This window comes from Mytilus galloprovincialis, chromosome 12, assembly GCF_965363235.1.
Source record: "Mytilus galloprovincialis chromosome 12, xbMytGall1.hap1.1, whole genome shotgun sequence".
NCBI lineage: Eukaryota > Metazoa > Mollusca > Bivalvia > Mytilida > Mytilidae > Mytilus > Mytilus galloprovincialis.
The window spans coordinates 18,240,850-18,312,938 of NC_134849.1; the positions used below are offsets into that span (position 1 = coordinate 18,240,850).

Below are 72,089 nucleotides of genomic sequence, written 5' to 3' on the forward strand. Positions count from 1 at the left end.
CATAAGATTACACCATAGGCGGACAACGTTACATTGGTTGTGAATGAAAACTGGATGCCATCCCATGTCTGCTAATATTGCTGGAATTGGTGTTGTTTTGCCGACGCAAAGAAATGTTCTGATAGCTCTATAATGTAAGCGTTCGATATTGTCATATTGCTTTGCTCCCCATACCCCGGATGCATAGTCAAGAACAGGAATAACAGTGTTTTCATAAATTTTCGTGAATATGTCGTAGTCCATATTACCCATATTAAAGAATTTAGATATCAATGATCCCAATGATCTACTACCTGCACTTACGAGTTCACTGACAGAGACATTATAATCAATATGCTCGGATAATGTGAGTCCCAAGTAACGATATTTATTTACAAATGCAACTATGTTGTCCCCTAGTCGAAATGTAAATTGAGTTCTGTCCTTTGTAGTCTTTCGAATATGCATAATTTTTGTCTTTTCTGTATTAACGTTCATTAATTGTGTCTTTGTCCAATCGTTCAGAGCATTAAGCTGATTTTGTAGTCCATCAACAGTTCCCGAAATAAGAACTAGATCGTCAGCGTATAGCAAGCAGCTGATCATATCGTCACCGATTAATGCGCCACAACAGAGTCCGTTAATGAGTGGTACCAATTCATCAATAAACAATGCAAAAAGTGTGGGTGCGAGATTATCCCCTTGTCGGACGCCGGAATCAACGGAAAACCATTCAGTAAACATCGTAGGCGATAATCGTACTGCACTTTGTAGCTTTGGGTAGAGACACCTAATTACTTTGTACATATTTCCATACACAACCACGGCTAAAAGTTTATTGCCTAAATCCGTTTTGTTTCTCACTGAGAAAGTTATTGTTTTCGAGATGACTGATGAGCCTTTCATTCAAAATTTGACTAAATGTTTTTGCGACAGTTGACATCAGACTTATGCTTCGGTAATCCATCGGATTGCGGAAATCCTTGCCTTTTTTTAGCAGAGGACATATAATGCTTCGACACCAAGGATCTGGAACAATTCATAGCTAAAACACACATTGAACAGTTCGTGAAGAGTTTTCGACAGTACATCACTTTTTAGTATTTCATTAGGTAAATTGTCTATTCCTACTGCTTTGTCATTTTTTAAACTCATCAGCGCACGCTTCGTTTCATCAAGAGAAATAGGTTCGTTCAATTCAGATGTGCTCGTGTTGTCAACATATGTTAGATTAACAGGGAGGTTTTCATATTCACGCTCTAGTTGTGAATTAAGGTTTTGCAGTTGCTCAACAAATTCAGAATCAACTTTTGTATTGTCACCAGAGAACAGTTTGGAGTACTCCTCTTTCCATCGTTGTAAAATTTCGGAGGGATCATGAGACACTGACCCATCGTCCATGTTGACACTATCAATGTTTGTCGATGTTTTTCCTGGACCTAGTTTACTGATTTCACGCCAAAATTCTTTTGGATTGCCCTGATTGATTGATTTTATTCGATTTAGTCTTTGAGCTGTATATTTCCGTTCTTCTTGTCGTAAACGTTTATCAAATTGTCTACGCTTTATTTTGAATATCTCCCTGCGTTTTGTTTTTGTTCGACGGTCACCCTGATACCTCAAATAGTCCTTTTCGGCAATATTTACCTCCCGAAGTAGATTTCGTAATTCGTTGTTCCAGTACGGTTTTGTGTTACGGCGTTTACGTTTGTGTGTGCTTTGTCCAAGATCTTTATAGTCAAGAACATTGTCCATTTCGTCATGAATTGTATTCAGCAGCGTTTCATAGATTAAGTTAATTCTTGGTTCAATGTTATGACGATCGAGTAGTGAATCGACCACTTTGTCTAAACAGCGCACACATCGTTCGCTCTTGAATATATCATTTGGGATCTTTGTGACGTCATATTTTCGCCTCACAGATTTTACACAGTTGTTTTCATAAATTGGCGTTTTCGCTACGTGTGGACTTGTATAATTTTGATACTCCGAATAATCGAATGAACACTGTAATACTGAGTGATCTGGGACTCTTGAGTTGGGATGTACTTCAATATTGTGATCGATCAGCAAGTCTGACACAAGTTTTACCTCGAAATCGTAAAATTTTGACAACGAAGCATGCGGAGTAATCATGTAGTCAACGACAGATTTACCAATAGGCGAAACATACGTAAAATTGTCTTTTGAACAGTCTCCTCTTCCGTTTAACATTTTGAGTCGTTTAAGAACTCCAACAGAAATACACCAAAAGCATTTTTTACAGAATCAATATAGCATCGTTCTGGTAGAGTACCGATAGAGTCAGTTAGATCTTGCGAGTTTCCTATGCGCCCATTAAAATCACCACAAATCAGGACTAGATTATGGCTACTATAAAGATACACTTGTGATCGAAGATGGTCGTAAAATTCCTGAGCAATGTTGCCCCTACTTGACCGTTCCGGTTGCAGGTAACACACACACAGATAAAGCATAAAGTTTTGGTCATGTTTGCATTTCAAATTAATCCATAGAATATCATCTCTACTATTGTCAACAATATCGACGTCAAAATTGTCAAGTATACAGTTCTTAATTAAAAATCCTATTCCACCACTACCCCTCCACGCTTTGTTCGAAAGAATTCGCCTATTACAACCTATCCACTTATACCCATCTAGTTCGATAGCTTCATTGTCTTTTAGATGGGTCTCAGAAATGCCATACACATCACAATTTAAAGAAGTTAAAATATTTTCCCTTAAAAGTCTGCCATTTTCATTTTGTCGTTTAACGTACCAGCAGTTGCAGTTCCAACTACCAATTGTCAGTTTTGCATCGGTCTCATTTGACTGGCATGCATATTAGTCTGATTTTTCAACAACACGACCACCCCGGAATTCCAAATTTGAAATTGATTTGATGATTCGCCGAAGGTTCGCCTCTTGCATTCGTTCATGACGTGAACGGTCCGTTTCAATGTATAAAGTTTTGTAGTCTTCCGTATCTTTTAGCTTCCGTTTGTTCCGAAGAACATCGATGCGTTCTTTTCCATCAGAGAAAGTTACGAGAACGGTTTTTGATTGATTAGAATTGTTAGTTGTACCGTTATTTTTACCTCCGATCTTCTGAACATCAACCACTTTAAAGTCTAGTCCTATGGCATTTAAAACACCGTTAACATACGCCTTAAGACTTTCCATGTCCGAAGTGTCATGGGTTATATTTTTAAATACCAATTTGTGTTGTGAGCTGTTTTCGTTAATTGCCGATTGTGTGGTGTTTTTAACATGTAAATCTGATTCATATTTTAACATTTTATTTTCCAATGTTCTGATCTTATTATCAACTTTAGCAAATTCCATTGACATTTCATCTTTCAAAGATTGTATACCTTTGCTTATCTCATGTGTGAATTTTGTTTCCATGTTCGTCATTCTTTGCTCCAAGGATGTTCTTAAAGAATCTTGGTTCTGTTTAATACTCATCATTAATTTATATAAATCATTTGTTGATACATTTTGGTCTGAGTTTTGTTCGGACATTATTGACTGAGAAGGTTGGATAGGAACAGAGTACGATTTTGTGTTCAATCTTTTGGGCGAAGGACGGACAAAATCACAATCAGAGTCGGAAGAACTTTGCCTTGGTCTTCGTGGAGGATATCTTGACATAGAGTGTTATGGTTGTTTGGTGTATGTATACTTTCCCTAATAACTATTTATCACAATATTCTGGTTTTTAACTGGTTAGCAAATCCAGATCAGAAGATTTTTCCAATAATCTATCACATTTCTTTCAGTGAAAAATTCAAACGTCCATCTTGTTTAAACGTCACATTATATATACATTATAGATAGAGATAATTGTAAGCAGCAAGAATGTTCAGTAAAGTAAGACGTACAAACACATCACAATTACCAAAACACAATTTTGTCATGAATCCATCTGCTCAATCCTTTGTTTAATATTCACATAGACCAAGGTGAGCGACACAGGCTCTTTAGAGCCTCTAGTTTTAGCAGTGACTGTTTCCATATTTTATGTCACAACACATTAAATGTTTTACTACCATATATGATCATGTACGCATTAGGGTCGAATCTATATCGATCGCAATTAGATACGTTAGTGAATGGTACTTAATATACATTTATGACTTCCAAAATAAGAGTGACGCATCGGAAAACAATGAACAGCAAATCACTTGAGTTACGAAACGTTAAGGTCATTGGTATCAATGAAATTAACTCCAAGTTGTTGTAGTCCATGATCAGTGTAAACTTCATACATAGTTATCAAAGGCACACCTAACTGCGACATAGCTTAGCGAAAGGTCGTGCGACATAATCAGTCAAACAAACTTTATTAGATTAACTCTCTAAGGAACGATCGTTTTCATTGGTCAATTCAAACCTTCGACCTCCCACCTGCAAAAATAGAACACACGTACTATAACGTTGAATTGACTGATAAATATTCACGTAGCTGGTCAAGGTCGTTTAAAGCTTCCACCGTCGTATTCGCATACATGATTCCAAGCACCATTCTAGCTTTTATAAATGTGCATGTAAAATTCATTGGTTTTATAATTTTCTGCAATTGGTAGTAAAGTTCAAACTTTAAAATCTTAACAGTTTTGACATCTAAATATTCAATTTAAATGTCTCCTCAAGATCAAGGGATGACATCAAAAGTTCAATGTAGGATAAAAAAAAGAACTCAATTCACTTATTTTTTTCATTTACTCCCCCAAGTTGCTTATCATGCCTGTTCTTTTACTCAATGGACTCGATGAATTAACGTTGTACTTGAAAAATGAAATCGTACTTTACTACAAACACTTTTTATATTCTTTGCCAAGCTTTAGGTATTCGACAAAGGATAAGCATTTTTATGCCCCACCTACGATAGTAGATGGGCATTATGTTTTCTGGTCTGTGCCTCAGTTCGTCCGTGCGTGCGTCCGTCTGTCCGTCCGTCCGTCCGTTCAGGTTAAAGTTTTTGGTCAAGGTAGTTTTTGATGAAGCTGAAGTCCAATCAACTTGAAACTTAGTACACTTGTTGCTTATGATATGATCTTTTTAATTTCAAAGTCAAATGAGACTTCTGACCCGCATTTCACGGTCCACTGAACATAGAAAATGAAAGTGGGAGTTTCAGGTTAAAGTTTTTGGTCAAGGTAGTTTTTGATGAAGCTGAAGTCTAATCAACTTGAAACTTAGTAAACTTGTTGCTTATGATATGATCTTTCTAATTTTAATGCCAAATTAGACTTATGACCCCAATTTCACGGTTCACTATACATAGAAAATGAAAGTGGGAGTTTCAGGTTAATGTTTTTGGCCAAGGTAGTTTTTGATGAAATTGAAGTCCAATCAAGTTGAAACTTATTACATATGTTCCCTATAATATAATCTTTCTTATTTTAATGCTAAATTAGATTATTACCCAATTTTTACAGTCCATGGAACATGGAAAAGGATAGTGCAAGTGGGGCATCCGTGTACTTTGGACACATTCTTGTTTTTTCTCATTCCGTTTACTTGAAAAAAAAGTCCCGAATTTGTAAGTAAATTCATAACATATGACCAACCATGCTTTGTTAAGAAAAAACGGAGATTGCCAATCATGGTACATGGGATGATTAAATGTAGTTTATAAACTCCAACGATATACTTCCTGAGGTTTTGCTATTCTCGGTTAAAAAACGAACGTAAATTATATATTGTAAATATTAGACCGTTGGTTTTCTCGTTTGAATGGTTTTACTCTAGTAATTTTGGGGCCCTTTATAGCTTGTTGTTCAGTGTGAGCCAAGCTAGGCTTCGTTTTGAAGGCCGTACATTGACCTATAATGGTTTACTTTTATAAATTGTTATTTGGATGGAGAGTTGTCTCATTGGCACTCACACCACATCTTCCTATATCTATGTAAATAAAAAACAAACAGTTTAAAAAAAAAGTGTTTATTTATTAAACCATTTAGATATGTATTGATAAAAAGTTGAGTTTCTTCTTGTATATGCATTTAGTCATCCTTAATTTCTTGATATTTTGTTTATCAGTTTATCATACACGTTTCGTTATGTATTTCATTTTAAATACGAATACATAGTAGAATACTTTAGCGGATAGTTCAACAATGTTATGCAGCTCTATTCTTACAGTATAAAATTTAAAGATAAATGTTCATCCATTTAAAATCGTAAACAGTACATTTATATTTAAAAAATAAGATGTGATATGATTGCCAATGAGACAACTCTCTACAAAAGACCAAAATGACACAAAAATTAACAACTATAGGTCACCGTACGGCTTACAATAATGAGCAAAGCCCATACCGCATAGTCAACTATATAAGGCCCCGAAATGACAATTTAAAACAATTCAAACGATAATTGTTCCTTATAAACTACGACATTTCTCACAAGTGATAATTCAATATTCAGTTCCACACATGCAAAAGAAATAATCTTCGCCGATGTAACATTTCAATTTATTACAACAACATATGCCTTCACTGAATTCATTCAGGTGCACACATGATACGATTAAGGTTATTTTGTTTATATCTTTGGGGGACAATTTCCTCCGTTTATGATACGCTTATAGCTACTGTGTGTATGTTTTATAGCATGAAAATAATAAGAGGAATGTCAGTGCAACCCATCATTAATTATTGTAATGGATCAGTATTATGAGATACTTATTATAAGTGACTACGACATTGTTAGGATTATAACCTATCGTCAGTATGAAAGAAATTAAAAGTGGTTCATATATTCATCCGTATAAAAGCGGCACATGTATTTTATTTTATCCTTATATTTCTCATCATGCCGGGTACAAGATAATTGAGTTGCTGCATGCTAAAGAACTTAGAATATTACTTTATACAAAATATCAGTATAATATTTCGACCCCACTATTTGAAGTTAACAAAACATTTATTTAATTCTTTTGACCAAAGGTTTGTAAACTATACAAATCATTGGTTTTTACGTTCGTAGTAACATAGTAAATTCCATTGTCGGTCACCTGTGTCAATTCACGTGCACACTGACTACATTGCTGTTGTATTTGAATCCTTCGGCCAATGAAATGAGACGTTACAAGTTGTTTGTTTATGATACGCCAGAATGTTATCAATTACTATCAAACACTAAACTTTATTGCATATAACTGTATCATGATTATAATTTAGGACGCCAGACTCGCAATTCTTCTACACAAGAATCAGTGACGCTGAGATCAAAATAGTTATAAAGCCAAACAAGTTCAAAGTTGAAGAGCATTGAGGACCCAAAATTCCAAAAAGTTGGGCCAAATACGGCAAAGGTAATCTTTTCCTGGGATAAGAAAATCCTTAGTTTTTCGAAAAATTATATTATTTTCCTTTTAATGTACACCATACATCAAACCGCATCAATAAAAATTAACTGCATTAAAGTTTTTTTACAGAACAAATGTGATCTACGAAATTTCGATTTCAATGAAAACAAATAGCAAAGAATGTGTAAACCAAACTATCATCTCGATTTCTAGAATTATTCACTATTGTATGATGCACCAGAATACTATTTATAAAACATCATTTCGATTTGCACCATTCACCATTCAAGTTACATTAAACACGTTTTCCTAGTAAGTTTACATAATTAAAGGGCCATAACTGTCCATGTTACTTTTGTGCGAAAAAACTTGATATCATGGAAAATAAATTGTAGTTTGCATTGGACCAAGTTATAACATACCAGCTACCTGGTATGACAGATCCGTACAGATGATATTGTTATTCGATTCAAATGACAACAATTTGCCTTCAAAACTTTAAGGTCATAATAACTATATTACATTCTGTAATCTAATAAATATGTTGTATATGAAATAGATGATTGATTTAGTTTTTTTTCCTTCGCGTGTTTTCATATACTCTAACAATAACTGAAATACAGTGAGTAAATACAATTTATTATAAAGATCGTTCTTTTTATCAATGTATAGATGAATTGAAACCCAAATAGTGCATAAGATATTCCAACATTTACATTGTACTGGTCTGTAGATAGTAAATTTCAGAGCTGTGCCGATTGGTTGCTATTTACTTCCTTGTCAACGGTTGACAACCATTTATTAGGATCACCTCCTTGACTATTGCTGTATGTTTGTTCATAAATTCTTTCATCCCGACTGTTGTTTCGACTTTTTAGTTTAGTTGAAGGATCTTTTCCAGTAATGTAAACTGAAGAATAGATACAAATATTTATTTTCCAAAACATTAATGAACATAAGATATTGCTAAATATTTTTTCGATACCTACTTTTAGTCTAGTATTTTATCTACGTGGTCGTTCGTTTTCTATATTGTGTGTTGAGTGTGAGTTCACATTGCTACAAGACGTGTCACGGTACTTTTCTAGCCCAAATTCATGTATTTAGTTTTCATTTTATATTTGTTATTCGCATCGGATTTTGTCTAATGCTTAGTTCATGTCTGTGTGTGTTATATTTTAATGTTGTGTTTCTGTTGTTTCGTTGTTCTCCTTTTATATTTCTTGCGTTTACCTCAGTTTAAGTTTGTAACCCAAATTTGTTTTTTTTCTATCGATTTATGAGTTTCGAACAGCGGCATACAACTATTGCCTTTATTTGTAGAATGTTGTTGATTTTTTGATATTTTTTGTATGTTTTTTGTGATGGCTTTTTGCCAGGTATTATAAATTTGAATATCACTTTGGGATCTCCCTCATTTCCTTATTTTGACTTTGCTTGTGTAAAATAAACTTTTCTTATTTTAACAAAGCCATACTGGTAATCATACAGCTTCTTCGTATCATTTATAATAATATTTATCTTTGATCAGAGTGTCGTTGGTTTGTTTCCGTAAAATCATATTTCTTGTAAATCTTGGAGTTTTACACACTCTTGTAATATCAGAACGTTTTACTTACATCTGTCTTGTATGAAAACTTAATTAACATTTGATTTTCTTTGTTTAGAGTATTTCGTAAAGATTTATTTTTCTTTAAATTCCTGTTACAAAGTTTTGATTTTTTCGTAAAACTAAGGATTTTTTTGTCCCAAGAAAAGATTACCTTAGTCGTATTTTGCACAACTTTTTGGAATTTTGGGTCCTCAATGCTCTTCAACTTTGTACTTGTTTGGCCTTATAACTATTTTTGATCTTAGCGTCACTGATGAGTCTTTTGTAGACGAAACGTGCGTCTGAAGTATTAAATTATAATCCTTGTACCTTTGATTTGGCTTATGTCTTTATTGCGTTAATAAACTGTTGTTTCATAGACTTATATATATTGCGAAAAAAAATGTTTTCGCTAGGAAAATGTTTACTAGACTACCTCTTTCGTCTGCTGGTTCCCCCAACAGTATACCTCTTGGCAGCGGCATTGCTTCCATCGGTGTGTATACTGGCGGTGGCAGTGGTGGCGTTTTTACTTTTGGTTTAGGTGGCTTTGGTTTTCGTTTACTAGAAAAGACATAAAGTGCTGTTTTTTTTTCAAAACGTACAATATACGTGTTCATCATATACAATTATTATGTTATAAAAATAACAAAAATACAGAGCTCCAGAGAAAATTCAAAACGAAGAGTTCAATGTCAAATGGCAAAATCAAAAGCTTTTTTAAAACACATCAAACGAATGGAAAACAACTGTCAATTCCCTAGTGGGGTAGTTTTTAAAGCAACAACAACACAACAAAGCGATGAAAAATAACGACTTTTGTTTTGTCAATATAAAAACCAATAAATTATAATGACGCAATATCTTGGAAGTCATGGTTTCTGTATTAGACTTGTTGAAATAATAGATAGTACGATTATGTCAGTTCTCAATCTCTAACCATTCAGTAATTGTGCACTTGTTTGTGTGCTTAAAATTCATTTATAAAAGAGGCAACAGTAGTTAACGTACAAACAAAGCTCGTAAATGCATTTAGAATACACAAAAGAAGATAAATATCATATAATATTGATATATGTACATTAACACAGTCAGATACTATATTTTGAGTCTTTTATTTTATACCAGTTAAGGAGAACTATATTTCTATGTATCCAGCTACAGTCTTGTATTGTCAAAGGTTTTGTTCGTGGTCTTCCTTCGTGAAAAATGTGTAACACGCAATAAAAAATTAAACTATTCGAAAGGAGATTTCCTTAATGTAAATATTTTGCAAATAACTTAAGAATCCTGTCTTACATATAGCATGTATAAGGCAGGGACATTTTAAAAGTTAATACGCTAAAAGAGAAAAGACACTTACCAGCAATTGCATTTTGGCCTATTGCACGTTGGTAATGTAAAATAACTGAATAACAAGCAACCAATCAAAAGAATTACAACTATTCCTCCTACAACACCGAATGATAGAAGTGATGTATTCACTATATCTTCTGTATACCGTAATGGCGTCTCGGTAGTGGTTGTAGTGGTTGTAGGCGCGGGAATAGTTACTTGTATTGTCGCTGTTCCTATGAGACCACCAGTATCTGTAGCTAACATGAGAACATCAAATGTTGCTCCATTGTCATATATACTGAAATCACTTTTAATATATACACTTCCGTTGTTTAATACACCAAAAAGTTCGGCACTTCCGTTGAACGTTTGAACAAGTGAATAATAAAATGTACCATGTTCTGTTAGGTCACTGTCAGTGGCTGTTATGGTAATTATTATTGTACCAATTATATCATAACTATATACCGTTACTGGATACTGTCGCAATGGTGCCCACGGTGAATATGGAAAGAATGGGGTATATTCATTAACGTATCTGATATTGACTGCTATTTGACACGTGTCAGTTAAACCATCGATATCAGTGACGTTTACTATGCAACTAATATCTGTCGGAGTTCCTTCAATATCAAGATCATATCCGTCTCTGAAACTTATCTGTCCGGTGTTGTTATTAATTGATAACCTAGACGTGTTTGTACCACAGTCGATAAAGTATTCGTGAACATCCCCATCTCTTGCAACATCTGGGTCATAAACATGATACCTTGTCAAGGGAAATGATAGACTTTCCTATAATGCAAGTAAAATCGAGTTAAAACAAATATTTACAACTCTTTAACATGTTTAATATGTTTTGGTATATTTGATTTTAGACAAACAAGCTGAATATTTTTCAATCTATTGTTTTCCCCTTTCGGTCTTAGACCGTATTAAATGCACGTTAAGATATTACGTTGCGTTATCTACAGCAGCCAGTTTTTTTTACTAAATAGGACACGTTGTTTTTCTTTCCTATATCAGTGTAGCTCGAATCAAACCTGTGGACGGTCAAACCACAGATTACAATTTTGTCTTTAAATACTGTTTCCTTGTGAAAATTAAAAATATGTCAACCACCATATATTATTCAAATAGTATTGATATTCAAAATAGCTATGTAATGTTTAAGGCTTTTTAAAGTGTGAAAGTGCATCTCTAACTCATATATACTAGGCGGATAATTGTTAATGCGTTGATGAGTTTATTTGCACGCGTTCCGCCTTCACAAGGAGTAGAATGATGTAGTAAACAAAAATACCGAACTCCTATGCATACACAAAACGTAAGTCCTTTATCGAATGGCAAATTCAACAGATTAATCGCATCTACCGAAAAAAGAACAACTGTCAAATTCCTGACATTTTACAGGCATTTCCCTATTTAGAAATGGTGGCTTAATTCTAGTTTTATAGCTAGCTAAAACTCATTGAGAATCAAACAATTTCAAAAATGAAAAAAAAAAACATATACGACTTAGAATGAAATGTGGATCAGATGAACCATAAAAACATGATTGAAAAAAGTCAAATAAATATGGGCATATGTACAAAAGAGTATGGCATAACACGTTTGAGTAATTTAGCCCAAACGGTTTTGTATACACTATGTGATAAATAAACCATAATCTGAGAAAAATATTGAAATGTTATATTTTCCACTGTTACGCAATTACTAGTTCTTTGAAATTGTGGTTTGTGTACGCTTGTTTGCGTTTGGTAGTTTTCCAGATTATGCCATTGCTTTATCGTGTTTTTTTTTTCAAGTTATGAGTTTGAATATCCCTTTGTGATCTTATGCCTCTCTATGGTACACTTACGTTGCTTTCATCTCTAGATATCGAGTAATGAGTCTGAGAAAATGAGGGCGCCTCGTTCTGATTTTTAATTTTAATCGTCAGTAATTGTTCGTCGTGTTCTTTTGCATCTGTAACCATGACCCATACTTTTATCGACGTGGACTCGATGTAATCATAATCTATGTTGTGTACCGCCGAAGTCCAAATTACTCCATCTAGAATTTTTAAGTTAAGAAATAATATTAATAACGATATATGTTACTGTTATAGCAATCAAATAATATATAGCAAAACTTATATTTCTTGTACGAAACCAAAGCAACACGAGCAATGACAATACTACGACGGGTGCCACATGTGGAGCAGAATCTGCTTACCCTTCTGGAGAACTTGAGATCACCTCCAGGTTTTTGTTGGGTTCGTGTTGCTAAGTCTTTACTTTTCTATGTTGTGTCCTGTGTACTAGTATTTGTCTGTTTGTCTTTTTATTGTTTAGTCATAGCGTTGTTAGCTTATTTTCAATCTATGAGTTTGGCTGTCCGTGTGGTATCTTTCACCCCTCCTTTACAAGTTTATTGAAAGTCATTTGTGCGTTATAACTTTGTAGTTATTTCATCGATGAACAAGTATTCATTTTGACTGTATTTGTGTGTGCTTATCATACAGCAGCAGCATCTACACAAATAGGACAAACTTTGAATTAATTAAAAATGTATTTTAGAGTAAAAAATCAAGTGCTTAAAAGGTTGAAAATTAACATACATGCATGAAATGCCACTAAAATGTATGATCTAAGTACTCCTTAATAAATTAGATACATTTTACGAGGTTTGAAAAAGTTAGAATAGTAACAACTTAAATTTAATAACAAAATTAAAATGTTTCAAAGCTTAGCACATTGAGTACTTAACTGTATGTCATTGGTTTTTAGATACAAACGGTAATATGTTACAGTATCATCTTAGTAAAAGCTAATACTAAAAGGTTAACTACATAAGCACGAATATAGTACTTAGATAGTGGCTGACTATTTGTTTTCATAATACATGATTTCTATATGATTTCAAAACTTTGTAAATCAATCTAATTCAGTTAGTTTGCAAGTTATACTTTTAATAATAGAATGTAAATGAGTTGTGTATACGGTAGAAAAGTGATATTCTTGACTGAAATTATTACTTATTCGATTCAATATTATTCTAGAAAGTTTAAAAAAAATCATCATAACAAATGAGACCTTGTCTTTGATATTCTTAAGGTAGATACATGGTATACCACCATCTGGGATTGTACAATCACAGTAAAAAATCGGTCTAGTTATTTGCCTAAATCTGCAAATTTGGAGACAGATTTGCAATTTAAAGGTTAGACTGTATAATAGTATAAGGAAAACTTGGTAATTCATTGTATAATACAAGACATTTAAACAAATATCATTTTTTTTGCTTTTAAAATCATTTTTTTTCAAATGAGCCATTTAAAGGAAGATAACTCTTTGAGTAAAAAAAATTATACTGGACTGATAGGGAATTTTTTTTCTTTTTACTTGTAGCAAGAAAACAAGTTCGGTGACACCATTTTTTCATTTCATTTTCTTAAAATATATTACAAAACCTATCTTTTCACTATTTATTTTAAAATTCTATCTCATTGAATTTTTTTTATGCACACAAATGTGTTTTTCCAATCTAACCAAATTTAGGCAATTTTCAACGACTCATAGCTTGAAAAATAGCACGGTGACCAATACTTTTTATTATATTTTTGAAAAGAGCATAGTAAAATTTTCATTTTGGCTAAGTATAAGAAAATTCTGTCTCAAAAAAAATTTACTTATGATCTACCTTAATTGCAATATTGAATGATAAAAGTGCACTTGTCTAAACCTGACATAAGGCAATATTTATGAATTTTCGGTGATTAAGACTTACCACTATCAATTGAAAAGTATTTTGCACCCTGTCTTGGACCAAACGTTGCTGTGAAAACACGTGGATCTGATATGTCAAGATCATCGACAGAGACAGTAAATAATGACGTTGATAATGCTGCATTTTCTAACAAGTTCATATTTGCTGGTAAATTTGATAAAACAGGTTTATCATTGATATCTACAAAAATAAAACACGTGTGTATTATACGGCTGTATTGTTTACCACTATTCTGACCCTCCCTCTGAGAATTTGGATCCACATGATTTTTAATTTTGTACTTTATTTTGACCTTTTTATAAACATTTTGTATATTCGAGCTTCATTGATAAGTCTTTTGTAGACGAAAGGCACGTCTTGTGTACAAAATTTAAATCACGGAATCTTTGATCAGTTTATTTCCACTATATATAAAAAGTAAAATCACAACAATACTGAACTCCGATGAAAATTAAATCGGAAAGTCCCTAATCACATGGCAAAATCAAATGACAAAACTCATCAAACGAATGGACAACAACTGTCATATTGCTGAATAAGTACAGGCATTTTTAAATGTAGGAAATGGTGGATTGAACCTTGTTTCATAGCGCTAAACCTCTCACTTGTACGACAGTCTCGTCAAATTCTGTTATATTTACAACGATTCGTGAAAAAACAGACATAATAAATAAAATAGTCAAAATATGGGTACAGCAGTCATCACTGTGTTACAATCATATATGTTAATGTTTTAACTTCAGTCATCAAAGGATACAAATAATCATTAGAAAAAATTATTAAATTGTCTATTGAAATTCTTTCATAATAAGCCTCCTCTAATTTTAGAATCGGGCCTTTGCCGAAAAAATCAAGCTGAAATAATCATGTGTAACGTTGTTTTTACATGTTTTCAGTATACTTATGCAATTTATAATCCAATTATTAAATACAGTGAAGGAAGATCCAGTTCTTCAATTTTGACTTTAATTCTTAATGAATATCGAACAGACCTAATGAATATCCATGATGTTCTTAGCATGTGCCGTTTGGGTATATTTTGAGTTTCCATGTTTTTGTATCTAGCATTAATTCAAAACCCAGAACGATCAAATGTCTTGCATTGTTTGTATTATATATTCCTCTTTGATATCATATGACCAACGTTTCAGAGGAGGATTCAGGTAGAGGGTAGAGAGCCAGGTCTCCCCTTTTTATAGAAAAACGCTGGTTGAGTATAAAGGGATTAAATGAAGCATGATGGGAGCGGGCCTCCCCTGAAGAAGTCAATGTGCCCCCTTCTGAACATTTCTGCTTCTTTTTCAATTCATGATATATATTGATTTGTATGTTTTCTACTTTATGCCTTTCAGAAATATACATACCATTAATATTTACTGTAAGTGTTCGAGGTCCAATGGTATTATAACCATCATTAGCAGTTATTGATAGATCATAAGTTGCACTAGCATGGTGGCGCAATACATTCTCTGTCAAAACAACTTTTCCCGCTGAAAACAAAAAGGTTGCTTGTTTATACATGTTATATGTGAGAAAGAAAAATACCATTTAAGAGACCTTATATTCCATAATATCTGTATAACCTTTTCAAACTGTACCTGCAGCAGCAAATTTTAACATGAAATGGTACATGTGCTGCACCTGAACAGAACGTTGACTTCTTATGTCACTTTGGCCATTGTTAAATTACAGTTCGTTTCTCTGTGTGTTACGTTTCGGTGTTGTGTCTCTGTTGTGTCGTACATGGAGTTCTCTTATATTTGACACGTTTTCTCTCAGTTTTAGTTTGTAACCCGGATTTGTTTTTTTTTCTCTATCGATTTATGAATTTTGAACAGCGGTATACTACTGTTGCCTTTATTTAGGTCAAAATATCTGAAACTTCTAATACATTACTCCAATTCGAATTTTCTTTAAACTTATTGCATAAACTTTGTGTTGAAGAAGAATATGACAATATAAAGTTTGAGTTTTATTTACAAAGACAGGCATTGGCTAGAGGTATAGGGGTAGGGTTGAGATCTCACAAACATGTTTATTCCCGTCGCAATTTTGCGTCTGTTCCAAGTCAGGAGCCTCTAGCCTTTTTTAGTCTAGTATGATTTTTAATTTTTGTTTCTTGTGTATAAATCGGAATTTAGTATGACGTCCATTATCACTGAACTAGTAAACATATTTTAAGGGGCCAGCTGAAAGACGCCTCCGGGTGCGGGAGTTTCTCGCTACATTGAAGACCCATTAGAGGTCTTCGGCTGTTGGCTGCTCTATGGTCGGGTTGTTGTCGCTTTGACACATTCCCTATTTCTTTCTCAATTTTATATATATTTTTTTTCACAGCAAAATACATGTGAATAGTTGTTTATTTATCTTTTGGGAAAACGGGGAATTGGTGTATTGATATGGATTATTTATGCCCAAAAAAGAACAACTCAACCTCACTTATTCATTTACAGTATGAACTATCGGAATAGGGCCAACCGAGATTATAATAGGAAAATTTGAACTGACACTAGATTTTGAAATGTTTCACAGAGACAGACTTTTCGGCTTTATAAAAGGCTACATCTAACCAGTCAGATAATTTTTTTCACTTCAGAGTATCGAAGGTAATTGATCCAATTTAACCTGGCTTTGATTCTATACATCAGGATGCAAGAAACACACATCACCTTTGTACGTATCTTTGTAACAGTTAGAAGATGTTCGGGTAGCCTTTAATATATGTGTATTTCATGGACATTCGATTAAAAGAGAAAGAATATAATCATTTAAAAATGTAACTTGTCAGATAAAAATGTAACTGGTCAGATTATTATTCAATCAAGGCAATAGCAACACAATCCAGGCATGTGGAAGGTTGTTACCTATTAAAAGTTTAAATCCGCTGCATTTGTTTACACCTGTCCTTAGTTAAGAATCTGATGTTGAAGAGTTGTCTTTTGTTGATGTTGTTCATAAGTGTTTCTCGTTTCTCGTATTTTATATAGGTTAGACCGCTGGTTTTCCCGTTTGAATAGTTTAACACATGTTATTTTGGAGGCCCTTTATAGCTTGCTGTTCGGTGTTAGCCACGGCTCCGTGTTGAAGACCGTACTTTGACCTATAATGATTTACTTTTATAAATTGTGACTTGGATGAGAGAGTTGTACCATTGGCACTCATACCACATCTTTTTATATCTATGCGAACTATCAGTGAATAATAGTAATTGTAACATACAAAAATCAAGTATATCAAATGGTCCGCCAGCTGGTGAAGTCGTCATTGTAAAAATGATCTGGTCATTTTCATCGTCTGTAACACTTACAGTGAATACAATATCACTGTTAACCTGTGTTAATGCATCAACAGTCACTGAATCTAAAAATAGGGAAAAAGACAATTAACTACTGTGGTCTTACATTTAAGAAATAAATGAAACAAACAGGAAAAAACGATTAAACACTTTATCAGGAAATGTGTTAAGATGTCAAATTAAGATGTATATTATATATGTTAGCGGCAATAAGTGAAATTAGGCATTAAGCTTAAATCCTAGGCAATAAGCTAACGCGTAGGCATTAAGTTATTGCCTGAAATTTCCAGGCATTAAGCTTATTACCTGAAATGTGGTGATGATTATTTATCCTATTGCCGAACAAGATTTTAGGCAATAAGTTAAATTTTAGAATTTATATGTTTTTAATGATTTTTCTTAAAATAAACTATTTTCTTAATATAATTATATTTCTAATATACGTTTATCTGACAAATCTTCAAATTTTAGTACTTTTCTTATATTTTAGACATTAAGCTTAATGCCAAGGCGTTAGCTTATTGCCTAGGATTTAAGCTTAATGCCTTATTTCACTTCTTGCTGCTAACATATACATATTCAAACATAACGACACTTTTAGAACTATTTCATATCTCTGGCAATTATATGGTTTAATGATTTTTCTTTATAAGCGCTAACAGATGCAGAGATTGGAAAAGTCTAGTTCAAAAAGGATTTGACAAATACAAGAAAGGGTATTTAGGATCAAAGCAGAATACTACGAAATCACAGATTGAACGAATGACGGTGAATTATCCAGAAAGCTGCTTTGGAAGCACAAAGTTTATAGAATATTGTTTTAATTTGTAACGTCAGAGAAATTTAGAATTTTCAGATTTACAGAATACGGCATTCAAAAGTCAAGGCTATGTTCTATAAACTTGAAGAAAGTTGTAGAAAGGTAAGAAAATTGAACAAATAGAGTGCAAAGTTCATCAGTGACGCTCGAATCAAAAATGTTAACAAGCCAAATAAAAAAAGAAAGTTAAAGTTTGATCCACGCGTTTTTTTTTATATTTTGTTGAAATTTTCCCTAAGTATAACAGATACATAACTCACTATCAAGATTGGTGAAGACAGGATCTGTGTTCTTTATAATTGAGATAGTAGCTGTGCCACTTGCTGTATGGTGATCATCGTAACATTTCACCGTCAATAGATATTTATTGTTTGCATCATAATCTAGTTGAGGCCAAGGATTCAGATATATTGCATAATCTGAAGTATAAATGACAGCCATTAGTAGGGTTCGGGTGGAAATGCTTTTGTTGAAGTATAAATGACAGCCATTATTAGGGTTCGGGGTGGAAATGCTATTGTTAGATCGAGAAAAGTATAAATCAAGTTTTTGTTTTGCGTGAGGAAATGAAGGTAAAATAAATCACTACAAATTAATATAATAAAATGACCTGTAAGCATATACTTTTTGACTTAATATTGGATTGGATCTCTTTCGGTTACAGTTCAGGTACTGCCATAGTATATGAATATCTTTTAAAAGTTATGCATCTAATGTCTTTGTTGATTTTAAAGGAAAAATGAAATTTTGCGAGGTGTAAATTTTGCGATTTAATTTCTATAGCGGACATACAAAAACTAGACACACAAATACAGTAATTGATATTTGGTACATTTACATTGATTTGTGTTTAATTTTAATAAAGCATTGTAAAGACAAACATTATAATTTATTTATTATTACACTTGCCTGGACTGGGTCCTCCAGCATCCTCTTGTCTTGTTAGGAAAGGTGTATCATTTGTATCCAGCATATCACAATACCATATATCAGTAGCTTCAGTTACTATAAGATCGTATATTTTTTCTTCTAAATATAAATCTTCTCGAATTGTTAATGTATGTGGCAAATTGTCAATAGTTATAACCTGAAACAAAATGTATAAAAACATTACATTGTAAAGTATTGCTATTCCTAACTGATGGTAATAAGCGAGTACAGTCAATATCAAACTACCTACAATGCAGTGTTGTGATCAAACAGCTATTGGATAAATTTTCATTCCAATAGTTGTTTGATAAATAAAGGCAACAGTAGTATACCGCTGTTCAAAACTCATAAATCTATGGACAAAAAACAAAATCGGGATAACAAACTAAAACTGAGGGAAACGCATTAAATATTAGAGGAGAACAACGACGCAACATTAAAATGTAACACACACAGCAACGGACTAAGCAATCCAATGAGAATAACCAATATAACATCAAATCCAAATACATAAATTTGGGATAGAAAAGTACCGTGACACGTCTTATAATAATATGAATTCACACTCAAATATAGGAGAAAACAAACGACACAACGTAAAAATATTACACACACAGAAACGAACTATGATATAACAATGGCCATTTTCCTGACTTGGTACAGGACATTTAAAAAAAATTGTGGGTTGAACCTGGTTTTGTGACATGCCAAACCTCGCACTTTGATGGCATTGTTAAACATAACAATAAAATGACAACATAATAATACAGGACTACAATACAAATGAATAGGAGAACGTATTAGGCAAAGAAACACATGAGTAATAGATAACAAAAGGCATCAGGTTTAAAATTCATTACGTCAAAAACGCGCCTCGTCCAAACAAGACTTACCAGTGACGCCCAGATATAAAAGTTCGAAAGTCAAAAAAGGGGGTACAAAATTGTACAGCTCTGAGGATCAAAAGTTGAAAAAGGTTGTGCCAAATACGGCTAGGGTTTTCTGCTTGTGATAAGAACATCCTTATTATATAGAACAATTTATGCTATTGCAAACAGTAAATTTTATCAAATGAATATAAAAGATTTGCATGATAAAACTGACGTCTTAACTAATTACAGAAAACAAAACCCGAATACATAATACATTGAAGACCAACACAGAAAATAGACACACCTGACTCAGTCCAGGCCTGAATGCAAAAAGACATAACAATGACGTCACATACGAAGTGGTGAACAGGCACAATATTACGTCACGCAGACATTTGAATTACAGCACCAAAATGACGTCATATTTGAAAAATTATATCTAAAAAATAAGATAAAAATAGGATTGATTTAAGATTATAATAGAACTAAATACTGATATTACATTTAGTAACAATGCACATTGCAATACTAATTAATAGCAATTAACTATATTATATATATGTCCGGTTTGTTTTGAATCTAACTTTAAAACATAAAAATCGTACAGATTACGTTGAACAAAATCAAAACTAATGAATGAAGGCGGTGATTAATTTTCTTTACCATAACACATGAATTTAATAGAAAAGACGTCAACCAATTTGACAAAATCCGATGAAAATTACAAATATAACATTAAACTAAATACATGAATTTTTGAAAGATAAGTACCGTAACACGTCTTATAGTAATGCGAATACACACTCAGCAAAACAGTCACAATCGGGAATAAGTCACGTTCGGTAATTAAAAGATTAGACGACATAATGACAAACCACAATCTACCATGTGGTAAAAATGACCTTAGCTAGTTTGGTCAAAGAATTGACAACGTTTTAAAACAAAAGATATGACATCATACAGGTTTAACTACAGATAACAGAAAATCCGCAAAATCCTTCAAACAGATCACATTACATACCATTCAGTTGTACACTGAAAGATAAGATCGTTTAAGAGCCTCCTTTGACTACATTTTGTAGGAACACAAAAAGACAAAAAAGGTTTTTTCCAACCTGAAAATGCGTGGTGCACCGGTTCCATGAAGAAGGGATTTAAGGAAGATCATGCAAGACTTGGTTTTGATATCATCCATTGAAAAGCAACAAAAGCTATTGATACGCGTTGCTCTGGTTACATAAGAGGAATAATATTATAGAATAGCTTACAGTGTTTTGAACTGTTATGGTAACAGTAGATGTTGAGGTGTGGTAACACTCATCTATGACTTCTAGTTCCATTATGTAAGTGGCTTCTGGTATCTCATCTTGTAGTGTCTCCAGCGCCACTGCAACAAACTTGAGCAATTAATTCAACCGTATTAGATTTCGTACATGCAAAATAAGACAGTCAATACTGTAATAGTCTGGTTTGTTGTCTTTTTTTAATTCTATTATTATGGTTCATTTTCAAATAACATTTGTTCATGGTTTAATACAAGGGTGAGATTCTTGGCTTAGAAATGATTCTTCGTGTAACATTTTTTCAATGTAACCGTCTCTTCGTGGACATCATTAAAATTAAGGATATGAAGAACAATTTTCAAATTAACAACATGATCGATTGAACAATGATATATATTTATTTATTTGATTTATATATGAAACACTATTTTCAAAAACGAACATTGTTTTTTATGCTTCTTTGTAACAATAAATTCTAAACTTACACGAATTCAGTTCAAAATATCCATTATCTGTGCTGAGTACATTGATGGTATGTATATCTGAGACATCGTCGTCGACCACTGAAAGGGTAAGTATCGCTGTACCAACAACTGTTGATTCGTCAATAGTCATCTCATAATTGGTACCAATATTCAGAGTCGGAGTATCACCTAAATTGAATTTTTAATTGAATGAATATAGGCAAAAATTTGGATTGTAGTATAGCATACAAGAGAACTTATAGTTGGATCAATGTTCTCCTAAATTAAAATCGTTCTAAAAAAAAACACTTTCGATCTTAACTTATACGAATGTTCACAGTATAACTGTGTGTATGATTTAAGGTTCCAGCTTTTTATAACGTATTCATAGCCAGATTACTAAATTCTAAACGACTACAAAAGACTCAAAACTTTAACTGTGAGAATACACAAGTTGCGTTTCAATTTTTAGGTATAGAACCATTAATTCAGACCCGGTCGGAAAGAACATACAAGAAAGTAGTACATATTTCAAACAAAACAGTTCTTCCGCATAGCTGTATCTTTGTCAATAGGAGAAATGTTTTGATTATGGTATCAAATGAAAGCTTGGGGACTTGGGATCACTGTAGAACCCTTTTTGAACGTTTCTTTTGAATAATATAGAAGTATATAAAATTGTAATAGGAGGGCACATGTTCCCTGTTGTTCATATCAGAAGTACCGGTTCTTTTGTACTATCAAACTTCCTGGAACCAATACGCTCTTATATCATATATGCAATTAAAGCAATGTTGGAATTTTCAGCAGAAGTCAGGATAAGGTATAGTTTACATTGTACCACTGTATTTGAACTTGAGACAAAGTAGCAACTAATGCATGAAATTGAAGATTTAAAGATAGAAAGCAATGTGGGCTATGACTTAGTGGTTGTATACCTTTATTATATTAACAACAGACACAAAATGAGCAGCGGCGATTTTTTTTTTTAATTTTCGTTTAAAAAAAATGTGATTTTTTTATTGCTTTTTTATTGTTGTACCTGAGGCAGTCCGGGCTCCAATAGCATACTGTCTGTTTGTTATGGTATTTCTACTAGTTGTCCAGTCTAAAGTATCCCCTGCCGTAAAACTGGTTTGTCCCGTAAACTTTCTGTTCATGATTGGGTATGAACTATGTTCGTTGTACGAAATTACCTCAGTTCCCGCTGTGAACCTGCAAATAAAGTCTTATTACAAATAAAACAAACTTAGAAAAGAGGGTCTACATGGGTTTTACATAATAGAGAATTATAGGTGAAACAAACAGAATAGTTGGAAAAAGATAAAAATAGAAAAGATGCATTTGTAATAACTGTGTGTTAAAATAAAAAAAACTTTCAGACCCTAATAAAAAGACACCAAAATGAGCAATACAAAATTAATGTAATTTCAATAACTGTTATAATAAAAGATTATTACTACACAAATAATTAGGAAAGACATGTCATCTTTTAGAGACGAGAAAGCATATATGTTTAGGAGAATATATCAGGCTGTTGAAAAGAAATCTCTTCTGTAATAAGTGTCGTATTTAACATATAACATCCAACAGATTTCTCTTTTTTACGTCCATACTTTCAAGGAGTAGGTTCGGTTATATTTGGCCCGGAATATTAAGTCGATATTGTAAACTAAAAATGTTTCAAGGAAACAAAAGACACATAATACATTGAAATAAGAGTATATTTAATAGCCTTTCTTAAAAATTTTTTTCACATAAATAGACCAAAATTAGATATCTGTTTTAGATTTGACAAAAAATTTAATCTGTTGTAGCTACTAGAAAACAATTATAAATATGGCTAACCGCACATCATCTCGCTCAAATCCCGACAGATAAGAGATAACACCGCTTCAAACAAGAAGAATATTTCGGGAAAACTGTTACATAAACGTATAACTGAAAATACCAAACTTCAAGGCCAATTTATAAGTCCATACAAACATACAAAAGTAAACTCTATTTATTACAAATGTGGCAGAAAAGTGAAAAGCAACTGCCATGTTCTTGACGTAATACATGAATTTTTCAAAGAAAATGGTTGGTTAACCTGTTTTTATAGCTAGCTAACGTGCACTTCATTTAGTTCGTTTTCAAAACTGTTTGACATGAGTTCTGTTTTACCATTTATGTGTGACCTTTTAATGCTATATGGAGAAGTGTAATTTGTGCCTGCTTTGACTCTCAATTCGTAAACTTATAAATCTCAAGTTTATTCCCATTAAACACACACTAAACGCGTTTTTGAAATAAGTAATTGTTCCACAATTCAGGAACAGAATTTCAATGACATATAAAGTATTAGTATACCATCTTATGTAAACACCATGTTTAACACTAATCCTCTCACAAATAATGAAACGCTATCAATTAACGAAACAAGTGATAAACAGCTGTCATATTCCTGACTTGGTACCGGCATTTTTCATATAAAATGGTGAGTTACTCCTAGTTTTATTTATAGCTAGCTAAACCTTTTACTTGCACTTCATTTGGTTTGTTTTCCAAATTAAACTGATTGGCATGAGTTTTGTTTTACCATTCCAATTTGACCTTTTTAAGCTATTTGGAGAAGTGTAAGGGTTCGCTGTAATATGTGTCTGCTTTTACTCTCAAGGGATTAGTGAACTTATAAAAGTAAAGTTTATTCCTATGATTACACATACTATACGCGTTTTCAAAATAGATAAGTGTTCGATAATACAGGAACATAATTTCAATGACAGATTCACATACCATCCTATGTAGTCACCATGTTTTACACTTATCCTCTCAGAGATAGGAACATCGTATTCAAAATGTCCAACATCTGTAAAAATAAAATATGTATTTAAGTGTGAGTTATTTAGGTTTTAGTAGCAATATCCTGATTTATATGTCTTCACATCTTTTTTGTTATCTTTTCGTTTCCTTAAAAAAATATTTATTCAAGAAAATAACTTATGTAATTTAAAATTTAACAACAACTTTTGAAAAAACTTACACATTGTAGATAATTATTTTTAATTTTTTTTTTTTTTATTATAATGAGGGGGGAAGGAGCTGTCATGTGTTGTTTTTTTGTGGGTTTTTTTCAATGTGCTTTTGTTATACTTACCTGTTGGTGTAACAGTATTGAACCCAACCAGTTCATATGAGTTTGAAGACAATCTTCTCCATATGTGTAAATATATGGTTGCTAGAGATCGAGCATTTATCTCCCAGTATGATATTACACCACAACATTTCACTTGAAAGTTCTCGTCTTCTACCATGTATACTGCTCCTATTGTTGGAGAAGGATAAACAAAATGATTTAAACAGTTATGGTAAAGTCATATGAAACGAGTGACTGGTGAAAAATAATGTTTATCCAATTATTATACCAAAGCATTTATATATCATAAACTTAGTCTTCTGCATGTGCACGATTTTAAATTATCATTTTTTACGCAAAAATATCGTATAATCGTCAATTTCTTTTCTCTTTGACTGTTATGATTTAACAAATATGGCAGCTCATTAAATGCCATGTTTTGACTCCGAAGTTTACCGCGCGATTGTCACCTTATAGTAAACAATCAACAAAAAACATGGATATTGAGCACGTGTTTAACATGTACAATCAGATAATAGTTTATTTCAGTGACAGATCTAGGCGTATTGCGATCACTAAAGTCACTTTGCATACGGAAAATATTTCGGCGAATTGCTTTCTGGAAGCAAGCAATTAAAAAATTTTAACCTCTTCTAAATATCGACAAATTAAAGAATTTTCTTTAGAAAAAAGTATATGTACATAAGTTTGATAATGAAAACTATCTATTTTGTTATAAAAAAATATATGCATCAATTTTTTTTAATTTGAGGTTTCATATGACTTTAACAGAAGTATATTTTCCCTTGTTGAATGTAATAAAAACGTTATTTTTCTGTGTCTGTTTAATAATTCATAAAGACATAATTTGTTCACATAGTAATAATCAAATGAGTTTATTTTCAGGATTTTCTCCAATAAGAAATACCTTTATCAAGAAGTCAATAAAGTACTTAAAATAGACAAAAGAAAAATAAATTTATAGATGATTTAAAGAATTCAAATCCGAAAAGAATAAATGTTTTAAGAGAGTAGAATATAACCTTATCAAAACATGTTATATGATTGGCAATGGCACCACTAACTACCAGAATAGCGACACGGACATTTGAAATAAACTCATCACAGATAACAGGATTAAATTCAGTAATTGCGTCAGCCGTGCGTTTCGTCTACAAAAGACTCTTCAGTCACACTTGTATCAAACAAAGTTCAAACGGCCAAATAAGTACAAAATTGAGGACCACAATTACGAGGGGTAGGTATTTGCTTGTGAGAACTTGAAATGCGTTTCATTCGCGTCCTCTTCGTTGGTATTTAATTCAAGTTCGTCTGTTCTACATTGTGGCTAAAAGGTTCTACAGCTTACCAGTACTAATGTCCAGCAAATCTTTGAAGTCATAAGGAACTGACTCTCCAATGGTAGACGACACTGCACATGTTGTCACATGATCTAAAGAAATATACATATATATAACATGTAAATATTAGAGATATATACATTTATATACATATGCTAAATCCGTGTACTATTAGTACTTTATTTTCTCACATAGACATTTGGTGGACTTCTTCCAATACATGGTCAAAATTTAGTCTGGTCATTTTTTAATCTATATTCTGATAGAAAGCATTTAACTTGTAGGATATTGGTTAGTCCAACTTGATGTCATTCCATAAGGAGGTAAGCACTAATAAATAAACTCACCATAGATACATGTACCAGGATTGAAATTTCGTATATACGCCAGACGCGCGTTTCGTCTACAAAGACTCATTAGTGACGCTCAAATCAAAAAAGGTTAAAAAGGCTAAATAAAGTACGAAGTTGAAGAGCACTGAGAAGCAAAAGTTCCTTAAAGTTTTGCCAAATACAGCTAAGGTAATCTATTCCTGAGGTAGAAAAGTCTTAGCATTTCAAAAATTAAAAATTTATTAAGTTCTTTTTCGACCACTCGATCCAATACGTCTATAGAGAACACATTTCCCATTCGTATGGGAGTTTTTGAAATGTTTAACTAATGGATACAAGATAGCAGGACAATGAACATACAGGTTTTTCTAGTAAAGAGGGCGAAATGTACAAAGGTCAAACGTACTTGGGACAGGACCATTATTCTTTAAGCGCATCCCCCCTTTTTTCCAAAATCCGTTTTTCTTCTATCAAATTCAATTATTTTTGCGTTGTTTTGTATCATATGAACATAAATATGCTAGAAATAACTTTGACTATCTTTTTTTCTTTCTATCACTATCAAGTTAAACTACAATGTATAATAAATACATCAGCGAAAGCTGTGTATAGTACCCATGGAATTGATAGAAAAAAAAAAGCAAATACAAATTATTTGTAGTATATTTATGTTTATATAATCCTGAAAAACGCGAAAAATAATTGCATTAATAAATAAAACAAAAAGGAACAGATTTCGGAAAAGGGGGAGGGTTAAAAATAATTTTCCTGTCTCCAAGTACCTATGGAAAATGTTTTACGGATACACGTTCGTGTCGAATTGGCAAAATAATTATAAATAATTATATAACTATTGACATACCACAGTGTGTACATACTGTTACACATTACTATCAAAATTACCGATAATTCTGAGATAAATTGAGTAAATAAAAACATGTCATATTCGCAGAGAAACGATACCTAAATTATTATATAGATTTTAGCAAATCTAGATTTATCGTATATATCTATTTTGAAACTTTTCTTGCATAGTTCGTGACTTACCGTAAGTTTGTACTTTAGTAAATTTGTATACTAATAAAATGAACAGGACTACAAAATTTAAAAAGTCCATATCTGAATATTTTCTACTGTAGTCATTTTTAAAATTAGTGTATAAACGAGATTTAGAAATCAATCTCACGATACTTTTTTGTTGAACTAATTTCTTTGTTTAAACACCACGAAGCGATATATAGTTAAATACAATTGTCTTTCGTTGCTATTGTTTTCAAATGATTTGAATTAATTTGACATATATATGTCAAAAAGAAATAAGATCAACAAGTTCAAACTTTTCTTTCATAACTTTTTTTTGTACTCTGTACTCTTTTTTGTATAATAAAAATATTTAAGCTATAACCATGATATCTTAATTTTTTACATCACTATAAAATTAAAGTTGTTTGCTAAAACTGTTGATTGTCAATAATTATTGTTCGCTTTCATATTGAAACTCTACGACAATTTCCCATACTACTACTATTAACAAAAAAATCCAACAATTCCAAACTTTTTTTATTTATGCTTTTCTAAATATTTCATACTTTTTAGTTCCCTTGTGTCCGTTTAAGTTTGACTTTTTCAGTTATTTCAGTCCAATTATATTTAATTTGTATTTATAATATGTGGTTATCTATTATTGTTCTTACTGTATCTGTAACAATTACATAGGTCAGTTGCGCAAGCGGTAAGTATCCATAAAATTTCACACATTCTACGATGTAAACTCAAAATCCAAATTAAAATACATATAAATAGTAATAGTAGCAATAATTTATATATTAAAGAAATCAGTAATATATCATTTACCAATAAGAGTTGATGTGGTTCATATATGGGAATAACACGGACTCTAGATCTGGGCAAACTTATCCATTCTATATTCGTAGTTAAGATTCGGATGTCTTTAGGCAACACTTTCGAGCTCTGTAAATCCTTGATATGGTTGCGGACACAACTGATATAGCTCTCTGTAGGCTTAAGAAGTGTGTTTCCGTCTACTGGACGTAATCCTAGTTCCCTTGGAAAATTTAGAATTGCATCATACGTGTCTTTACCAAACTTGGTTAATAATTCTATGTTGGAGAACCAGTCTAGAAGCTTGCAATCCTGGTGTTAGTTTTATTAAAATAAAATATCACTGTTGAATTAGCTAGGTGTTGAAAAAAATTTGTAGATGTTATAAAAGTAAATAATTACGTTCTACATTAGGCCAACACCAGACTTTCAAAAGCCTGACATATTTTACTTCCAAATGTATGACTTAGTCGAAGAAACAAAACCCAGACATGATGAATTTAAGTTCAAATGGAATTGTCACGTACTTCTTGTTTCAGAAGTGACTATTGTTAATAAATGCCTAATCAGAATGAAAGTATTACTCTTGTGGGTTCATGGTATCTCCCTATTAGAACCAAATGCGACCTAAAGAGCCATAATTGCTAGTCGAAATGCTCTCCTGGTGCAGAAAGATTGGTACCCTTTGTGTTATAACTACCAATAGGTCGATGCCGCTGTTTGGTAGAATGATAGTCCCCGAGAGTATCATCGGTCATGTAGCCAGTACTTCGATACTGCCATGCAAATACGGATTTTGTGTAGTTAAAATTTGCTGTTGCAAAATTTGGGAAAATTTATTAAAAATAGGGAATATATCTCCCTCATGCAAAGCTCCGGTTCCTTGTCTGGCTTGGGCTATACTTCTTTTGTCCTTTTTGGTTTATAGCTTTGGAATTTCAAATATTCTGGCCTCGAGCATCACTGAAGAGACATTGATTGTTGAAATGTGCATCTGGTGCAGAAAAAATATGTTATTGTATACGTCCAAGATCACCAAGACATTGTAAATAATTTCTATAAATTATATTTGTTATTATATAAAATTCGTTTTATAGAAGATGATGGCAACTTTTTGATTAGGTTTATACGCATATCACACAATGGTACCCTAAGTGATGCTTGAAAGTGCCAAGTGAACTGATAAAAACTATACAGCAAAACGCTCAAACGAAGCTTGATTGATTGTCAGTTGCTTAACATCCACTGTCTAACTTCACATGCATGTTCTGAATTGAGATTAGAAACGGTTAAAATGTAAAGTCATGTAAAGTCATGTAGCATATTTATGTGATTCTTTATTTCAAACACGTTATTCGAAATAAAAATGTCCCACTTAATGTTTACGTTTTATAAACAACACTTAAACACTTTTTTGGATTTGTTTCAACATCTTTTAACATGAATTTCTTCCCCGAAGACGATTCAAAATATGTGCATATGTTGTTTTCTATGGAACGCCACGACTGCCTTATGTTAATAATCAGCATTATACGCAGTGTTCACAGCATTATATGAAGTGATCACAGCATTATATGTAGTGCTCACAACATTATATGAAGTGATCACAGCATTATATGCAGTGCTCACAGCATTATATGCAGTGTTCACAACATTATATGAAGTGCTCACAACATTATATTAAGTGCTCACAACATTATATTAAGTGCTCACAACATTATATTAAGTGTTCACAACATTATACGTTTTTTGTTGTATGATGAGATTGATGTATGATGAGATTTATGAATGATGAGATCATTCGGTAAACTTCGTTTTTTAGCGGAAATTACCGAAAACATAATTGGTAAATTACGGTAAATTAATGCCCAGCAAACAAATTTAAACAGTTATTATTATATATGTGATCATTAAGGCAGTATACAATATTTAAAACGGATTGAAATAAGTAAATTAAGAAGTATGATCAATTTAACCCAAGTTTATTCCACACCATGCAGGGCATTTTAAACTTATTTTGAGGATTAGTTTCACCATATTCACAACTTAATATGTATATATATTTACTAGAACACATCCGTGATATCGCGGGTCTGTGACTGAATTAAAGAATATAACTATGCGTAAGCCTTATTTTAGTATTGGTATTGTCATCTGATAAAGTCATGCCGATTATAAGATGAAGTTTTCTCTGCTTTTAACATCTTTCTGTTTGAACCCGTCGACCTGGAACTTGTCAATTTAATATTGGTATTATTGATTTTGTTTGGAAAACAAAAGTCTCTGGAAAGGAGTATTTTTTTAATCAACAGTTTTGTCCTTTATGAGTTATGAATAAAATTGAATCTTTGATTCGCTGTTTTACGTCTAACATGCTGTACCTATACGCCTTATTTTAAGTCCAGATTTTTATTATTCGTATTGTCATCTTAGAAAGTCATACTGATTAAAGTACTACAATCGGGAACAATGTGACAATGATTGAATTAAGTAGTTTCAACCCTGTGATTACGACCCGTGTATATAGCAAAATCTTAAATACAGCGTTTCGTGGTACTCCTGTCAGATGCGGAACGTACAGATAATGTAATAGTTAACAGGTGAATATATTATTGGTATCGATTCGACCCGGAACTTCTTAATTATTGGCAATATTTATTATGTGGAAAACAAAAGGGTCTGGAGTGATGTTATTTTTAATATTAGTTGTATATACTCTCAGATCAGTACTTATAGTGTCTTTTTATTGTTGGGATATACAAGTACCCGCCCACATGCACGTTCACTCTATTTTCTTGTTAGATCATATGTATTTATATTTGTACCCATCTAATGAGTTAATATAAAAAAAGAAGATGTGGTATGATTGCCAATGAGACAACTATCCACAAAATACCAAAATGACACAAATATTAACAACTATAGGTCACCGTACGGCCTTCAACAATGAGCAAAGCCCATACCGCATAGTCAGCTATAAAAGGCCCCGATACGACCATGTAAAACAATTCAAACGAGAAAACTAACAAGCCTTTTACAACTGATTTTCATAGTTCGTTCTTATGTTGTTCTGTTACGCCACTGTCCCAGGTTAGAGGGAGGATACCAACATCCCGCTAACATGTTAAAACCCGCCACATTTTGCATATATGTGGCCGTCCCAAGTCAGGAGGAGCCTTTATTTCAGTGGTTGTCGTTTGTTAATTAATGTGTTATATACATGTTAGTTTTTCGATCGTTTGTTTGTACATAAATTAGGAATATTTTTCGTTTATCATTTCGGGGCCTTCTATAGCTGACTATCCGGTATGGGCTTTCCTCATTGTTGAAGGTCGTACTGTGGCCGTTTAGCTGTTTAAAATTTCTGTGATGTCATTTTGTCTCTTGTGGAAATTTGTTTCATTGGCAAGCATACCACTTTTATATATATATGTACCGTGCAAACTGACGAACAAACGTAGTAAACGTTTTATTCATCCCCACAAACTCAATTTTCATAAGAGATGATAACTTTAAATGAAAATGTTAAACAGGGTCTTGAAAGGGTAAATTTTTCTATGAAAGTTTAAATTTCTATATAAGACTGCTGATCATATTTAGAAGACAATCTTAGTATTTGCCGTGCTAAAAAGCTTGTAAAAAATGGAATAATTGATGTAAAGTTATGTTTTAACACCTACAGTGAAATGCTTTAAACTGCATTTTCCATATCTGTTAGATACTTATTCATGTAAAAATGCCAAATTCTGAAAATCGATGCCAAAAATGACTCTATCATGACATATATAAGCTAGCGTATTTTTAAAAGGTAATTAAGCTTTTTAAAACTGAGTACGGACTATAAAGTGGCACCTTGCTAAATTTTTTCAGTAGGAAATGAACTCGAGAATATATCTTACAAATTTTCCTACGATATTTCATTAAATAAACTTTTTATTATTTAACTTACATTTTGCAATTCGTATTTCTTACGACGAACAGAACTACTTCAATCATTCACCTCTCAGTTTCATCTTTTCTTTACTTATTTCAATCAGTTTTAATATTGTATGCTACCTTATGATAACATGATTGTAATACCTTTTTAAATTTGTTTGCTGGGCATTACCGTAATTTACCAATTATGGATTCGGTAATTTCCGCTAAAAACGAAGTTTACCGAATGATCTCATCATTCATAAATCTCATCATACATCAATCTCATCATACAACAAAAAACGTATAATGTTGTGAACACTTAATATAATGTTGTGAGCACTTAATATAATGTTGTGAGCACTTAATATAATGTTGTGAGCACTTAATATAATGTTGTGAGCACTTCATATAATGTTGTGAACACTGCATATAATGCTGTGAACACTGCATATAATGCTGTGAGCACTGCATATAATGCTGTGATCACTTCATATAATGTTGTGAGCACTACATATAATGCTGTGATCACTTCATATAATGCTGTGAACACTGCGTATAATGCTGATTATTAATATAAGGCAGTCGTGGCGTTCCATAGTTTTCACATGTATTTTTTGTTTGTTTGTGTATAAATATAATACTACTTCAGTGAAATATGGACGTCACACTAAACTCCATCTAAATGAACTTATCATGCTTATCTCAAAACAAAAAAATAAAATACTAACAAAGGATATAATTTATGCTCCTGACTTGTGACAGGCGCAAAAATGCGGGCGGGTTAAATGAATTTTTGATATCTCAAACCTCCACCTACACCTTTAGCTAATGTAGAAAAACACACGCACAAAGATACACATACTTAAACTTCAGTGGAGATCACTTCTAACCTTGCATTAGAACTGTCAGAATAATCTGTCGTATAACTGTTCTAAACTGTCCTAGAACAGTTATGCCTAGAACAGTTCTTCCCTAGAACATTTTTAAGTAGAGCTGTTAGAATCAGTTCTAGGTAGAACTGACCAAATCAGTTCTAGTTAACACTCTAGGGATCAGTTCTAGGGTAGAACTGTATAAAACTGTTCTACGAAGAACTGTCCAAATCAATTCTAGTCGTAGAACTGTTAGCAGAACTGACCAAATCAGTTCTAACTGTAGAACTGTCAGCAGAACTGATTAAATCAGTTCTAATCGTAGAACTGCCAGTAGAACTGTCAGGATTGTAGAACAGTTCTAAATGACGCCACTGCCTGCATATAATATAAATTATATTCTTATGACTTATTTATATTCAAGACAAAGAGTTCTTAAAACTCAATTCTAGCCGTAGAACTGACCAAATCAATTCTAATCGTAAAACTGTACTAGTCGTAGAACTGTTCTAGCCGTAGAACAGTTCTAGTTCTAGGCAGAATTGCTAAAATCTGTTCTAGGGCAGAACTGTCTATAAATCAGTTCTAGGTTTTAACTGTTCTAGCTGGAACTGTCTAAAAGGTGTCAGGATGCCAGTTCTACATACTGTCCTAGAACAGTTCTCCTGACAGATTTGATGAGAGGTTAGAAGTGATCTCCACTGTATGTTAAAAAGAAGTCCGAGTCGGAATAGGTAATAGAAGAAAAAAATACTAAAATGACATATAGGTCTAATGTGTCGGGCCTAGGTATATACTTAAAATTGTATAAAATATTGAAAACAACACGTTTAATAATTTCATGCAATGTACAATGTATGCAATGATACACATTTCGCTATGATAATGAATAATTATTTACTTCATACTTTCTTACTTACATTGTATAAATATAAAACTACCTGAAGGTCAGTTTGGTTAATGTAAAAGTTCAACCACGCTCATTCTTTGTGGTATGAGGCCAAAAAAACACTATTAGTAAGGTTGTAACTTATAACACCTTAAAACTAGATTTTTCTTGATGTTTGTGTGTTACAGTAAAATTAATGATTATGTTTACAACCTTAAGCGAATTGACACTCATGACCTCGCTTAAAAAACAAACTTGGTAAATTAACATACAAAAAGAATTATTTAGTGAAAGTAAGAAAAATACCTACAGGTTAAATTAACCGTGAAAAAAATAGGAGAATACGTCTTCATGTAATTGAATAATCCCAGCAGGTTTGCAATACAGAGATGTTTCATAAGTAGTTTTACAAGTCTAACTGCACATCCTATAACTTATCTTTTGACAAATATGCAAAATAGTGCAATTGCATAAATCAAGCGTTTAAGCTGATGATAAATATCTCCATATAATGAAGTAATCCCAGCAGGTTTGCAATAAAAAATAGTTTGATGAGTATTTTAAAAAAACTAACCTGCATTACAGGATTTAACGTTTAATTTCTTCTTCTTTTTTTAATAAAACTTGAATTTTTGTAAACTGTTAAGTTTAAATTTAGCGAACAAATTTTGTTTTGAATTTAAATTTCATATATAATTTGTGTATCTTGATATTTGCGCCGTTTAAAAGTTTGAAAAAAAAACCCAAGAAAAACAGTAAGTATTTCGTACAAGCATTTTTGTTCAAGGTATTTTTCAACTAAGTGTGTTTTGTCATATTCTTTGGGTCATTGGTATTTGGACTATTCTTTTCATTTCTCCTCTCATGTTATAAGTGTACTGGATGTTTTCCTTGCAGGATGACATGTCGTCGGAGGTAGAGGCTGACCAGACGCTACCGCCCACTCGACAAGGACTTCGTCGATGCAGTAGTGCGACCTGTCTTTCGGATGGAAACGGTAAGATATTGAAATTTTGCTAAATGATAAGATGGGTATATATAAATAGGAAGGCATGGTATGATTACCAATGGGAGATATATCCACCTGAGACCAAAGGGACGAGGATGTAAACGAATTAAATGCATGAATTATTTTATTAGTTGTTATTGGCTTTGAAATAGCTGTCAGTAACTGCGAGTGCTCTCAGATATGTGCTAAGTGTCTTTATGTTGTTGTTGTTGGATATACATGTACCCAGCCACGTCCAGTCTGTGGTTTTGTTAGGTGTATTTCTATTTGTATCTATTCGATGAGTTAAGTATTTCAACTGATTTTAACAGTTCGTTCTTATGGTGTTCTGTTACACAACTGTCCCAGGTAAGGGAAGGGTTTGAATCTCGCTAATATGTTGAACCCCGTAACATATATGTATGTGTCTGTCCCATATTAGTAGCCTGTAATTCGGTGTTTGTCGATTTCGGTGTCATATGGTCTCTGTCCTCTGGTGAAGAGTTGTCTTATTGGCAATCATTCCACATCTTCTTTTTCATATTCATCAGTAAACATGATACCAAACGTTAGGGAAAAGTCTAAACAAATTGAGTTAAATTAATACTACGAAAAACCTTGCAATGAATACGTATTTTTTCACGCGGGCTAGTTGCAACCTTGGACTGTATACTAGTATAATAGTCCCAGTTGCAACTTCATTATAATTCAATACTAGAGCACAATGTGTGTATCTTTCCGGAGAATCGGAAGTGATCTCTGGTTCCTCGGTAAGTCTTCAGTTTCTATTTTTTTTACTGTTGTTGACTGTTTGTCTTTTTTCCCCTTTTCCCTTTTATTGAGTCGTTAAGTTTATTGTCAATTTGGTATCTGTCAACTCTCTTTTATAAATCATTATAATTGCATGTATTATCTGTAAAGCGGAAAATATCTTAGTTCGGTTCCATTCGTCCTTCAATGCAATATTTCTCAATAAACATTTTATGCTATTTTTTTTATTTTTTTTTTTATTTTATCTTAGTTTTCATTTTAAACTCATTTTATTTTCAAATGTGTTTTGTCAGATTGTTATTTTCATTTTTCTAGTAGTTGCAAGATTGTCCGATACCGCTGTTATTGGTCTGTTAAGCTCTGGTGGTATTATCAGCTTAGAAGTCTACGCTTCGGAACTGATTTGACTTATAACATATTTTTTTAAATCAGCAGTTGATTCACGTATATATTTTTAGAAACTAAGGTTCCAGCTCCTTCAGGAAAGGAAGATTATATCACATTTATAAATGATTTAGCAATGGTGTTGTGTCCCCCCTTTTTGGTCGGATATAGCTCTTCGGCTATTCGTGTATTTATAAATTCTTGCACTAAAGAACTTTTGGGAATGAATGTTTCTAGGCAGATAAACACAGAACAGTGTTTCGGACACACCATATTTATAAAGCGTAATTTTTGTATTTAAAGTCTGTTTCTAGGTCATATGTCCGTTTATTTTGTCAACCCCCTTTCACCAGTGGCATTCAAATCACCCGCTCTTCATTCCTGTCGCCCAACTTTGTAGAACTTAATTAATTACAATGTAAGTCCATTGTAAATTGATCTCGGCGGGAAATTTGTTGTAATGAGTGAAATTTGACGTCAGCGAACACTCAATTTTGTTTTCTTAAATCGTTGAATTGCTGTCACTTAAAAATATACCGAACACACTTAATTTATTCAAAGACATATTAAAATTTGGGCTTTTATATTAAAATATGGGTAGTAACATCTCTACATTTCTACTTTTTTCGGGGGATGGGGGGATTCTGTAATCTTCAGTAGTTCAGTGAAAATAGACGTCATACTAAACTCCAAAACATATAAATGAACGAAAATTGAAGAAAAACATACAAGACTAATAATGCCAGACGCTTCTGACTTGGGACAGGCGCAAATATGCGGCGATTTAAACATGTTTTGTGAGATCTCAACCCAACCCACTATACCTATAGCCAAGAAATAATATCAAGAAATACACAGCAATACGCACTGTAAAACTCAGTTTAAATGAAGTCCGAGTCCGATGTCAGACTAGACATAGGTAACAAAATAAACTAAGCAAAATGACAATAACACATACTAAATTAACAAACTAAGACCATCTAGCAGTTACTGACAAGCCACCTCCAGAACTCAATTAAACTGATTGCAAGATAATATCGTCATCATATGTATATATATATACCTACAGTGTAGTATGGAGATTAGTCTCCAGTATTCATATTAATCAAAGTTTTTTTGTATTTGCTTTAGCTTCCGATAAAACACCACTGGAACATCCCGATCTCATGAGAGTGAGACATCTGTCATTTATAAAGGGTGCAATCAAGCCTTGTTTAAAATCACCAAAGAAAAAACAGGACGGATCTGGAAGTATAGCATCATTGAATTACTCACGAGGTCGAGGTAAATTATAATAATTTCAGTAAAAACTAAAAGTAAAAAAGGGAGTACTTATTTTAAAAATGGTTGTATATTTTGACTCGAGCAGAGTGAGGATATACTATGTAATTGATTGCTTATTAAGATTTTTTAAAGAAAAGATGCAACCTCCGCCTCCTAAAAATGCGGAATTTGTTCACTTGTTTGTGTGTCTATCGCCAATCAGGTACTTCATCGATGGTGGTTTTATTGGCACATAAAGTCAGAATAAACTGATAAAAAGGCAGGACAACATTTCGTATCCTAGCTACGGCAACCCATCCCCTATAAAAATCAAATGGTAGCTCCTTGATACTCCTTCATAGACAAGACAAGACATTTTCAATGACTTGGCATTTTGAATTTGTTTTGTTGGTTGTATGTTGGTGGGTTTCTTTTGTAGGTGACCTTTCGTAAATTACAAAAACAAGAAAAAGAAGTATTGGTTTAATAATGGGAATAACATTATTATAATTTTCTGTAAGATAATCCAAACTCAATGTGAAACTAATATGTGAAAAGTGGATAGTTGCTAATTTTAGTGCAAAGATTCGTTTCAAAAGGCTCAGGTAAATATGCATGATCAGACATGATCAAACAAAACTGTTATTGTAATATAAATATAGGCTAGTAGTCTTGACTATGTTTTAGTTCTTGGCATTCTAGATTATGTAATACTGTACCGTAACTAGCTAGATGGTAATAAATGTATTGCTTGCATAATACTCCACTGTAGCTGGTCAATCCCCAGTCGGATCAAAATCTAACCTCTCAGCGCTCCCGTTTTCTGATGTCTTTCTTAAATTTTAAAAAAAGAATGTTCTGATACTGGATATGTTTTATATTGTGATAACTATTGCAGATTTTTATTTCGAAAACCCATCATGCTAATGAACAACTCGGACAGCTTATTCTTGACAAAATAACAACATAGACAAAACACATAGGACAGCTAACTCTCACGCAACATTCCAGAAAACGGAGCCCTGAGAGGTTTGATTTTAACCAGAATGGTCAATCCCATAATATGTTTCTAGTGGTTATTTTACAATGCACGTGCTTTGTTTTTTGTTATATATAATCGCGTTGTTTCATAAATGTTCCGTTTCATTTGTTTGAATATGTGCTGCTTTCTATTGTTTTTCTTTTTTAAATAATACAAAACGGCTCTCAGAAAGCGGAAACTTTTGGTATATTTGATAATTTTTTTTATAAAAGTATATCAGAGGCAGTTCGTGTTCCATATTCTCTTTGCCGGTTTATTAATTCTAGTTCAATTACTATATGTATGCAACAATAGTACAAGGGCAGAGTTGTCTTGTTGTTTATAAAATTTTATTGAGAGAAAGGTAACTGAAGTCTAAATATAGACATTTTCTTCTAAACCAGCTTGTTTGTGCATGTGTCAGATGCGAGTTTAGATATAGAGAATAAAAAGATTCTAATGGATACATTGACCAACATTGAAGCCTTAAAGCAGACTGAATTATATACAACATCATCAAATATTTTTTTCTTTGGAGGTTTAGATATTTCAGTTGCAGAAGGGAATTTCTAGACAAACATTTACTATAGAAAGATTTTTGGTTTCCTACTGTTAGTTTTTGGACGGTGGTGTATTTTCGGTCCCTTCCTGTGGTGTGTATAATTTTTAACTCGTTGGCTATGTCCGTGTCTGAAGTGTTCGTTAGTTGTCTACATTATCTTAAATAGTCAGTTCATAGGCATCATGACTCATCTCCTAATTGTATAATGTCTAATAGAAGTCGAAGTATTACATTGTTAAGCAGAAGTCTTAAATTATAATTAATTTACAATACGTAAGTCTAATCCACGGTTAATATATACTGTACTAATAATCATAATAAATTTTCAGTAACTGTTGACATACAACCAGATATAGTGACATAATTTATGTTTTATTTTTAGTTGTATTAATTTTACAAGCATTATAAATACGCAGTTGAAATTCATAATCAGATAAAAGAATATTAAAGGGAATAGGTCAACGATCGAAAACGAGACAGCTACCAACGAAAAAAAAATATAGATGAGGTATACTAGTCTAGTAGTTACCACAATGTTGTACTTATGGTTTAGCCTCGTTTTGGCTATTTCGGCTCGTAATTCTTATACATCCTTGACTTTCAAATATTAAGTTTTTAACGTTCCTGAAGAAGGCAAATCAAGAAATAATTTATCAATAATTCAATATTCAATTAACAATTAGCAATAATTTCGCATTTTAACTGTTAAGGATAAAAGTAAAATAAAAAACACATTTTAAAATGGTCTATTTGTTAACAATTTGCCAAGGAAAGTCCTAAACTCAAGTACATGCAGCTAGACCAGTGCAAAATCGTTACTAGACTCAACGATAGTACTAGTGATCTCTATTTATATGTAACTACATCAAGTTTTAAAGGTTTCGTGAAAAGTCTGTGAAAATATTTTATTTTCAGAATCTGACAGCGATATGAATGACGACATATTTGAAAGCGCCTCTGTAAGATCGGAAGATATCTTTCTGTCATCTGAACAAAAACAACAGAAAAATCAGTCTAGCTTGTTGTAAGTATATCATATATGCTTATTGTATATTTATAGTGTTTTTATTATTGCCCTCTTATTTGTCCAAGGTCTGTAGTGATGGTCGAGGAAGTCTGTAATGGCCCAAGGCAACGTCGAGAGCCATTACAGACATCCGAGGCCATTATTACTGACCAAGGACATATAACAGGGCCATTACAAAAACACCCATTTCTTAATACATTTATTAACAAACTGAACAAAAGTGTATGTGTTGCTGACAACTTGATGTACTCTCTTAATCTTTTAATGACAGTTTAATTTGAAGAAAAAAAATGTTGTACTTCACCACGATAAAGCTTTAAATATACCAAATATCCAAGATATTAAGTTTAAAGAAGTTATGTGTTGAAAAACAGAATGAACAGTAATCCATTTAAATATGGTTCTTTAATGTTTGTTGCTGGTTACTAAATTATATAGAATACAAAAAGGTATTATACTCTTTACAACTTAATTTTATCAACTTTATTAAAAACCCTAACTGAGCTTAATACAGACAAACTGGACATCAATACAAGGCCATTACAGAAAAACAGGGCCATTACAGAAAAAACAGGGGCATTACAGAAAATATGTAATTCTTTATAAACCGTCATTTTTGGCAATAATGTACTTAGTTGGTTAATAAATTAAATAAATGAATACTACTTGTGGTAATATTGTTTGAGTGTTAAAATGTAGTCCGGTGAACAAGTTGTATGAAGCGGGAAAATCTTCGTTCAGGGGGGTTACAGTGTTTTTATTTGACCTTCCATCAGTCATTCTGTCAGTTTATCATGCAGTAACTCATTTCTTTGTTTTCGTCAGGACAGCTTCTTCATCTCAGTCGTATCCTATGCAAAATAGGATGAAGTTTTACATTTATCAAAACCGCGGATGATTTATAATATAAGAAAAATCTAAAAATCTCTCCGAGCAGAGGAGGGAGTTTGCAATAATCTGATTTCTGAGCTTACACCTGAACATTTTATTTTTTGTGTGCCCCATTTATGGTCATTATGTTTTCTGGTTTGTGCATCCATTCCTTCATTTGTTCATCCCGCCTCGGGTTAAAGTTTTTGGTCGAGGTAGTTTTTGATGAAGTTGAAGTCCAATCAACTTTTAACCTAGTACACAAATTCCCTATGATATGATCTTACTAATTTTGATGCCATACTAGAGTTTTGATCTCAATTTTACGGTCCACTGCACATAGAAAATGATAGTGCGGATGGGGCATCCGTGTACTTGGGACACATTCTTGTTTATAGCTATATTTTAATTGTCTTACAATCAAATGCGCTCTGGTTTATATTCAAAAGTCACCGACAAAATAACCATATTTAGTCAAATAATATAAAAAATATTTCATATGTTTTCAGAGACAGTTTTGTTTTGATCCTAAGTGGTTTGTATGGTATTCTGCTTGTTGTGATTGGCTCTGTCGTTCCTATTGCAGAAACATTTGTTCATTCTTATGTCAGACATATCACCTTTGAGGTAAAATACTGTACAATAATTGAAATAGTATAAGCGACAATTTTGATGAAATTAGTTCAATTCCGGTTTTTGTATAATCAAATATGTACTTTGATGATCTTTCAATTGAATTGAAACAATTTACGAACCTGAATTTGCATGAAATATTTGCTACTGGACGTTAACTAAAATTGTAAACTTTGATTTACGGAAATATGACACAGACAAAATTCGTTTTATCTTAATAAAATCTACAATTTCTAACATTCATTTTTGTACAATTAGATAATATGTAGTAATATCCATATATTTATCAGAATAGAGGAATTATTTGTCATGATGCAGTTGAAACAAATATGCACCACACATGTTGTTTTTTTTTTTTTTTTATGGTTTGTTTGTTGTTTTTATGTTTTTCTATATCTTTTTAAACTAACATAAGTCTCTCGCAGGGTCAAAAACGACCTTCGACCCCTGGGCTTTTTAGAGGCGACTTCCGACCTGAGGGCCTTCTACAAACGACCTACGACCTGCAACCTGTAAAATTGGGAAAAAAAAACGACCTCCGACCGACTCAGTTCTCTGTGTTGGGAAAAACGACCTGCGACCTGTACATTTCCCTTAAAAACGACATCTCGACGAATTTAAAAGTTACCTTGCTACCTGAGGGGGTAACCTGTGGGAGCCTCTAACATGTTCTCTAACTTTTTCGTCAGACAATTAAGTGTAAATTTGATATTTTCAAGTACAGACAACGGTTTTATGGTTGTATATGATGCATTATGTACTTACAAATCGTAGCAAGCAAATGGACATTCTTCCACAAAATGTAGATGCATTCTTGAGGCGGATCCAGAAGTTTTTATAAGAGAAGGCCTACTGACTGCCTAAGATAAGGGCTGCTCTAGTTATGCTTCAGTGATTACCTATATATATAAGTAACAATAATTCCCAGCCCCTAGCTCCCCTCTAAATCTGCTTTTGTATTAAAGTGATTTAAATCGATGTATGTACATGTAGTTTTTAATGTGTAATATCTCGAACCTAACGTTGACTCATAAATTTTTAATTATAATCACGAGAAGTGTTTTTTTTCTACTTGTAGGTATTTTACATATATCTGTATGCAGTCAGTATCTGCTTCATTATCTATATATACATGTTTCTTCTGCACGATTCTCCCGTAGCTGTTGGAAATCTCAAAAGAAGTTTGAGCGAGCGAGGCAAAAAACGTCTTGGACCCTCATCGCCAGATACTGAAAACTGCCTGCCAGATACATGGAGTCAGATCTCTCGTAGTAAACGACGAAAAATTACTTTTAACAATACAATGAAACAAACTGCTGCAAGTTTTTATCTGCGACTTGGTGCAGTGGGTAAATTATTTTTTTACAGTAGAAAAATACCAATGAAACGAAATATAAGTTAATATTTTAAAAATCAAGATTACAATACGAAACGAAATAATCAAAATCGACTTCGAACGAGTTTTGTGTCACATGCTCATGTGACCTTTTAACCTTTTATTTTTTATAATGTTATACAAGTATTTGCTGAAGCAGGTGGTGTAAGCATAGCTAAGGCATTATTCAATGTTAACAATGTATGAATGTACTTAATTGTTTTAGTGTTAAAGAAATTAAGAACTAATGACAAATCAAAGTTTCCTTGCTAGTGAATAAACTTGTAATAACTATAAAAATAAGAAGATCTGGCATGATTGCCAGTTATACAACTTTCCATAGAGACTACATTAAATCAGCTACGTCACCACACGACCTTCTGCAGTTAGCAAAACCCATACCCGTATATGTAGCAAGCTGTAAGGCCTCGACACGACAAATAGTGAAACATCCAAACGCGTAAACTAACGGCCTGATACATGTATGTGTAAAAATCAATAACCGAAAAACAAATATGATATAAAACAGTAACTAACGACATTTACTGAATTCTGACTTGCAGGCATATACAGACTGTGTGTGTGTGCGGGGGGGGGGGGGGGGGGGGGGGGGGGGGGGGGGGGGGGGGGTTAAACATGTTTGCATGAGCCCAAGCTTCCCACCTACACAGGGACAGTAATGTAATTAAATAACAAAATATACGCTTATTCTTTTGTTAGATATCTTTTTGTTTTATTCACATTTGAAAAGTTCTGTCCACAAATCTACTATAATGTGTTTGCTGTAGAAAACAGTGATACATGTACTTGCATTGTGTGTTAATATCCAGTGGCGGATCCAGGGTGGGGGTGGGGGGGGGGGGTTCCGGGGGTGCGCACCCCCCCTTTATTTTTGCCGATCAATGCATTTGTATCGGGACATATGTTTTGCACCCCCTGCACCTCCCCCCCCTTTGCCCTGGGTTAGCACCCCCCCCCCCCCCTTTCGAAAATTCCTGCATCCGCCCCTGATATCTATATCTTTTTCAGTGTTTGGAATAAGTTGTATGGTACTAGAGGGTCTATACAATGTTAATATTTAACTCTATTTCAGTGTTTGGAATAGGTTGTATGATATTAGAGGGTCTATACAATGTTAATATTTATATCTGTTTCAGTGTTTGGAATAGGTTGTATGATATTAGAGGGTCTATCCATTGTTAATATTTAACTCTATTTCAGTGTTTGGAATAGGTTGTATGATATTAGAGGGTCTATACAATGTTAATATCTTTATCTATTTCAGTGTTTGGAATAGGTTGTATGATATTAGAGGGTCTATACAATGTTAATATTTATCTCTATTTCAGTGTTTGGAATAAGTTGTATGATATTAGAGGGTCTATACAATGTTAATATCTTTATCTATTTCAGTGTTTGGAATAGGTTGTATGATATTAGAGGGTCTATACAATGTTAATATTTATCTGTTTCAGTGTTTGGAATAGGTTGTATGATATTAGAGGGTCTATACAATGTTAATATCTTTATCTATTTCAGTGTTTGGAATAGGTTGTATGATACTAGAGGGTCTATACAATGTTAATATCTTTATCTGTTTCAGTGTTTGGAATAGGTTGTATGATATTAGAGGGTCTGTACAATGTTAATAATTATATCTGTTTCAGTGTTTGGAATAGGTTGTATGATACTAGAGGGTCTATACATTGGACAGCTCCTAGAGATTTCACATTCTAATGATCCATGTGCTGCTTTAAGTATGATTATCAGACCTGTCCTCAAACCATGCTTTACCTTCTCTCAATTGTTCTTCATTTTCAGAAACTCAAAGGTGAGTTATACTCATTTTCAGAAACTCAGAATTATACTCATTTTCAGAAACTCAAAGGTGAGTTGTACTCATTTTCAGAAACTCAAAGGTGAGTAATAGAATTGAGAATGGAAATGGGGAATATGTCAAAGAGACAACAATCCGACAAAAGAGCAAACAACAGCCGTAGACCACCAATGGGTCTTCGATGCAGCGAGAAAATCCAGCACCCGGACGTGGTTCTCGGCTACATTTTCTTTAAGGTTGACCTTTATTTCGGGAGCTTGTGACACAGAGGTACAAATAATCAGATTTACTTAGAATCTGAAAATATATTAATGACAAAGCTCGACAAAAACGTACCAAAGACTTTTAAGAGTTATGTCACTTATCGTTGATGGTAAAAAGAATCGACACACATGGTGTAATCTATATATATATAGTTTCCACATACATGGAATATATGCGTCGACCACAGATTTTTTTTCACGTTTGTGACATATAAGTGTGCTATATTTTCTTTACAATTAGAAAAACATTGGTTGCAACTAGTATAGCAAGACCATCTTACCTTTCCAATACACAAGATTTCAATGCCAGTGTTTTTGGTTTGATTTTGCGTGTTGCTTATATTTGGTTTTCTGTGAGGTAATTTTTGATCTGCTTATTGTTCACTTGTCAAAAGACCATGTTTTTTTTGCCTACATATGCTCTTCAATTTTTTAAACCCTTGGAACCTACTTCCGTTTTTCAAATAAGTTGAAGAGGAATAACACACAAAATCTAGCATTTGGGTCCTCTACTTTTAAGTATTACAAACTATACATATTTTTATCTATTTTGATTTTTTTTAAAGTATTTATACCCTTAGTCTGTTAACTGCACGAATAAAGTAATTAATTGTATACAGGACATATTTTAAAAGGAATAAAACATAAAATATGTTTTAAAACATTAGTTATTTTATATTTCTTAAAATATTGCAATGTATTACATACAATTGAGAGGTTTAGCTAGCTATAAAACCAGGTGTAATCCACCATTTTCTACATAGAAAAAGGCCTGTACCAAGTCCAGAATATGACAGTTTTTGTTCATTCGTTTGACGTGTTTGAGGTTTTGATTTTGACTTTTGATTACGGACTTCTCTTTTTGAATTTTCCCCGGAGTTCGGTATCTTTTGTAATTTGACTTTTTACATATTACAGATGGTTGTTTATAAGGGACGATCAATAGCTAGATTTGGCTTTATGCACATGGCTGCAACAAACATCTGCAGTTGGTTTAGATCTATTGTCATGGAAACATTACAGTCGTTTGCAGAAACAATCGCAGAACAGAGACTGCAGACAATAAAGCTTGAGCAAGGTAACTATAATGGTATGTAAATAGGATTGCAGTGAAGTTGGATTACGGGGGTTAAAACATCCCCTTCTTTCTGAACGATCAATGAGCAATGTATTTGAATGGGAACATAAAGTTGGAACACACCCTTTTATCCTAGGTTGGGAACCCCCCTTTATAAATGGCTGGATCTCCCCCTGTGATAGTACCATACAAATTAAATATAATTACTCTCTTACACACACTATGCCGGCTAAGTCTAGCAGTCAGTAAAAGAGGTTACATGTGGCTGTTTTATGAACGTACAATGTAGACCTCCGAAATGACAACAAGAAAGAAAACTCTGCTGGATCAATCGAAAACTGTCTATATATTTATACCGGTAACAGTAAATATTTAGTTTCAAGTTTAAAAAATACTTGCTGTAGAAAATATTATTGAAGTCTAATATGACTCTTTATAAAATTTTGTCAATAGTAAAATTGAAAATGAAAATGGGGAATGTGTCAAAGAGACAACAGCCCGACCAAATAGTAGAAAACAGCCGAATGCCACCTATAGACCTTCAATACAGCGGGAAAATCACGAACCCGGAGGCGTGCTTTAGCTGGCCCTTAAACAAAAAATGTACTAGTTCAGTGATAATGGACGTCATACTAACCTCCGAAATAGTATAAATGAACTAAAAATAAAAATCAAACAAAACTATCAAAGGCCAGAAACTCATGACTTGGGACAGGCGCAAAAATGTTGCGGGGTTAAACATGTTTTTAATATCTCATTCCTTCCCCTATACTTCTAGTCAATTCAGAAAAAATAAAAAACACACAGAAATACGCACAGTTAAACTCATTCTTCTATTATATTTTACTTGTTTTTAATTCACTCATAGGATTGAAAGCTTTCTTTTTTAATGATATCTAAAGTAAAAAAATATAAGCCAACAGTCTTACAATTTTTCTCTCTATACCTGTATATATACTCTGACAAACTATGTAACTACAGCACAATAAAAATAATGCACCTTTTAAGGGCAATGTACAGTAAATGGGCTATGTCATAGATATTGTCAATGACCCCTATTAATTATTTTTCATTATTAAAACGGCAATTTATGTATGAATAACATACCTTTTATTATAATGAATTTATGGATTTGTTATTGGAGATTTGATTATTTTACGACAATTTAAGGACACTTTTCGTCAATTGAATGTACTTTCTATAAACACGTTCGCCTTTTTATACCCCATTTATGGGCATTATGTGTTCTGGTCTGTGCGTCCGTTCGTCCCGCTTCAGGTTAAAGATTTTGATCGAGGTAGTTTTTGATGAAGTTGAAGTTCAATCAACTTGAAACTTACTAAACATGTTCCCTATGATATCTTTCTATTTGTAATTAGAGATTTACCCCATTTTCAAGGTCAAATGAACATAGAAAATGATATTGCGGATGGGGCATCCGTGTACTTGGGACACATTCTTGTTTTGAAATATTTCATTCAGTAATATTTCAGAAAATACAAGATAAATACATTATTTTTTCGATTTCCAGCTAAAGGTTAACAAGCCAAATTTGTATGCAAATTTTTACCAAAATCTACGACTCAGCCTATTATCTGTACCTTGAACTTAACATGTATAAATTTGAAAATTAATGTCAACTATTGCTAAGCTTGCACTTATTGTCAGCAATAATCAATTCATTGTTTCCCCTATTGAACAATAGTGCCAATCTGCTTAAATCAACATCCTAGATCTAAATCAAAACTTTAAGTACTTTTTCCTGCTACTTTCTGGCACTGTATAATACAGTAGTATTTCTTTGTATTTAATTTAAGACTTTATTCCAGAATCCAGTAACATAACCGATACTTGCACTGTATAAATAAGTGGTATTTCTATATATAAATGTATTTAATTTATGTTTTATATTTCAGAATCCAGCAACATAACCGATGTGAGCCACCAATCTGTGCATATCAGACTACCGCTTACTGAGTTTTCCTGTCGCTATAGTAACATGATAGGAGGGATGTTAATGAATTTCAGTCATTATCTATATCCGTTCTGTATAGAATATAGTGTAATTTGTGCAGGTTTGTATTTAATTATTTTTTGTATCTAAATCGAGGTAATTCTTCAGCAGACCTCATTCGTCTCAACTCGGCCGATTCCGTTCGAGAGTACGGATTCTACAGGTCAGTCACCTTCACTAGTTAAAACAATTCGATTGTTCGATGTGCTGTTAACTTTTCTAGCCAAAACCGGTTGGTAAACTGTCAATCTTAATTATATGCTCAGTGTATAGAACGTGCCCATCCCCACTAACTATACAGATTTTTCATCAATTTTCTATAGGAAAAACCCGAAAAAATGACAGGCATAGTCAGTTTAGACTGCTAGATTCCGAACTAAAAAAACCTCAATATTAACAGGCTACTGATACTGCACAATAGATGCACTCGCCAAAAAACTCTTCCTATATCATTTGAAATTGAGAAACCAATATTTTAATATGTTTTATTATATTTTTAGGAATTCTATATGTCATGTGGAAAAACATAGGAGTGAAAGAGAAACTGGTTATCAGTGAATCGGAAGACAAAGAAGAAAACCGACAGAGACATAGAATGAGCGTGGATTGTTCGGGGTCAAGTAGAGGACTTTTTCTAGGAATATTTGTGTTCGTTGGCATGGTTTGCAGTATGATCGTGTTTTACGTCATCAGTAAGCATGACCCGGACGCAAAACATACCGCCATTATTGTACATTCAACAGAAATCATCATATTGTCTTTTGCAATGGCGGCAATTATTGGTGCGGCAGTGAGCATGCGTAATCTTCATTTTATTTGGAAGACAAAAGACATGCTTGAGGAGACACTAATTTTAGTATCAATGACGGGACTGTACATGTTTTCAATGTTCAGTTTAATCGCAGCGTTCTTTTACAAAGACACAACTAAAGGTGTTTTAATGATTATCGTTCACATCTTGATGATATGTGTCGCGACTGCGCAAACTATATTTATGATTTTTGGATTACGATTGTCTGCAAAAAATGTGAATCATGTTAAATCAAAACCAGGAAGAGAGTTTGTTACATTCTTATTGTTGTGTAACTTTTCTTTGTGGTTTATTGCGACGTTTGAAATTCAAAAAGCAGGACATAATCCGCAGCAACTGGAGTTTTATGGCGCAAAAGCCTGGACTATTTTTACACATATATCCGTACCACTAGGAATATTCTATTTCTTTCATTCTACTGTTTGCTTATCGCATATTTGGAAACATGCTTGGAAGTTCAAGAAAATCAGCAAAATATGATTAACAAAAACAGAGCATTTTACAGAAATATGTTTAATATTATACCGTAATATGCTTTTTATGTCATACCGTATAGTGATTTCTGTGGTGTACCGTTTTATGCTCTCTATAGTGTGACATATTATGCTTTCTATGGTGTACCGTATTATACTTTATGCATAGTGTACCGTATTGTCTTAGATTACCGCGCTTGTATGCCATAGCTTTCAGTAGATTATATTCTAACAATTTTTAAATTGAATTATAATTGTATATTATATTTTTTTGTCACTTTAAAAAAGACCACTTGAAACTTGAATGTATAATTTGAATTCTTCACAAGAGACCAAATATCATACTTAGATGAAACCGACCACACAGGTTATTATACGATATTCAACATTTCACAAAACTCAAACCGTATAGTAAGCTCTAAACGAAACATGCATCGAACAATCTTACTAATTTTTAGTTTTCTATGTTGTGATTTGTGTTCTATTATTTGACTGATTGTTTTTTTTTCTTTTTTAACCATGGCGTTGTCAGTTTATTTTCAATCTATATGAGTATCCTCCTGTGGTATCTTTTATCCCTCTATTACTCTTATATGAATGGCTAAATGTGGTCTTCATTTTTTTTTTATCGTGTATAAAACTGAATTTTGAATTATATACATAAATATCACTGAAGTATTAAATGCATTTTGTTTCAAATTAGTGTATTGTTGATTGAACACAACCCAACACACTGAAACTGAGCGAAATGTTGACTCCAAATATACATAAACTTCCTAAAATCACATTGATTACTTAAAATTTCAATAAAATGCATTGTAAATTTTCCACGGAAACATCAAATTGAATGAAGTTGAGAATGGGAATAGAAATGATGAATGTTACAAAGATACAACAACCCGACCAAAGAGCAGAAAACAGCCGAAGGCCACCAATGGGTTTTCAATACCGCACCCGGAGGCTTCAGCTTGCCTCTTAACAACAATATATACCAGTTCAGTGATAATGGACGTCGTAATACTCCAAATAATATAAATGAACTAACATTTAAAATCATACAATACTAACAGAGGCCAAAGGCTCCTGAAAATTGGGACAGGTGCAACAATGTGGCGAGATTGAACATATTTTTTTTCAGATCTCAATCAAGAATGCGAAGAATGGTGTTCCAAAATGTATGGTATATATAGTACTTAAACTGTACAAACTATAATCTAATTTAAACTTCATCGGTTTCGGTACTTATACATCCTCCGATTTCAAATGTTTGGCTTTGAGCGTTGCTGATGAAGGTAATTCCATAAAAGCGCTTTGGACGCATGAAATTATTAAACGCGTTGTTTCCAATTTTTTACATCACTGGGTCGATACCTCTGCTGGTGGACTATTAGTCCCCGAGGGTATCATCAGCTCAGTAGTAAGTACTTCGGTACTGACATGATTTAACAAACTTTTCTAAAATTGTCCTTTTATAAATTTTGAAATTATTAAGAAACTAAGGTTTCAACTCCCTCAGTCAAAGTTGACTTTAGATAAATTTGGCTATTTATTTTGGGTATCTTTGTCATATAGCTCTTCAACGGTCTCGGTACTTATACATCCTTGGATTTCAAATGTTTGGCTTTGGGCGTTTCTGATAAGGGAAAATCTAGAAAAGCGCTGTTTCCAATTTTTTAAAGGGTTTCAATCAGAAATAAAAAAGCTTATGATGTATAATCTACAATTTATTGACAAAAATAAATAACAATCAAATATACAATACAACGGGTTGGAAATTTCTCAGTCTGTACAAACGTCATATGATTTCAGGTTGCGGTATCACAGTTCATATGCATATCCCCTGCATTACCGTACCAGTATTCATATCATAAATAAAAGATTATGTAAAAAGAAACCCGTAAAATCCTTTTCCTGATTAAAGGTGCAGTATATAAATCATTACAGTAAAATTTCAGGATTTATTCCAAAATTGTGATGCATTATGGGCACGTCATTGTCTTTAAATTACATAATATTATTGGTCGAAAAGCCAATAAAACACAAGTTCAAATTACAATCATAAAGTGAAACTTGTTCGGTTTGTATAATAAACGTCATTTGGTTTCACAGTCTTGATTGCAAAAAGCCCATTTCTTACCCGCAATCTCTTGATTTTTGTTCATTTATATAAATGTATACGCACGATCACATCAATCTCCCATACAGACAGAGTTATCGTGTTTTCCTCTTCAATCTCATACAGAGAGAGTTATCGTCCTTTCCTCCTCAATCTCATACGACAGAGTTATCGTCCTTTCCTCCTCAATCTTGAGATTGAGGAGGAAAGGACGATAACTGTGTCTGTATGGGAGAATTAGGAGGAAAGGACGATAACTCTGTCTGTATGGGAGATTGAGGAGGAAAGGACGATAACTCTGTCTGTATGGGAGACTGCGATCACATACAATTACTTTTTAAAAAGAAATTGTATTAAATTTGCTTATCGGTGCTTACATGTATGTATGCCGTTTAAAGCTAAAAATCACCTTATTAATGTTTCGTTGAAATTATTTTTTAAGTTGACAAAAAACTGTAATCTCACTGGTATTTTTTTACAGTTAAAACGTGAATCTAAATTAATATGCAATTTGCAAGATTTACACTATCTAATACTAAGAATTGAATGCTTCTTTTTGTAAATTCATTGGGGTGTAAAAGCGTTGACCGAAGTACATTTTGTATGAAGCGTGGAAGCGCGGAATAGCTTCATTCTAAAAATGTGCGCACGGTCAACGCTTTTACAACCCTATGAAGTTACAAAAAGAAGCATTCAATACTTATAATTACATTTTTTAGCTATGATCATGAAAACACGAATTTTATATTTTTTTTTATTTTATTCACCTGTGCACTTTATTGTGGGACCACGTGTTAACATGAATGAAAAGTTTTATTGAGTGATGCAATTGCTTACGGAATAACATGTGATGTGCAGTTAGCCAATCAGAATAAAGTATTATAATGAAACATACATCTAATGTAATTATATCAAATTAAACTCTTCACAATCCACTTTTCTAGTCACTAATATTTGCTGCGTAGTATGCTTTTAAAAACTAGGCTATGCGTTTTGTGACGAATTGTTTAAAATCCGTAATGAACTTTTCCATGGTAATTTTACAGACAACACGAATTAATAATAAGAAGAATGGCAGCTACAAGACTAAGAGCACCACTGGCTACATCTAATCCAAATGACCAACTAAGGGTGGTTGCAGCTGTGTAGTATTCCATCCACTTCACTCCGTAAACAGTAGCTCCGGCAATAATTGCTCCGACTGAAATAATTTAAAGTAAGGCATCAAAGAAGTTTAACATATGAACAAATTAATACAGATAGTTTTCGATATGACCTAATTTGAGTTCGAGTTATTTCCCCTGGCCGCCATTAAATGAAGGGATCTCCATCGACGCGACAAGAGAGAAGAATCTCTTGTTCAACATGTTTAAATTATGTCATTTTCAATTCTTATTTGATCCCAGAAAAATAATACTTTCAAAAACATTCAAAGTCAACATGGAATTCAAGACCATTATAATCAAGCTCGAATTGACTACTTTAATTTGTTAAAAATGAAACGTTCAGCTATATTTATCGATATTTGAATTAACACTGTCAATAGTAGATCAACTATTTATGTAATGCAAACTAATGTATGCATGCAGATTTCGATAAAAAATTCTATGAATCTTCAGAAAATATTTCTTAAAAATTCATTTTTAAAGATAAATATTTTTTTTCTTCATGTATGTAATGTATGATATATACGAACTCTGACTATGAATATCATAATTTTGAACCAATAATCAAAAAATTTACTCATTAGGTCTCTATGTTATTTCTATTTTTTTTAAATTAAATACTCATTGGAGTATGTATGAATATTGTAATAGCCTTCCATTCAAAACAAAAACATTAGACATGTGCTTTAAACCTGTTTTATTGTACCATGTGACTTTACTCATTTGAATAACTCTGGTCATGTGATTACTGAGTTTTCTGTTTGCATGCTTTTGTATTTCTCATTGTATACAAAAAGCTCAGTAATCACATGACCGGAGTTATTTAAATGAGTAAATGTTGTTTTTTTTTTAATGCAAGGCTATAACACTACTCATACTTACTCCGTTGAGTATTTTATATTTAAAAAATTAGAAGTAACATAGAGAGCCATTGAGAAACTTTTTTGATTATTAGTTGGGGGAGAATACGGCATCACAAATTTTTAACCCTTCCACATTAACTAATAATTTATACATGCCCCACGTCAGGAACTGTTTAACTATTTCATTTTATTTTTAATTACACATAATTTGTTTTTTAGCACAAAAAGGTCCCAAAAAAAGTTCGCCTCGCTACGCTCGACCACGAAATTTATTCGACGCCCCCAAATCATGCAAATTGTTGCTTAAAAAAATAATGTTTTTATGAGTAAAATTTGAGTGTCCGGAGAGGCTCAGACTGCAGGATTAATTATGCACCATTTATACCAAAATTTCTCGGGTCCTTAAGTGGCCCCGAACCCCTGTCGAATATCCGCCTCGTTGAGGCGGGATCAGTCACTTCGCGACCCATAAAACTTCCTGTCGTACCAATATAAAATTGAGTGCTACGCCTCTGTATAAAAATGGTGAAAATGTTTTGAAGTATTCAAAATGAATATATTTACACCCAGTTTTGTCGTGGTCTGTTGTCGAACACAGAGTGCTATTACAGAGGCTCGAAAAGAAGAAATCGGGTATTCAATAAACTTTTAAAAATGATTTAAAAAAGAATCCTTCATAGTCGCGTTCGTGATCTTTGTAAATAGTTTGGCAGATGAATATTAACGGGAAATCCAAATTCATGACGCAATTCAGAAATATTGTTATATTTAATTGTTTTTGAAGATTTTTTGTATATACTGATACATGTTTATGTAGGCGTCACATCTACTTGAACGATTTTTCTGCGTTATAATCTATTCTAACAGGATATTGATTTTGTCTGATATTTTGTAGTCAATGGAAACAACTAAACAAGAATATGAACCTATTTCGTAACCTTTAGAATATGACCCGAACCAAGCTAAGGCACACCAAAAAAAATGGTCTGTGATAGTTAACAACAAGATATTCAGAAATACTTACATGCAAACAGTTGAAAGCCAATTATAACATAAGCTAAATATTTATTGGATAAACAGCAGCTGTATATTGAAAATAAAACTATGGCAACAATCAGGGCAACCAATCCCGACATCTGTAGAGATAAGTTGACGAGGAAATCATCATAAAAATCTGAAACACAAAGAAGATTTATTGAAGAATACAATAAGAATCAAAATAAATTGCTTTAAAAAAAAAAAAAAAGTCAATACGTGAACCGTAGACCTTGTTTATGCTAATTCTTATTTCAACTGAATTGTAAATTATATGCCCGTATTTTCGTTATCATGTGTGTGGAGGATAATATTTTCTTTTTATTGTAAATCAGGATAATTTGGGTATGTTGAGAGTGATGTTAAATATAAAGTGAGGAGATAATTAATGTTTTTATTTAGATATTATTTCTTACCAACGTGAAAGGTCAAACTAGAAACAATGTACCAATGGATGACACTTCTAGGGTTCTTACTGATAGAGGTAATAATTCACCTAAGTCCCACAGTCGTTGTATTGACTTTTCTGTTAAAAAAATACATATTATCGATGTGGTATGAGTGTCTGTTTTTCGTTGTTTAGTATACAAAAATTACCTTTACCTGCTCAATACTTTTTTAAATGCAGTTGCTAATAACGAGCCAGTCGGAAATTGAAAAAAAAGTGTCTCGGTTTTCGGCTGTCCGTTCCTGAAGAGTTTATTCTTTCGAAAAATTTGCTGTCTTAAATGTTTTATGCTATTATTCCGGTCTCTAATAAAAACGAGCTAAAATATCAAATTGAAACCCGACTAAACTTTGTGACATACTATAGGTTTATACCTTTAACATACATTCGTACGAAGAATCTAGAGAAAACCATTTTTTTTTCACCATGAAATCTTTTTTATTTCTTAAAAGCTTGTATACGTCGTGTATCTCTTGTTTTAAATTCAGTTTCAATTGAAAAGGGAATCTGTTTACGTTTTTACAACATCGAATCAAAGTTCCTAAGACAAAAGATTTGTTGAAGAAAAGTATCTGCAAATGTCTGTTTAGAGTTGTTTTTCTAAAAAAAAGTATATCAAAAGAGCAATTTTATATACCAAATAAAACACTTTGAACATTGAAAAACAAATTAAACTTCTTTTAAATTCTTTCTGCGCAAAAATAACACTTGAAAATTTTATTTACTTTATATTTTGAGGTGTTTTATAAACTTTAAAATACAATATAAACAAAAAGGTCGTGGTAAGATAAACATAGAAATGAGGACGGTGTCAAAGAGACCAGACCAAAAGGGCAGAAAACAGAACAAGGTCACCAATGGGTCTTCAACACAGCGAGAAAATACCGCACTCTGGGGTATACTCGAAATTATTACTTTTTTCAACTGTCGAAAAATTAAGCTTAATATATACAAAATAAATAATGTGCGTCTTCCTATAATAAAAGTTTTCTCGTATGCCATGATCTTTATTACTTCACTTATAAATTTTACGGACGCCATTACGAGTTGGTTGACAGTTACCGTTTCACAAATGATATCGGATATGTTCCTTACGTCGTAACTACAATCCCCTTCCCTTTCATAAATGTGACCTACCAAATAAGATTATTTACTGGATTTGTCATCACATAAGCAACACGTCGGATGCCACATGTGGAGCAGGATCTGCTTACCCTTCCGGCGCACCTGAGATCACCCCTAGTTTTTGGTGGGGTTCTTTGGTTTCTATGTTGAGTCATGTGTACTATTGTTTGTCTGCTTGTCTTTTTCATTTTTAGCCATGGCGTTGTCGGTTTATTTTCGATTTATGAGTTTGACTGTCCCTTAGGTATTTTTCGTCCCTCTTTTATAACTAAATAACAAAATAAATATATAGTGAAATCGGGAATGGTGGAAATGCGCGCTAACGTAATGCATCGTCTTCACGATACTTTACAAGACCGTGCCCTTCACAAATAAGTCATTACGTAGAAAGACTTTCATTGTGACTTTTTTCTGTATTGTGACTCGCTTAATTTTTTAAAACAGAGGCTGAGTTCGACAAAAGTCAGTGATTTTATCTGGTCTGTATTTTGGTTCTCGCCTGTATTTTGGTTCTCGCCTGCAGACCGAGAACCGGAAACCGTTATAGGACTTCTTTGATTGTTGCTGATATGATTTAAATTAAGTTCACTTACGTATTTCAAATATTTTCCGAAATTACACGATTCCAATGTTATTTATTCAACTTATCAATAAACAGCAATTATTTGACAGACTTTCATATTGATAAATAAAATCAACTTAAAAATTTAATGAAAAATGTGTATTCGTTTCATTTCATTTTAAAACGTATCATATATCAGAGTCTGTAATGTGACACAGTTGACTAGTTTTATGCAAAGTTATTCTGAACGATAAACACCAAACTGTATAGATGTATCCATGCTTGGTTATCAAAAGGATATACAGTAAAATTCTTAAGAATTAAAATATAATCCTCGGTTTACATTTTACAGTTTTCAGTTATTGAAATCGTCAATGAAGTTCTTTCAAAACACAGGAAAATTTCACTTGAGGACTAAACATTCTTAATCGAACGTATAGATTATTGCAAAGAGCTAGAACGTATTACTGAACGGTAAATTGGTTAAGGTTCATCTGCCATGTAGTCGCATTTGCTTTTGATATTTTCGATTTGTGGTTATATTAATATCATCGCATTTCTTAATAGCTTTTTAATGTTAGTTTATTAGCTAATATTGTGTTTTATCTATGTTGGTACATGTAGGTGTACGATGTTCTGATGTAATAGAAGAGAAAACAACAATTCTAAAACAGTGCTTTAATAAAAAAAAAAAAAAAAAAAAAAAAAAAAAAAGAAGAGGAATGTTTACGAAATGTAGTTGTTTTTTTCTGCTTTGATGGTAGTTTTTGCGTATAATTGCTGTGTGTTTGGTTGTTTTTCTACATTGGCTAGAGATATAAAAGGGGGGGGGGGTGATATCTCAAAAACATATTTAATCCGGCAGCATTTTTGAGCCTGTTTTCTGCTCTTTGGTCGGGTTGTTTTCTCTTTGACACATTCCCCATTTCTATTCTCAATTTTATTTGAAAAGATTTGCATTAGAGGCAAAAGAACTAAACTTGAATAAGAAATATTTGGCGGAAGTGGAAAAAACTGAAAATATATCTTACCTGTTCCTTTATAAGCATTGAGAACATTTGATATCGAGAAACAGTTACTTATGTCGTCTTTACACTGAGAAAACAGTCCAGCAAAGTCAACATCAGGATTATTATCCTGCTCGTTCCAGTACGGAGTAAAAATGGCAACCAATCCACATATGAGAGCTACCCATGTAACAATATATGATACCCAGGATATGGGCGTGGAATCACAGCAACATCCTGCACATGCCATCTTATGATAGTTTGTTTGATCTCAACACTGTAAATTACTTAACTCGTAGAATTCTAGACATATCCGTCTTCAATACTTTCCGCCACTAGAGGAGGTAAATATGAGCGAATATAACAACCAAAATTAACGGTTCTCGACACGATTTTGCGTCAATAACTTGACGATTTCGATCCTTTGACAAATCTTTTTTTTTCCTTTCTTAATATGAAGTTCACAACCGTAACTTTAAGTTAATATAAGTAATATACCTCAAGTAATTATCACTTAAATAAATATTTTCAAAAGGAAAAATATGACAATTTAAATGCCTCGGATCTACAATGTATAAGTTTATTATTACTTCTCGTAAAATCTTAGTTCACTTTTATATATAACGTGGGGTCATAATTTAAACGGAATTCGTGATAATGATTTTAAGGTTAGAAGCTACCTGTATACTAAAATAAGAAATATAAGTAATGTTGACGTAGATAGATCTAGTTTTGTTAGAAAATCACTAAGATATAAGGAAAACATACTTGCTCATGTCATATAGGATTGTCCCGCAATCTAATTGGTATATTTGAACACAGTAAAAAAGAAACTATAACGTATAACGTCATAATTTATAGATTATATTACAGTTAAATTTAGTATACGTGATTCACAACAAAATAACCCAAATCGGAATGAATAAGTTCAATGTGTGATATATAGATATACGAAGATGTGGTATGATTGCCAATGAGATAACTCTCTATTCAAGTCATAATTTGTAAAAGTAAACCATTAAAGGTCTAAGTACTCAGTCTGTCTTCAATACAGAGACTTGGCTAAACACCGAATAGCAAGCTATAAAGGGCCACAACATGGCAAGTTAAGTGTAAAACTATCAAACCAGATATGCTTACTTAAAAAATGTCTCGATCAAGTTTTTTTTAGCACCGATCAACTTTTTTTACGCGATTTACAGTGAAAATTATATGAACATTGCATAAGAGGCCCCTCACTCCTTCATATCTTAATTATTAATGCATTTTCAGAAATTGTGTCCGATTGAAATTAAACAATATGGATATTTGCATTGTCACCGCTTTTACTCTCCATATCTTTTGAAATTTATGTTAAAGTTTAATCAGAAAAATTAAAAGTTTTCGGACTGTTTGTTTTCAAAATCAGTGCCAACCAATAATCTTTACCGGCTTTGCTCATTGTTAAAGGATGTACGGTGACATATAGTTTTTAATTTCTGTCATGTAATTTGGTCTCTTGTGGGAAGAGTTTCTTATTGGCAATCATACCACATCTTCTTTATTATAATTATTAACTCTGCAAATGTTAATGATACAAAAACTGTGTCGTTGGAAGACTGCTAATATCAAAATCAAAGTTACTAGACGGAAATGAGATATACTAGTACCTATTTTACACACATTTGAGAAAAGTAAATCATAAGCAATCATGTGTGTTCGCTCATTTAAGACTTAAAACAACGCAGCCTTACTTGAAACTAGGTAAATTGACAATATTCCATCTATCATATATGTACATTAAGAATTTATTAGATATTGATATTTAGAAAAGAAACAATAAGAGTTTTTATCACCAGTAAGCTCTCCAGTAAGTCCATCAATATTTAATAATTCGATTATGAATGAAATATTTTTCTGATTTTCGAATGAGTTCTTCGATTGACTGTGATTGTTGAAAATAGATGTCAATAAGAAATTGCATGGAAATAAGAAATAGCAATTATTCGAAAATAAAAAAAAATGATCGATTTTGGCTAGTTGACATTTTATTTAGTGTAAGAATACATTTCTGCCCTAAGTAGAGATTTTGCAAATCCTGTTTGTGCTAATGTAAGTATTTGTTTTCTAAATCATTCAAGTTCTATAAATAAAGTTAACACTTATCGATATTTACTTATTTAGAAATCGATAAAAAATATAAGATGGAATAATGTTCATTGATAAAATAAAACAACTGAAATACACCCAACAATTATACATGTCATATGTAAAGTACCTAACAAGATTTTATTTTGTTAGATAGGCGAATCCGGCCTTGAAATAATCAAATTGACTTTTTATGTACAATAACAGGCATATCGTTCATATTTCGACTTCACTAACTCACGGATTTGGTATGTTTTAAATATGAATTATAACAGCAATGAAAAATGCTAATTTCATTTGAATACGCACAAGCTTTACACATTGCGTAGACATGTGTATACTAATATATTAATATATTACCATGTTTCTTTTCAAAGTAATAACTTTTTCAAGGAATGAAAATGTGTTATATTTCCTATTTTGCAAATTCGGAATTTCAAAATATATCTATAACATCTAAGTTATATTTCCTATTTTGCAAATTCGGAATTTCAAAATATATCTATAACATCTAGATGTTAAAGATATATTTTGAAATTCCGAATTTGCAAAATAGGAAATATAACAAATGCATGATCTTGAAGGTTCAGACAACTTCTCAAATTTCTGAAGAATGCTTGATTTCATTTGCGAATAAAACTCAGCTCTGTGTTATGAAAACTTGGTGGAAAAAACTTCTAAAAACTGCAATATTGATGAATTCACAATATTATTTAACAACAATTAAGAGTAATTTTATAATTTCTTAATACATTTTTAACTTCATTTGTTTTGGTCTTTGACAAATAAACATTAGTATTGTTACATAATACCATCTATATTCTGACATAATATACTCGGAACTAATTTATTAAGGTTATAAGGTAAAGTTGAAACGATAATTATCTCATCCTATTATTCAATAACAATGAGCAGTCCATCAAAACAAGATGTTAGGGGTTAATTGTGTAGTTAATTCACATTTATGAAGGCCGTATAGTCGCCCAAAATTGCTTACATCCACTTCATTTGAACTTTTATGGATATTTGTCTCATCAGTATTCACTCTGTACAAAATCTCCATTTTTTATAGGGAGAAAATAACGGGATTTTAGACAATTTCTTGTAACATATGTCTCATATGTCTTTTAAGGCAGGAATCTAATAATATATTTTTATGCTGATTTTATCTGGTGTATAGCGTTAGATTGTGACACTGTAATAAACTAATTACTTACTATTATTACTTGTAACTACTTGCACATAATTAAATTCCAAAATTTCTGCCAGTAAGCCAAAAGCCGATATAATGTTTGTATTTGCTTAGTTTTCGATTTTTTATCATCGTATTTATTTTTTCAGCATTTAGAATGTTTTGGCTTCTAACGTCAAATTTTTTCTTTACTTTATACAGAACTTTTTTCTTATTAAAGCCTCAATTTATAAACCCTTGATACACGGTTAAATAGCAAAAAAAAAAGACTACCTTAAAACACCATTTTGATTTAAAAAAAAACCGTGGTATTGTCAAAAAGTGCGTTTAATCATTCAATCTGATCAAAAGTGGACGTTGGTAAGAGAAAAAAACACATCAAATTCCATCACACAATCCTATCAAAATTTAATGTTTTATTGAGCACGTTTTTTATTGAAGATAAACGTTGATGCAATGTTATTATCAGACTATTTATCAATTCATCTAAATGCTTTGAAAACCAAGGAGCATCAGGTGCAACAATACCCCCTTCTGTTCCCCCACCTCCCACAAATCAGAAATATAAAAATGTTACATAATAGAAAAACAACAATATAGGGTACCCATTTATGACACAAATCAGTACATGTATGGAAAATAACTCACAAAGGGCAAAGAAAAAGTGCTCGTGTTGCTTTTCTTCATCTCAAAGTCAAAGTGATGCCTTCAACATGGAAAAGAACATAAGAACAATTCGTGCCATTCGTATGTCTTTTTTTTCAAATTTTGTTATTTTCATATCACTGATTTTTAATATGCTTATTCATCTATTTTTCCTTGAAATTAAGCAAAACGTGTTCCTCTCCGAAAGAAATGTTCCATGGCGAATGTTTACATTCATTTCTGATCCGCCGATAGTACCAATTCTTGTTTTAAATTGAGATACGGTTGAACTTCTTTATTTGTCAACAATTGAAAGATCCGGCATATATACAAATACCTGACGGCTTTTCTACATGAACATGCTCCTTTGTCCGAAAATAATATATACAACCAAGCGATTACCATATAAAAGATTTAAATAGCAGAAATTTTAATTTTAAACGAAAACCACACGGAATTCAAATCTACTAGACCGTAAACTTCTTTTTATTATCATTTAAACACTTAAAGTTTTGTGTAAACATTCTAACATTTTAATGTGTATTGCATGAATATTTATACAATAGAATAACACAAACTGTAAACGAATACTCAGAGTCAGCTACATGTACGTGTAGGCTTTTCTTAAAAGATGCCGAAATCGTCAAAGGTAAGTGATCTATCAAATATTTGTATATGTCGAAATAATGTGTGTATATATATACACTACACATTCGTTCATTATTATCTTCATAACATGTTACTGTAATGTTTATTTATGTGGGCTCGAAGATTTCAAGACGGATTTAAAGTTTCCGCGCGCGTAGTATGACATCGCCTTTGCCTGTTAGCGTATGAGCTAGCATGTTAATGTCCGCGTACAAATCTAGAAAAGTAGCGATTACAACAATTAGCACCAATGTTGTTTTCGCCATGCGCCGTGTAATATTTTCCACTGCTCAAAAACAAAACGTTTATCAATTGCTGAAGGACTTCAATATCAATCGGTAGCATCAATCAACTTCTAAAAATGAAAGAATAGAAACATAGAGAAGTAAGAGCGTGTTTGATTTGTATTTTAAGGTACTGGTCATTTTCTATTTAAAAATGAATATCTTTATATGATTTTTATGGAGAACAGAACTTTCTAGTTTTCGTTAAGTTTGTATTAAAAAAAAGTTATAAACTATGTAGTTATAAAGGTACAAAAGCATCAGTATGTATAAAATTTGAAAATACCTCTGCAAAAAGAAAACATACCCCCCCCCCAAAAAAAAAAAACACAGCCCATACATCAAGCCAAAACACAGCAAAGAAACCAACCACCAAAAATGATAAAACACACGAACATTACTGTAACAATAAATACACACAATCAATACTACGGAATTATAAAGAGTTGCGTTTCTTTGAGCACAAAGATAAAAGTTGTGTCATAATATAGAACGATTCATTTGCAAATTGTTATGCGTACTTCTTAGAATTATTTGCAGTGTATTCTCTCCTTTATTTTCATTTTTACTGTATAATAATTACCAACAATTATTGCCGTTTTGACGAAAATCCCCGCGTTAATAAATTTTACGGGATTTACCATACAGGCCTCATCCAGTGGCGGATTCCAAACACAGGCACTTGTCTCAGAAAAAAAATACTATATACCTTAATGTAACATATTACATATTAAGGTATATAGGAATTTTTTTCTGAGACAAGTGCCTGTGATTCCAAAGGAAGGGGGTCCGAGGATTGGAACCCCCTTTTTTGGATGATCAATACATTTGAATGGGGACATATGGGTGACCCTCCTTATCCTGAGTTAATTGTGAACCCTTTTCAAAATGGCTGGATCCGCTCCTGTTCATCTGTACGATTTGCTACTACAACATCATTGAACATATTACTAGTATAAACATCCTCCTTTTCAAAATTTTATTTGGTTTAAAGGTAGAAAATATGTTCAAAGCATTGTGTTTGAAATACTCTGTATATATCAACAGCTTATTGATATCTTATATAAAAAATGATGTGGTACATGTATGATTGTCAACGAGACAACTCTCCATAAGAGACTAAAATGACACTGACATTAACAACTATATGTCCTCTATGTCACCGTACGTTATTTGTTTTATGTTGAAAGTTGAAAGTTTACATTTGCTAATTAAATTTTTGATTTACTTCCGACTGGCACTAAATCATTTGCAAAAGTGGGGCGTCCGTTAAATTGTGAAGTATGTACAGATGTTGGATAAACAATAAGTTTTTGGCAGAAAATCATAAAAACAAATTTGAAAATTTTTAACTTTAGTTAGAATCTAGAGTTATCTATCAATAAAAAAGAGAATGTAACATATTGGTTTCTTATAAACAAGAAGATAGGGTATGAGTGACAATGAGACAACCCTCCATCCAAGAGGCAATGCATAAAGAGTTCCTGGGCTCACACCAAAAAGCAAGCTATAGAGGACACCAAAATGACATGTAAAACAAGAAAAACAAGAAAACCAACGGTCTAATCTATAATATATTCTAGTTTGAATTACTGAATGCATATATTATATAGGCAAGTGTATCAACATTTATTCTACGAAAAAAAACCCAAGCAAACAAAACAGTAGTCTCGTTTAATTGAAAATTGGCTTATACTCTTATAACTAGAATGGCAAGACCAGTGTTAAAGTCATTATCTATAGTCATACAGCTTTGTGGGAAAGCTAATATGAAGTGTAATAATTCATATTCTATGAAATAGAAAAACAAATAGATGAAAGTTGAGTTAATATACTCTTTTAACTATAATGGTAAGACGTCTTGACGTCATTCCAGTGTCCTATATTTAAACAGCTTTTTGTGAAAGCTAATATTGGGTGTTATAATTCGAATTAAGGAACTCCTATTGATATACCCAACAGCTAGAAATATAAATAACTATGGTTTATGACTTCATCAAATAATAAATGATGATAAATAAATCATATATACTCTTGTATCTTCATTATTTATTTGTAATACCAATAGAAGTTACTTGTAACACTACACTTATCATACATAGTTGTGCAAGAACTTAGCTTTGATTATACAGGATAATTCTTTATGGAATTTTAGATTGATTCATTTTTTTCGGATTATGGATACTTATTCTGTTTATACTAATGTTGACAGTATATTTGATAGACATTTTTAATTGTGGAAAGTTCAATCTACTTAGTCAGACCTGACTAACTATCTTACAGTAAGAACACATTTTTAAAGTACCATTGTTTAGTTCATTTTACGTAGCCTACTCAATTGGTATTTTACATTTGGGACTGCTTTGATAAGTCAAGATTTCAAAGTTCCAGAATTCCCAATTCTCGTAGATAATACATAATGAGATACAATTCCTTCATAATTCTTGTAGCAGTTAACCAGATTAATACTCTGGGCCATACAAATGGACAGGAGATCAGTTTAACTAGCAACGGACACTTTAACTTATAAATTTTTGAATATGTTATTACTATATGGAAGAAACATAAAATTAATATTTCATGAATGTGTATTACTGAAGAAACTTGTGGAAAATACTAAACCAACACTAACATTCGAATAAGAACATTGAACTATAATGGTTTAACATTTAAAAAAAATGTTATTTGGATGGAGAGTTGTCTTATTGGCACTGACACCACATCTTCCTATATCTATATATTGTATTTTTTCGAAGTAGTAAAACAGACACAAATAGTGCATACACATGCAGTACTTGCAATAAAATTATAGAAAGAAATAGTTGCAACTGTATTGATTGTGTTTAATAATGTCTTTATGTTGCAAAAGTCATCCCTGGATGAAATGAAGGAATTTATGTTTAAATTAATTCGTCATCGGTTGTAAAAATTCTCACTATTCAAAATGTCTTCATGCGGGAAAAGTTATCACTACAAGAATGGTCTGCTTCAGTTACACAAAGAAATCGGAGATGCATATTTAATATAGTGGAAATAGTGAAATGTTTGTTTATACAACTGAAATGAATCATGGAGAATGTGTAAGTGTTAGTACTTTATGGGGTTTAAGGAATTAAAGTAAATGGTAGCTCCTCTTTTAATATCAACGAACACCGAAACAGAGGTAGTCTGCTGACTTTGACAAAGAAACGTCACATGTACTCAACTTCCGAAGCAAGGTTGTCGGCTCTCCGAACTTTCCCGACCTTCACCGAGCTTTGGTCATTGCTTTTAAGTTGTGTAATCACTATTTCTGTGTAATTTAGTTCTTACGCGGTATATAGTTTATCAAAATGTTCTACGCTTCTAAGTAACATTCTTGTCACATAAATGCCTAAAAAGAGTATTAAAACTGCATATTAAGTTTTATACATTAATCATTTATTTAAATTTCTCATTTCGTCAAGGTCTAAAGCTGAAATACTAAATAAGTCGAAAACAAAATGGCTCAAGAAAAATAAATTAACCACAAACAAGAATATGTGTTCTAAGGGAAACAGTACCACGTTTCTATGATAAGATACAACAGATTATTGGTAAAAACTTTAATATTTCAAAGAGTTAGCATCAGAATGAGAACTACTATAAGCAATTAAAAAAGCCACCATTTTAATACTTCACGCCATGATTGACGGTTTGACAAGCGTACAAACTTTTGGGCCAACGGAAGTACGCACAGACAAGAAAACAGCATGCCCCTTGCTGTGTGAAGTGTTCATAAAAATAATATATAGAACAAATTACCGTACGCCCTGTTAAGTTAAATTTGAGAGACCTTATCAAATTTTAAGAAAAAGCTGGGTTTTAAACATATTTATATAAGGGACATGGAATCAGAATGACTGAAAAAGAATTTTTGTTCCTAGTATCATGAAAACAAGAATCGAAACAAGAACCACACACATTCAAGCTAAGACAACATTACATGTGCATATTTGAATTATGTAGTCATAAGTTAAACAAAACTTTAACTTATTTTGCTGCATTAGTTAAAAAATGTGTGATCGCCCTTACTTTGCTACTGGACGTTAAGCGTCATGAATTCTAATTAACGAATGTTTCGGTGTTTCTTACAAAAATATTAAATTCAGATATGCAAAACAGAGGCATCTGACAACACTGTAAATTTCAAAAGATTTATATTGATCAAAACGGTGCCATGTTTAAGTAGAGTGATTCTCCGTCGAGATCAACTACCATCCAGTAGTCAGCACTTCTGTGTTGACTTGAGTTATCATTGATATGTTCATAATTATAAATTAACTGTTAACAAAACTTTGGATTTTTTTTTTTAAATTAAGGCTTTTCTATCTCAGAAATAGATCACCTTAGATGTATTTGGCAATACTTTTAGGAATTTTTGGTTCTATATGCTTTTCAACTTCGTACTTTATTTGGCCTTTCAAACATTTTTTGATTCAAGCGTCACCGATGAGTATTTTGTAGACGAAACGCGAGTCTGGTGTAAATATAAAATTGTAAAATTGGTATCTATGATGATTTTATTTGCCATAAACTACAATACTGCGTCGAATTATATATTTATGCTGATTTAACATGTACATATTCTATATATCCGTTGTCATTAGAGATCTGTCACAGAAAGACTATCATCGATTTTTACCACGTAACGAGAAAGAGAAAAAATGACAGGATATGTATGAGAGGCTTTCAGCTATGTATATAAAAAGAAAAATGACATATCTCGTTACGCTTTGTCTATGTCAAAGCATTGTTTCGACTTAATACAAATAAATATGAATAATTCACCGCAGTTGAAAGGAAACCAAATGTTTATAAAAAAAAAAACACGCGATAATGCGATGTGAAGATTGGTTTATTATACATTTCTCTTTCATTTAACAATCGTCTTTTTTCACAATCTGCATGAATCTATTTAAGGAATGACTGTAATATTGTTTCTGTCAATGAAGAAATAACATAAAAAATTTGGTGCACACTGAATAACGCGCGTAGTGGGTTATTTAACAGTGTGAACCACATTTTTTATGTTATTTCGAATAGACAGAAAATTTTAAACCGTAGAAAACCATGAAAAAACGTTGATGACGTTACGGTCACATGACTAAATTATGTCTATGGGCTCATAACAAAATAACGTCAGCCAATCAGAAGACGCGTTACATCCAAAATTAAATTATAAAAAAAATGTACATACACTTTGCTAAAGTACATGCCAATATCTTATGTACATGTATCATTCAAAAATTTTAAATAAGAGTTAGATCTATTTAATGCCAAATGGTATGTAGTTTCCCCATATGACACGAAATGTCAATGGTACAACATATTGTGTCGTTTGGTAGAAATGTTGAACTTGTATATCAAATTCCAAAGCATTGTGTCGACTTAATACTAGTTTCAATTATTTAACTTAGTTTAACGGAAACAAAATGTTAAATCACAAAACCGGCGATACTGCGTTATAAAGATTGGCAAATAATAAGCCTCTCTTTCATTTTATCACGTGTCTTTCATCTGAATCTATCTAAATTTTACATACATATTTTGTTACGTTGATGTACATGATGTAAATTTATTTTGTTATTCCGTTTACCTTATTTAGTACGAACTGGTATATATGCAGTTTTACCATATGGTTCGAAATGTCGTTTGGAAGTTATGTTAACATTGTATAAAATTGTAATTTTGGGTTGTTAGTCAAATTTTAGCGACATAGCCCATCTACTGCATAACTAGACCTTAACATAATTTACAAGGTTAAGCGTTGAGTGGACTTAGCAAATTAAAACATAACTAAATTGTATCTTCTTTTGAGGCGGGATGTATAGAGACACAGACACGTTAATTTTTATCTCTATAGAATTCGCTCCTCACTATCCTACTACCTGTCGATACATTTATTTTTGGCGTTGCACAAGTCATGTCTTCTCTGACTGTTCGTGACGTTAAAATACTAAATCCCTGGGATGTGTTTTAGTTGATTTTAGTCTCCGATGCATGATTTTTTTTATTATTAATTGTTTTTGGCTTTTAACTAGCTGTCAGTAACTGCGAGTACTCTCAAATCCGTATTTTCTTGTTTATTGGACCTGTTGATACTGTTTATAATGCTTTTTTATTATTTTATATTTATATGGATCTTGTCTATATACCAGCTTTGATTTTTTGGAATATATTCTAAGTTTCACTTCTTCTTACTACATTTGTATAAACTTCAAAATTTACCTGTATTTTTATAAAACTGTTTTTTTTTCTAAAGTGAATATTTTTGAAGGGTTAAATATTTCGCAGTGGTGACTTGCCATGGCTTTGTTTGGAATTTTTTGTTTGCTTTTTGGCCTTGAATGTTTGTCCCTAATATTTTATTAACTGTGCATTGGTATTCAGATATCGCAGATCAAATTTATTCGTTTATAGTGTATTAATGTATGTTTTTTGATTGAGTTAAGCCTGCCAATTGATATTTTACCGTGTGTTTTCTATGTTGTGATGTTATACTATTGTTTCAGAAAAAGGGAGAAGGTTTAGATCCATTAAAACGTTTAATCCCGCTGCAAATGTTTGCACCTGTCCTAAGTCAGGAATCTGATGTACAGTTGTTGTCGTTTGTTTATGTAATGTATACGTATTTCTCGTTTTTCGTTTTTTTTTTTATATCTTATATAGATTAAGACCGTTGGTTTTCCCGTTTGAATGGTTTTACACTAGTAATTTTGGGGACCTTTATAGCTTGTTGTTCGGTGTGAGCCAAGGCTCCGTGTTGAAGGCCATACATTGACCTATAATGGTTTACTTTTTTAAAATTGTTATTTGGATGGAGAGTTGTCTCATTGGCACTCACACCACATCTTCCTATATCTATTAAATTACTCAGAGGATCCGGGGTTCAAGCTGTCGCTTTTAAGTTTAATTGAAACTGTTCATATTGTTCGAACTTTTAAGAATCGAGTTGCATTTTCGAAAATTGTTTGATATTCGACCTACCATTCAGTATGGTTACGGTTGTCTAGATTTTTGGAATCTGTTATGTTCTTTTTTGAAAGTCACCATGACTATTGTACAACTATGTACATTTGTATAATTTTTTTCTTTCGTTTATAGGGTAAAAAGTAAAATTGTAAAAATACTGAACTCCGAGGAAAAATAAAAAAAACCGGAAAGTCCTAAATCAAAAGCCTTTATTTTCCATATGCATATACATTGTATATAACAAACAAATAATTTATTAGAGTTCACCTCTTTAAAACATTTGATATAAAACACAATATAATATTAACAATTTATAAAAGAGCCACTCTAAAAAGAGTTAAATGAGAGACTGTAAAACACAGATAAAAATGCATTTATATAACATCTATAACATATATCAATATATCTGAGCATAAAACACCATACTATTAAAAACAATAATACAAAAGAAACAACTATATACACTTATTACGAGTATAAAATACACTTTCTCTTAAAAAGTACTTCATGGCAGATTTTGGCTGCGAAATAACAAACTCTATCACCATGAAACATAAATAAAAACTTTTCTTCATTACTTAAATTACTAAAAATACTAAATTAAATTACTATATATTAACATTTCAATAAAATTGACAATGTGTCAGAGAAACTCTTTAAAACAGCAAAAAATTCCAACACCCAGAGGCATGCCTCATCTGGCCCCTAAACACAAAATGTGACAATGAACTAAAAATAAATATCATACCAAACTAGCAAAGGCCAAAGGCTTCTGACTGTGGATAGGCGAAAAAATGCGGTGGGATTAAACATGTTATTTTTTTTTTTACAGATTTCAACCCTCCCACAAACCTTTAGTCAATATAGAAAAACAAACATACAACAGTACGCACAGTAAAACCCAATTCAAAAGAAGTCCGAGTCCGAAATTAGAATACCTATGCACATTTTTCACATGTGGAGCAGGATCTGCTTACCCTTCCGGAGCACCTGAGATCACCACCAGTTTTTGGTGGGGTTCGTGTTGCTTAGTCTTAAGTTTTCTATGTTGTGTCTTGTGTAATATGATTTATCTGTTTGTCTTTTTCATTTTTAGCCATGGCGTTGTCAGTTTATTTTCGATTTATGAGTTTGACTGTCCCTCAGTTATCTTTCGTCCCTCTTTTTTGCGTCGTTATGTTTTTTTTATTTACAATTTTGTGATAGTTCATAAATTCCTGAACTTCCATGATGAACCATTATTAATCCAGCTTGACGTTTTACAAGTTAATTACTTGATTGCGTGTATTTGATACTACCAGCAAATTGATCCATGGAATTTCATACACCACTGAGCAATATGGCATCCTGTACAGGAATGCTGCTCGTCAAATCATTTGCTAAATTATTCAACACTTTTACTATTTTAGGAAATGTTTCAACGACAATTTTTAAAATCATTCATTACATATGCCTTATAATTGATTTTTACCCATCACTGTTGATGTTATTGTTGAGACACACGTACAGTGTAACCTGCCTTATCCGACACCTCAGGATTCCAACATCCTGCTTTAGCCGATAAATTAGCTATGGTAAAATGCCTATCCTTGCAGAGAAATCTGAGTATTCCAAAACCTTGCTTACTCCGATTTTTCCCTAGTCCCCCAGCTTGTCGGATAACGTAGGTTACACTGTACATTAAAAATATTTGTTTGCATTATAATAACAAATTTAAACAACCTACAAATATAGATTTATACTTATTCTTTTTGTAAATAACACATCACTATGAATGCAGCATCTGTTACATTAAGTTGAATGAAAAAGTTATTTACAGTGATGAACTATTCAATAGAATGATTAAAAGTGTAACAATAACCGTGTTGTGTTGTAAAGTTCATGATTCTCTAAGGAAAACAAATTATATATTGTAAATACAATATCATAAATGTGTTGCAGGATAGGACGTCAGGAAGAACAGGCAATGATGAAATAAAAGCTACAGACGATTTTAGTTCTAAAAATGTGCAGGGGAAACCAGAATCAAAATATGACGACGAAAAAGACCCTACTATTTTAGCATTATGGAAGAAAGCAAAGATAAGAAATGCAGAGGTGCAAGCTAAGAGAAACGAAATGACAGATACAAATATAAAACGGAAAAATGAAAAGGTGCATATGCATTCATCTGGATCTCGTGAGAAAATTCAGCAGCAGAAGTCACGCACACAGCGTGACAGTAGAGAGAGACGATCTAAAAACGCTACAGATAATGCAAAACAAGCAGAACTGAAACATATCAATGGGTTGTCACAGATGTCGTCTGATAGATTCCCGCCACAACCTAACACTACGCAGCGCGTGGTATACTTTCAAAATCGATTTATCATTCTTGATTCAGCTGATCATCATACAGGGCCATCTAATTCGACAATTAACGAACATAATAATGACAATGATACTAGTGGAATAAAATCAAGCAAAATGGATTCTATGGAAACATCATTTTCAAAAATTAACAGCACGACAGA

General features: G+C 32.5%; 4 protein-coding genes across 6 annotated transcripts in view; 2 read left to right on the forward strand and 2 right to left on the reverse strand.

Moving 5' to 3' along the window:
- Positions 1-7,917: 7,917 nt before the first annotated feature.
- LOC143054519 (cadherin EGF LAG seven-pass G-type receptor 2-like) lies at positions 7,918-26,234 on the reverse strand. Its single transcript, XM_076227546.1, has 15 exons — positions 26,151-26,234; positions 24,803-24,970; positions 24,442-24,514; positions 22,706-22,878; positions 21,685-21,852; positions 21,185-21,303; positions 19,024-19,201; positions 18,375-18,533; positions 17,219-17,359; positions 15,364-15,489; positions 14,000-14,179; positions 12,090-12,283; positions 10,254-11,023; positions 9,327-9,454; positions 7,918-8,209 (listed from the first exon to the last, which is right to left on the reverse strand). The coding sequence occupies exons 2-15, from the start codon at positions 24,957-24,959 to the stop codon at positions 8,043-8,045; spliced, it is 2,733 nt and encodes a 910-aa protein (XP_076083661.1). The 5' UTR covers positions 24,960-24,970; positions 26,151-26,234; the 3' UTR covers positions 7,918-8,042.
- Positions 26,235-34,879: 8,645 nt separating this feature from the next.
- On the forward strand, positions 34,880-49,812 carry LOC143054299 (proton channel OtopLc-like). 3 transcript variants are annotated; one of them, XM_076227258.1, is made up of 10 exons: positions 34,880-34,992; positions 37,270-37,422; positions 37,980-38,006; positions 39,900-40,008; positions 41,391-41,508; positions 42,593-42,863; positions 44,557-44,720; positions 45,908-46,079; positions 47,984-48,142; positions 48,582-49,812. In XM_076227258.1, the coding sequence occupies exons 1-10, from the start codon at positions 34,899-34,901 to the stop codon at positions 49,370-49,372; spliced, it is 2,058 nt and encodes a 685-aa protein (XP_076083373.1). In that variant the 5' UTR covers positions 34,880-34,898; the 3' UTR covers positions 49,373-49,812. The 3 variants fall into 3 exon arrangements, with proteins under 3 accessions (XP_076083373.1, XP_076083374.1, XP_076083375.1); XM_076227259.1 differs by having other exon boundaries at positions 45,908-46,067; XM_076227260.1 differs by lacking the exon at positions 37,980-38,006.
- A 2,582-nt stretch (positions 49,813-52,394) lies between these two features.
- On the reverse strand, positions 52,395-58,265 carry LOC143054022 (uncharacterized). Its single transcript, XM_076226866.1, has 3 exons — positions 57,712-58,265; positions 54,535-54,684; positions 52,395-52,682 (listed from the first exon to the last, which is right to left on the reverse strand). The coding sequence occupies exons 1-3, from the start codon at positions 57,935-57,937 to the stop codon at positions 52,522-52,524; spliced, it is 537 nt and encodes a 178-aa protein (XP_076082981.1). The 5' UTR covers positions 57,938-58,265; the 3' UTR covers positions 52,395-52,521.
- Positions 58,266-62,152: 3,887 nt separating this feature from the next.
- The window catches only part of LOC143053808 (uncharacterized), a 22,652-nt gene continuing 12,715 nt past the window's right edge, over positions 62,153-72,089 (forward strand). Inside the window, exons 1-2 of the mRNA XM_076226591.1 lie at positions 62,153-62,300; positions 71,518-72,089. The exon at positions 71,518-72,089 is cut by the window's right edge and continues 350 nt beyond it. Coding sequence (XP_076082706.1) covers positions 62,283-62,300; positions 71,518-72,089 — 590 coding nt within the window. The 5' untranslated portion in view covers positions 62,153-62,282. The remainder of the gene's footprint in view (positions 62,301-71,517) is intronic.

Excerpts from the sequence above, each read along its gene's own strand:
- LOC143054299 (XM_076227258.1), top strand. The coding sequence starts at position 34,899 with ATGTCGTCGGAGGTAGAGGCTGACCAGACGCTACCGCCCACTCGACAA. Across the intron at positions 41,509-42,592 it reads TCAGACATATCACCTTTGAG|GTATTTTACATATATCTGTA; the intron begins GTAAAATACTGT and ends TTCTACTTGTAG. Across the intron at positions 46,080-47,983 it reads TGAGCAAGGTAACTATAATG|AATCCAGCAACATAACCGAT; the intron begins GTATGTAAATAG and ends TTTATATTTCAG.
- LOC143054519 (XM_076227546.1), bottom strand. The coding sequence starts at position 24,959 with ATGGTAGAAGACGAGAACTTTCAAGTGAAATGTTGTGGTGTAATATCA. Across the intron at positions 17,360-18,374 it reads TGTCTTCACCAATCTTGATA|ATTCAGTGACTGTTGATGCA; the intron begins GTGAGTTATGTA and ends CCCTATTTTTAG. Across the intron at positions 11,024-12,089 it reads TATCTAGAGATGAAAGCAAC|GAAAGTCTATCATTTCCCTT; the intron begins GTAAGTGTACCA and ends CTTGCATTATAG.
- LOC143054022 (XM_076226866.1), bottom strand. The coding sequence starts at position 57,937 with ATGGCATGTGCAGGATGTTGCTGTGATTCCACGCCCATATCCTGGGTA. Across the intron at positions 54,685-57,711 it reads CAATGCTTATAAAGGAACAG|ATTTTTATGATGATTTCCTC; the intron begins GTAAGATATATT and ends TTTGTGTTTCAG. Across the intron at positions 52,683-54,534 it reads TGGCTTTCAACTGTTTGCAT|TCGGAGCAATTATTGCCGGA; the intron begins GTAAGTATTTCT and ends AAATTATTTCAG.